Below are 72089 nucleotides of genomic sequence, written 5' to 3'. Positions count from 1 at the left end.
TGGATAGGCATCTGTACTCCCATATTCACTGCAGCATTATTCATAATAGCCAAGACAGGGAAAGAACCTAAGTGTCCGCTGATGGATAAATGGATAGAGAAAATGTGGTATATGTATATAATTCAGCTCTAAAAAAGGAGAAGATCCTGTCTTTGTGATAACACAGATGGGCCCCAAAGGCATTATGATAAGTGAAATAAGTCAGAGAAAAAAACGAATATTGTATGATTTCATTTACATGTGGAATCTAAAAATGTCAAACTCACTGAAACAGAGAGTAGACTGATAATTACCAGGGCTAGAGGTTGGGGGAAATGGGAAGATGGTCAAAGGGCACAGACTATGAATTATAAGATGAATAAGTTCTAGGAATCTAACATACAGCATGTACATAATATGTACTGTACACTTGAAAGTTGCTAGGAGAATAAATCTTAAATGTTTTCTTCATAACAAAAACAAAATGGTAATTATATGAGATGAAGGATGCATTAATTAATCTTATTATGGTAAGCACTTTGTAATATCTACATGCATCAAATCATTACATTGTGCACCTTAAACTTATACAATGTTATATGTCACTTATATTACAATAAAGCTGGGGAAAAAAGAAAAATAATAATGCTTTTTAACACGCCTAGTTGAAGAAACCTATAAGCTTCAGCATCTTACAGTGCTTTGTCAATAAATAAATTTAAACTTCTTTTATATGCTTCCTTTCCCACCTAAAAAACTGTAAGAAACCAAAGAAAAGATTCTTTCCATTCACATTTTATTAGCATTTGAAAAACTTCAACTACTTGTATGTTCAGACCTCTAGAATCAAAGCTTAGTCGATGGCTGTGTCTTCTAAAATTATACTTTAAAAACATCATTGAACACACCAAGATTAATTTTTACTGTTTGTGTGTATGCCATTATATATAATATCTCTCAAATATTTCCATAATTATTTTAGTTGACATAACATATTAAAATCAGCCCTAATGTCGTTAAATCAGGTTTTAAAAAGCATAATTCCTGAACTTGATTTGTTATCCATCTCAAGAGAGCTTATTAAGTAAACTGCTTCTCTGAAACTATTAACAAAAATATTCTGTCTTACATACATCAATACTAAGGCACATGTAGAGGCACCTGGGTGGCTCAGTTGGTTAAGTGTCCAACTCTTGATTTCAGCTCAGGTCTTGACCTCAGGATCCTAAGTATGAGCTCCAGATTGGACTCCACACTGGGCTTGGAGTCTACTTAAAAAAATAAAAATAAAAAGTCACACGTGAAAACAAAGTATATGAAAAAATCCATAATTATATTATTTAGTTTGATTTTGATTAAGATATGCCTTATTTCTGGGCTTAAAATAACATTAAATCAGCCCAACTGTTTTATATTTTAAAAATTATAAAATTTACTCTAGGTGGCGTACTTCTATAAGTTTGTTGGAGGAAAAAAAATATATATATATATACATATATATATATGTATATATATATATAATTGAAAATAGTTTTTTCATTTTTGATCAATGACTGTTAAAAATATGAATTCCAGGGGCGCCTGGGTGGCTCAGTGGATTAAAGTCTCTGCTTTAGGCTCAGGTCATAACCCCAGGGTCCTAGGATTGAGCCCTGCATTGGGCTCTCTGCTCAGCAGGGAACCTGCTTCCCTTCCCTCCCTCTGCCTGCCTCTCTGCCTACTTGTGATCTCTGTCTGTCAAATAAATAAATAAAATCTTTAAAAAAATATGAATTCCAATATTAGTTCACAGACATTTGAGATCTGTTAATAGAAAATTAAGTGCAAAAAAAATTAAGTGCAAATTTAAAGTTACTAAGCTAAATTAGTATATAATTATTAACACAAAATAGTCCATTTTGATTCTATTTAGACTAGTAAACACCTCCTTGTGGAAAAATCTTTAGAGGAATCTTATGCAGAAAAATGAAATACTGAGAAGTACCCTCCAGAATGAAAAATATATGTATATTGTATTCAATTACTCTTACATCTTTAACTTATTTTTTAAAACTCCCTCTCATTCTTTATAAAGACTGCATTTATGCAAGCACCAGAGCTCTGATTCTTGGGTACCACTTATGAGACAATAATATCTTTGGTAGCATGTCTATTTTCTGACTGCTGTTAGTTCCTTTATATCATCATATGTACCATGTTATTTGAATTTCTTGGTAGCAAGACAATGTTTATAGTTTTTCTTCACTTTTTTCTGGAACCTCCCAACTTTGATCCCCCTTGCAAGAATTATGGTCATTTATCCCAGTCCTTTTTTTGGTCAGACCAGGGGTGTGGTTACATTGAGGAATTATCAACCAACAGACTGTGTTTTCTCTGGTCCTGACACATAAAACATATAGTGAAATTGGATCTAAAATTAGTTGTCACTGAGTTCAATTCTTTAACCTAACAGCTATAGGTAACACTCTGGAGAACTTGAAACTCATTATAAGTTGATATATTAAGGTAAATGTTGTTACCTAGAGTTTTAAAGAATATACTTTTTGATAAATTTAATTTTTGGTCAATCACCTGATACAATTACATATTCTGATAATCCTTATCCGTGTTCTCATGTAATATTTAAGTTCCTTATGAAAGATTTGAATTAACAAAGGATCTCTTAGTAGTATCTCTCAAGTTACCTAGGTATAAACTCACATTTCTTAAAGTTAGTGTCCATTCTCTCTAATTGGAAATGTTCAGTTTTACTTGGACATCTGCAAGCAGATATTTCTCTATCAGTGATTTATTTGCCAAACTACTGTCTCCAAGTTGTTTTGGTGGCAACAGTTTTTTAAGGTAGAGGTAATCTTCCAGGACCTAAAGACCTGAAAATGAATTATATGTTGTATGTTCCTATAATGCCTGTTTTCTTATATTAAACAGTAGACATGCAATTGACCCCCCTGGAATTCATTCATTTGCAGCTGAAATGATTTGCTGTGATGTGGTTCTAATTTAACTTAAAAAAAAAGTTTATTTATTCATGAGAGAGAGAGAGGGAGAGAGAGAGAGAACATGAGCAGGGAGAGGGGCAAAAGGAGAGGGAGCAGGGAGCCTGACACAGGGCTTGATTCCAGGACCCTAGGATCATGACCTAAGCCAAAGGCAGATGCTTAGCCAACTGAGTCACCCAGGTGCCCCAAAATTTAACATTTTAAGCATCAAAATGCTTCTATTAATCTGATTTTTATATTAAGAAACAATGAATGTAGAACAGAGGACTTAATATTATTCTTGTTTTCTACTGTGCCTATTATAATACAAAGCTTACACCCCCATTGTGGTTATTAAAATTGTGTGCAAAATGAAATATAAATATACATATATACATAGAAAGATAGAGAGGAATATATATGAACATCTCCCTGTGTGTAGATATACAAAATTTCTCTTTTTAAAGACCACTGACTCACTTCCACCTCTTTTTTCTTATAAAAAAAATTTTTAAAAAAAAGTTATTGAAGGAAACTACTATAAATCAAATGCATTCAGTTTGATTTCTAAGAAAGGTAGTATATATGCATATTTAGTATATTTCTACATATATACTATTTTAAAATTACAAAGGGAAAAACATTCCATTCAATATATGAAATATACATCTATACCTCAGTTCTTTATTGGCATCAAGGGAAAATAGAGTGGCAAAAAACCAAAACAAAATGGGGGGAAAGGTGGGGAGAAGAGAGGATAACACAAAGAACACTATACACAAATATAATGCAGGAAAGAAAATAATACAGATCTCCACAGAAACGTTTGCTTCTTCCAATCAGTCTTCCAATAACCGAGTCAACTGTAGAAAAATGGTTTTCAAATTTTAGTGGACTTCAGGAATGTCTGATGGGTTTGTTAAAACACAAATTGCTGGACTGCATCCTGAGTCTCTCATTTAGTAGACTGTGGTGAGGTTCAATAATTTGTATTTCTAACAAGTTAAAAAATACTTTGTTAATTAAAATTTTCAATAGTCCATTAATCACTTTTGGTCATTTTCAATATCCTTACTGTTGGGGAATTTCTACAACTTGAGAATGGCTCCAGTTTATATTGTTAATCATTGTATTTTTCTATTATTGATGTTATATATAATCTCTTTGGCAGTCTTATAATATTGTTCATATGATATATACATTAGATTTGTGGGTAACTTTCTGTTTATAATTTATTTGACCACAAAACAAAGTGAAGCTAAACTACTTCTGGAAGAAAGATTTGTTAAATAAATTATATCAAGATGTTCATAGTATTTTTTTGTGTTGAAAGAAAAATGTACCAAGTGCAGGTATCATGCTAGAAACTAGGAAGAAAAACATGTCCAAATATAGACATAATTTCTGACCTGAAATTAGAGAATCTACTGAGGGACACAATTATTTGAAAATATAATTAAGGTGATACATGCTCCCAATGAAAGTTACATGATAACATAAAAGTATACAATAAACTTTTTCTTAAAGATTTTTATTTATTGACAGACAGAGATCACAAGCAGGGAGAGGGCAGGCAGAGTTGGGGGGGAGGGGTAGTAGGCTCTCCACGGAGCAGAGAGCCCGATATGGGGCTCGATCCCAAGACCCTGGGATCATGACCTGAGCCGAAGACAGAGGCTTCAACCCACTGAGCCACCCAGGCGCCCCTACAATAAACTTTTTGAGTAGCTAAAAATTTCACATTTCCAAATTGTTCCACATAATCATCAGCACATAAAATTATGGGTATGTTTCTGCCAGTCTAATGAGTGTGAGAGGTATGTCATTATAGCTTCGAGTTGCACTTCCTTATTAAGAGCAAATACCAAACTATGGAAAGAACCAAGATGCCCTTCAACGGACGAATGGATAAGGAAGATGTGGTCCATATACACTATGGAGTATTATGCCTCCATCAGAAAGGATGGATACCCAACTTTTGTAGCAACATGGACGGGACTGGAAGAGATTATGCTGAGTGAAATAAGTTAAGCAGAGAGAGTCAATTATCAAATGGTTTCACTTATTTGTGGAGCATAACAAATATCATGGAGGATAAGGGGTGTTAGAGAGGAGAAGGGAGTTGGGGTAAATTGGAAGGGGAGGTGAATCACGAGAGACTATGGACTCTGAAAAACAATCTGAGGGGTTTGAAGTGGCAGGGGGTGGGAGGTTGGGGTACCAGGTGGTGGGTATTATAGAGGGCACAGATTGCATGGAGCACTGGGTGTGGTGAAGAAATAATGAATACTGTTTTTCTGAAAATAAATTGAAAAAAAAAAGAGCAAATGATTTTGAACATTTTTCATGTGCATATTTGCTATCCCTACAGCCTCTTTAAGTGTCTGTGCAAGTCTTTTGCCCATTTTTTTTTCTATTGAATTTGGAAGTGCTTTATAGAACAGATGGTTGCAAGTGTTTTCTATGTTTTTTTTTTTTTCATCTCTTTTAACTGGTCATTCTCAGAACAAGTTTATATTTTTGACAAAGTTGAATTTATTCAACTTTTTTAAAAGATTGCACTTTTGCTGTCACTTGAAAAATTCTGGCCTAACCCTAGGTCAAAGAAATTTCTTCCCATTTTTTTCCTAAAAACTTTGTAGTTTTATGTTACATCTAGATCCATTACCTATTTTGAGTTAACTTTTTCATAAGGTGGGAAGACTAGGTTGAGGGCTTTACTATCAATGTCTGATTTTTCAGCGTCATTTGTTGAATATGGAATTGCCCCAGACCAATTCCACCACTGAATTGCTTCTGCATCTCTCTCAAACGTTTGTTTGCCATACTGGTGTGGGTGTGTTCTGGACTCTATTTTGTTCCTCTGTTCTGTGTGTCTATTATTCTGATGAAACCACACAGTCAGTAACAATACCACACTGTTTTGATTACTAGAACTACATATGTCAGTATCTGCTAATCTGATTCTTCCAACTTTATTTTCTCTTGCAGAGTTGATTAGGCTATTATAGTTCCTTTGTTTTTCACATAAATTTTATAAAGTTCTATCTACAAAGAAGCTGCGATTTTGACATATATATTTTTAAAGATTTTATTTGACAGAGAAAGACACAGCGAGAGAGGGAACACAAGCAGGGGGAGTAGAAGGAAATGCAGGTTTCCTCCTGAGCAGATAGCCTGATGCGGGGCTCGATCCTAGGACCCTGGGATCATGACCTGAGCCAAAGGCAAACACTTAACAATTGAACTACCCAGGCACCCCTGTAATATTGATATTAATTGTGCTACACCGATAACCCATTTGGAGATAATTAACATCTTTACTATATTGTCTTACACTCCATGAATATGGTATGTCTCTCCATTTATTTGTCTTCTTTCTTATCTTAATATTTTATTCTTTGAGCAATTGTAATTGATGTTGGTTATTCCTAACATATAGAATTATGGTTTCTGTTGACCTTATATTCTATGATCTTGTAAAACTCAGTTACTAGTTCAGGGTGTTTAGGGAGATTTCCTGGGATTTTCTACATAGACCATCAGGTTATCTCTAAATATAGAAAGCTTTACTTCTTCCTTTCCAATCTGTATGCCTTTTATTCCCTTTTTATCTTACACAAGCAAAGATATAGTACTATGCTGACTAGAAGTGATAAGAGTATACATCCTTGTCTCATTCCCAATCTTTGGAAGAAATTATGTATTCTTTCATCAAGATGATGCTAGATGTTTTATTTTCTTAATATTTTATTTATTTGTCAGAAAGAGAGAGCACAAGCAAGGGGAACAGCAGGAAGAGGAAGAAGCAAGTCCCTGCTGAGCAAGGAGCCAATGCAGAACTTAATCCCAGGACCTTGTGACCATGACCTGAGCAGATGGCAGATGCATAAACGAGTCACCCAGGTGTCCTTAGATGTAAGTATTACAGGCTTTTTTTTTTTTTTAATCAGATAAAGGAAGCTTCCTTCTATTGCTACATTAGTTTCTGTCATAAACAGGTATTAAATTTTGTCAAATACTTTCTGTACATCAGTTGATATGATCATGTGGTTTTTCTTATTTTCTTCTTAATGCAATGGATTACATTTACTAAATTGCAAATACTAAAGCAATCTTGCCTATCTGGAATAAATGTCACTTGGTTGTGGAAACAATTCAAGTCTTTCCATGCATGGTGAGCTGATTACTGGACTCAGGTACATCCACACAGTGTAATATTATTTAGCAATAAAAAGGAACAAACTATCGACAGCAACAACACTTATGGATCTAAAGGGCAATATACAGAGTGAAAAGTCAGACTCAGATGGTTATAAGTTGTATGATTCTATTGAATGTAACTATTCTATTCTATTGAATGTAACTCTTAAAGTTACATTATAGTGATAGAGAAAAGATCAGTGGATGCCAGTCATTAGGGTTAGATGAAGGTATAACTATTAAATAGCAAGAATGAGTTTCTTTATGATATTAAGTTCTAGATTCTGTTTATGGTAATAATAACATGAATCCACATATATAACATTTAATAAACAGAAAAAAAAAGAGCACATAAATATTGGGAAACCCAAATAAGGCCAGTAACTGCTGCAATGTAAATTTCCTGGTTTGCCAATATACTATGGTTAAGATAACAGGAAGGGGTCCCTGGGTGGCTCAGTCAGTTAAACATCTATATTTGGCTCAGGTCATGATCCCAGTGTTCTGGGATCCAGCCCCACATCAGGCTCCCTGCTCAGGGAGGACTCTGCTTCTCCCCTTCCCCCTCCCCCCACCTGTGCTCTTTCTCTCTCAAATGAAATCTTAAAAAAAAAAAAAAAAAAGGTAATAGGAAGAAGTTGGTACACGGGAAATTCCATACTGTTTTTGCAACTTTTTGTGAGTCAAAGTATTATAAAACATTATTTAAAAAATACAAGTGGGAGGACAGGACTTGAGGCAAGACGGCGGAGGAGTAGCTGACTGAAATGACATCAGATCCCAGGAGTTCAGCTAGGTAGGTATCAAACCATTTTGAACACCTACAAACCCAACGGGAGATAGAAGAAGAGCAGCAATTCTAGGAAGAGAAAATCGACCACTTTCTGAAAGGCAGGACATTCAGAGAAGTGAATCTGAAGTGATGGGAAGATAGACCATTGGGGTTACCTTAAACCGTGATTCAAGGCACAGCCAGGCCACTGTTATTCAAGCAGGGAACCCACAAGTGGCATATCCGGGAAGACTCACCTTTCTCCTCCGGGAGAAGCAGCGCTGCAGGAATCTGCTGGGTTTGGAGACTCCAAACGGGGCGGAGTGCCAGAGTTAGCAACACTTGGTCACAGCCCGGGAGAGCTCAGAGTGTGGCTGGAGACCAGGTAGACAGGAGGGATGGACTGCTTATCTCTAAGGGCACACTGAAGAGTGGGGCCCTGAGCTCTCAGCTCCTCCAGGCCAGAGATTGGGAGGCTGCCATTTTCATTCCTGTCCTCCAAAGCGGTATGGAAAGAGTTCAGGGAACAAAAGTTCTGACAGTGAATCCACGCAGATTACTTAGCCTGTCCCTGGCAAGGGTGGTACAATTCTGCCTCAGGCAAAGACATTTGAGAATCACGACAACAGACCCCGCACAAAACCCCACCCTGCTCCCGCACTGGCCCAAGATCAGCAAAAAAATCCAGCCAAGACCAAGCTCACTGATCAAGGAGAACAGTGGAACTCCAGAGGTAGGGGAAAGCAATGCATAGAATTCATGGCTTTCCCCTCATGATCCTTTAATCTTGCAAAGTTAATTTTTTTGTTTTATTATTTTTGTTTCTTTTTTTTCTCTTTCCTCTTTTAATGCTTTTTAACTAGTTTATCTTAAAAATACCTTTCTTAAAAAAAATTCTTAAACCTTCATTCTTACAGTCATATTTTATCCCTTCATTTTATTTAACCTTATGTTTTGTATATATATAGGAAAATTGTATTTGTATACATATAAAAAATCTGGGGACACAATTTCTTCTAATGGATCAAAATATTCACTAAATCTAGTACATGGCTTCAGTCTAGTCTCCAGCCTGAGCACATTTCCTCCTCTATTTTTCTTTTTCCACCTAACTTATCAATTCGTTTTTTAGAATTTTTAAAAATTTTCAACTTTACAGTCATATTCCATCCCTTCATCAGGTTTACTCTTATTTTCATATATATATGTTTTTCTTTCTTTCTTCAAAAACTTGGTAGTTTCTTCTAAGAGACCAAAATACACCCAAAATAAAGTGGGTGGCTCTGCTCTATTATACACACACACACACACACACACACACACACACACACACACACACACAATGTTTTTTTCTTTTTTCTCCCTTTCTTCTCCCCCTGGGTTTTCAATCTCTTCTGATTTGGTTAGCATGCACTTTTGGGGGTCTTTACCACCCTTTTAGTATTTTATTCTCTCATTCATATATTCTTATCTGGATAAAATGACAAGGTGGAAAAACTAACCACACACACACAAAAAAAAGAACAAAAGGCAGTATCGATGGCTAGGGACCTAATCAATATGGATATTGGTAATATGTCAGAACTAGAGTTCAGAAGAACAATCCTCAAGGTGCTAGTTGGGCTCGAAAAAGGCATTTACAATAGTAGAGAAACCCTGTCTGGAGAAATAAAAGCACTTTCTGGAGAAATAAAAGAACTAAAATCTAACCAAATTGAAATTTAAAAAGCTATTAATGAGGGAAAATAAAAATGGAGGCTCTTACTGTTAGGATAAATGAGGCTGAGGAGAGAATTAGTGATACAGAAAACCAAATTATAAAGAACAAAGAAGCTGAGCAAAAGAGAGACAAACAACTACTGGACCACGAGGGGAGAATTCGAGAAATAAGTGATACCATTAAGACGAAACAATATTAAAATAATGTTGTTAATATAATATAAAATATATACATGTATATATAATATACAAAATATAGTAATATAAAATAATATAACTTCTGCCCCTCTCTCTGTTTCGTCTTGCCAGACGAAACAGAGAGAGGGGCAGAAGGTATCTTGGAGCAAATTATAGTAGAGAATTTCCCTAACATGGCAAAGGGAACAAGTATCAAAATCCAGGAGGTACAGAGAATCCCCCCTCAAAATCAATAAAATTAGGTCCATACTCCATCATCTAACAGTAAAAAACTTACAAGTCTTAGTGACAAAGAGAAAATCCTGACAGCAGCTCAGGACAAGAAGTCTGTAACATACAATGGTAGAAATGTTAGATTGACAGCAGACATATCCACAGAGACCTGGCAGCCCAGAAAGGACTGGCTTGATGTAGTCAGAACACTAAATGAAAAAAATATGCAGCCAAGAATACTATATCCAGCTAGGCTGCCATTGAAAATAGAAGAAGAGATAAAAAACTTCCAGGACAAACAAAAATTAAAAGAATTTGCAAACATCAAACCAGCCCTACATGAAATACTGAAAGGGGTCCCTAAGCAAAAAGAGAGCCTAAAAGTAACAGACCAGAAAGGAAGAGAGACAATATACAGTAACAGTCACCTTACAGGCAATACAATGGCACTAAAGTCCTACCTTTCAATAGTTATCCTGAATGTAAATGGGCTAAATACCCCAATCAAAAAACACACAGTATCAAAATGGATTAAAAAAAACCATCAATATGCTGTCTACAAGAAACTCATTTTAAACCCAAAGACACCTCAAGATTTAATGTGAGGGAATGGGAAACAATTTACCATGCTAATGGATATCAAAAGAAAGCTGGGGTGGCAATCCTTATTTCAGATAAATTAGATTTAAGCCAAAGACTATATAAAAAGAGATAAGGAAGGACACTATATCATACTTAGAGGCTCTGTCCAATGAGATCTAACAATTTTAAATAGCTATGCACCCAACATGGGAGCAGCCAATTATATAAAACAATTAATAACAAAAATCAAAGAAACACATTGACAATAATACAGTAATAGTAGAGGACTTTCACACTCCCCTCACTGAAAGGGACAGATCATCTAAGCAAAAGAACAACAAAGAAATAAGGCCTTAAATGACACACTGGACCAGATGTACACCATAGATATATTCAGAACATTCTGTCCCAAAGCAACAGAATACACATTCTTCTCTAGGGCACATGGAACATTCTCCAGAACAGATCACATCCTGGGTCACAAATCAAGTCTCAGCCGGTACCAAAAGACTGGGATCATTCCCTGCATATGTCCAGACCACAATGCTCTGAAGCTAGAACTCAATCACAAGACGAAAGTTGGAAAGAACTCATATACATGGAGGCTAAAGAGCACACTAATAAAGAATGAATGGGTCAACCAGGAAATTAAAGAAAAATTGAAAGAATTCATAGAAACAAATGAAAATGAAAACACAACCATTCAAAATCTGCGGGACACAGCAAAGGTGGTCCTGAGAAGAAAGTATATAGCGATACAAGCCTTTCTCAAGAAACAAGAAAGGTCTCAAGTACACAACCTAATGCTACACCAAAGGGAGCTGGAGAAAGACCAGCAAAGAAAGCTTAAACCCAGCAGAAGAAGAGAAATAATAAAGATCAGAGCAGAAAGCAATGAAATAGAAACCAAAAGAACAGTAGAACAAATCAACAAAACTAGAAGTGGCTTCTTTGAAAGAATTTATAAAATCAGTAAATCCCTGGCTAGAATACCAAAAAGAGAAAAAAGACCCAAATTAATAAAATCATGAATTAAAGGGGAGAGATCACAACCAACACCAAAGAAATCCAAACAATTATAAAAACATATTATGAGCAACTATACACCAGCAAATGTGATTATCTGGAAGAAATGGATTCATTCCTAGAGACACATAAACTACCAAAACTGAACCAGGAAGAAATAGAAAACCTGAACAGACCCATAACCAGTAAGTAGAGTGAAGCAGCCATCAAAAACTCCCCCCAAAACAAGAGGCCGGGCCAGATGGCTTCCCAGGGGAATTCTACCAAACATTTAAAGAACTTATACCTATTCTCTTGACACTGTTCCCCCCCCCCCAAAAAAAAAAGAAAGAAAGAAATGGAAGGAAAACTTCCAGACTCATTTCATGAGGCCAGAATTACCTTGATCCCAAAACCAGACAAAGACCCCATCAAAAAGGAGAATTATAGACCAATATCCTTGATGAACACAGATGGAAAAATTCTCACCAAAATACTAGCCAATAGGATTCAACAGTACATTAAAAGGATTATTCACCACGACCAAGTGGGATTTATTCCTGGGCTGCAAGGTTGGTTCAACATCTGCAACTCAATCAATGTGATACAACACATTAATAAAAGAAAGAACAAGAACCATATGACACTCTCAATAGATGCTGAAAAAGCATTTGACCAAGTATAGCATCCTTTCTTGATCAAAACTCTTCACAGTAGAGGGATAGAGGGTTCATTCCTCAGTATCATGAAAGGCATCTATGGAAAACCCACAGAGAATATCAAAACTGAGAGCTTTTCTGCTAAGATCAGGAACATGGCAGGGATGTCTACTGTCACCACTGCTATTCAATCGAGTACTAGAAGTTCTAGCCTCAGCAATCAGACAACAAATAGAAATAAAAGGCATCCAAATTGGCAAAGAACAAGTCAAACTCTCACTCTTTGCAGATGATATGAGACTTTATGTGGAAAACCCAAAAGCCTCCACTCCAAAACTGCTACAACTTGTACAGAAATTCAGTGAAGTGTCAGGATATAAAATCAATGCACAGAAATTAGTTGCATTTCAATACACCAACAAGAAGACATAAGAAAGAGGAATTAAGGAGTTGATCCCATTTACAATTGCACCCAAAACAATAAGATACCTAGGAATAAACCTAACCAAAGAGGCAAAGAATCTATACTCAGAAAACTATGAAGTACTCATGAAAGAAATTGAAGAAGACACAAAGAAATAGAAAAACATTCCATGCTCATGGATTGGAAGAATATTGTGAATATGTCTATCCTACGTAAAACAATCTGCAATCCCTATAAAAATACCATCAATTTTTTTCAACGAAATGGAAAAAATAATCCTAAAATTTACGTGGAACCAGATAAGACCCCAAATAGCCAGAAGAATGTTGAAAAGAAAATCAAAATTGGTGGCATCACAATTCCAGACTTCGAGCTCTATTACAAAGCTGTCATCACCAAGACAGTACGGTATTGGCACAAAAACAGACACGTAGATCAATGGGACAGAATAGAGAGCCCAGAAATAGACCCTCAACTCTATGGTCAACTAATCTTCAACGAAGCGGGAAAGAATGTCCAATGGAAAAAAGACAGTCTCTTTAACAAATGGTGTTGGGAAAATTGGACAGCCACACGCAGAAAAATGAAACTGGACCATTTCTCTATACTACACACACAAAAAAGACTCAAAATGGATGAAAGCCCTCAATGGGATATAGGAATGAATCCATCAAAACCCTTGAGGAGAATTCAGGCAGCAACTTCCTCAACCTCAGCTGCAGCAACTTCTTCCTAGAAACATCGCCAAGGCAAGAGAACCAAGGGCAAAAATGAACTTCTGGGACTTCAGCAATTCCCAATAAAAGGATTTCAGCAAGTCCTTTTGCACAGCAAAGGAAACAGTCGACAAAACCAAAGGACAACTGACAGAATGGGAGAAGATATTCACAAATGACATATCACAAAAAGGGCTAGCATCCAAAAACTAGAAAGAACCTACCAATCTCAACACCCAAAGAATAAATAATCCAACCAAGAAATGGGCAGAGGACATGAGCAGACATTTTTGCAAAGAAGACATCCAGATCCAGATCCAACAGACGTATAAAAATGCATTCCACAACACTTGGCATCAGGGAAATACAAATCAAAACCACAATGAGATACCATCTCACACCAGTCAAAATGGCTAAAATTAACATGTTAGGAAATGACAGATGCTGGCGAGGATGCGGAGAAAGAGGAAGCCTCCTACACTGTTGGTGGGAATGCAAGCTGGTACACCCACTCTAGAAAATAGTATGGAGGTGTCTCAAAAAGTTGAAAATAGAGCTATCCTACGGCCCAGCAATTGCACTACTGGGTATTCACCCTAAAGATACAAACGTAGTGATCTGAAGGGGTGCATGCACCCAAATGTTTATAGAAGCTATGTCCCCAATAGCCAAACTATGGAAAGAACTTAGATGTCCATCAACAGATGAATGGATAAATATGTGGTATATATACACAATGCATCCATCAAAAGAAATGAAATCTTGCCATTTGCAACAATGTGGATGGAACTAGAGGGTATTATGCTGAGTGAAATAAGTCAATCAGAGAAAGACAATTATCAATATGATCTCCCTGATATGAGGCATTTGAGAGGCAACATGGGGGACCTGGGGGTTAGGGAAGGAAAAAATGAAACAAGATGGGATTGGGAGGGAGACAAACCATAAGAGACTTAATCTCATGAAAAAACAGGGTTGACTGGGGGAGCGGGGAGGGAGAGGGTGGTTCGGTTATGGGCATTGGGGAGGGTTTGTGATATGGTGAGTGCTGTGAAGTGTGTAAGCTTGACAATTCACAAACCTGTACCCCTGGGGTAAATACATTATATGTTAATAAAAATAGTAAAAAAAATATGTAAAATTTAAAAAATACAGGTGAGAAAAAAAGGGGGGCCTCACCTCTGAAAGATGATGAGTCAAAGGCGGCTTTGTTGTATATGGAGGGAATAAGTGCCAAGTTTGTAGTAAAAGAAGGTATTAACAACTCCATGGAAATAAATGTGGCTAAATTTGGAAATAGAGGGGAGAGTAGAGGAAGATAGTTTACAACAGGGAATCTGAATTGTCCTTTCTGGTTCTGATACTACATAGAACCTTAAAGGCCATTATAGAGCAACAAAGGGAAACAACTGAAGAGTTTTAACGGGAGAGGGTGGTATAAAGATTATTGATGATGTTTAGTCACATTCTAACTACAATGAGAATAGACTAAGAAGTGCAGATGCAGGAGATATAGCTTTCTGGCTATTGTTGTAATTCACGAGTCAGGAGATGATAGCTTGCTTTAGGGTCGTGATGGCAATAAAAATGGAGAATTGGCAGATCCGAAATGTGTAATGCAGCGTAAAATAAACAGAACACCGTTTCTTCAAACAGAAAACATCCATCAGACTGATGACACAGAACTAAACTATTTCAAAGGAATATGGTGGAGGTTGGAGGGGGGTTCCACAGTGGAGGAATTTAAAGAATGGGAGAAGAAAAATAGATACAAGTTTAGAAAACTAAAGGAATTAGGATTTAAAGAAAAACAAAAACCAAAAAACAAAAAGAACGAAGACAACCCACCTCCAACCCCCCCAAAACAGAAATGGGGCAGTAGTTAGAGGTGGATTCTGAAAATGAAAAGGAGGTATTTTTAAAAAGGTAATGAAATGAGCACTTTTGAGTGTTAATAAGAAGATTTTAGTTGAAATCAAAGAGATAAGAAAAGAAATAATTTAAGGACAAATGTGAAGAAAAGAGATGACATTTTGCAGAAGGAAGGATGTTTTACAGTAGAAATCAGTATGGCAAATTCATGAAACTAAAGTAAGGCTTAAATATAAAAATGAAGGGGACGATGGTGGGAAATCGTTCAGAAAAGGGCAGGGCTACTTCTACGGTAAGAGAAAAACAGATGAAATCAGGTACAAAAATGTCTAATACTGGGTATGTTTTTCTCTGTGAAATAGTAAGAGAGCTCTATTAGCTTGCTTTGCCTGAACAAAGTACACAGTGAACTGGGTGTCTTAAAAAACAAATTTATTTCATCACAGCTCTAAAGGCCAGAAGTCCAAGATCAAGGTGTCAGGAGGGTTGGTTTCTTCTGTGTAATCACTCCTTGGCTTGTAGATGGGCATCTTCTCTTTGTCTTCCCATGGTTTTCCTCTGTTGTCTGTGTCCTAATCTTTTCTTAAAAGGATACTAATCATACTGGATTACGGCCCACTCATATGACCTAATATTACCTTCATTATCACTTTAAAGGCCTCTAACTCCAAACAAAATCACATTCAGAGGTAGTGGCGTTAGGACTTCAATATATGAATACTGGGGGGGACACAATTCAGTCTATAATAAGAAGTTACTTGTCAAGAATGAGAAGGGAGATAGGATACATCAGAGGTTTAAAGTGAAAAAGGTTCAAAGTAGTTCTAAATAGTCTGAAATAGTTCTCACAATAACTACATGAAGTAATAGCTTAAAAGGGAAAGTTAGTTTAAGTTCAGTTTAATTCAAAATGAAATTATGACTTTAAAAAGAAATGAATTTATTATTCCACTAATTGTTTCACAAATGAATTCTAACCCTTGCTCTGTTAACAAGCAATGCCTCTTGTATATATCTGTGTCTTCTTTTTCTCATGTTAAAATAGGAAGAACATATCACAGAACAAACATATGCTTCAGAGTATACTAGAAAGAACACTGACTTGGGAACCCCTGACATCCTGGTCCTGCTCTGTCACAGAAGAGCTTAATTTCTCAAAACCTTGATTCCTCATCCTAAAATGGAATATAACTAATTCATCTTTGAAGTCTCTTCTAAAGTCCTACAGTTCTATAAAATAAAGTAAAATAAAGTTACTTTGAGAATAAATGGATTATGGCATCAGAAAAAAAGGATTATATGAAATATTAACCAATAAAAATTAAATATTCCCAGCATACTGAAGCACAGGCCTTCCATTTCTATCTCTTCTATATCCTCCTCTGTTCCCAAGTCAATATTATCCTATGGTTAAGGTGGACTTAAATAGTGTATGCTAAGTTGCAAAAAGATACTACTTTTTTTGTTGTATGTACTCATCTACTTAACTTTAAATCATTATATTCTGAAACAGCATTTCCAGCATGTCCAAAGTACGTTTTGCATACTAAAAAAAAAAAAAAAAAAAGCTGATGGATATATTAGTCAGAAACATACATGGCAAAAGTAACAGAAAATCCAAACAATGTCTTAATCAAGAGTTTATTTTTCTCATGTAGTAAGTGTAGAAGTTGGCAAGTGCTCATGTTGGTTCAGGTGTTCAAGATGCCATCAGGCGCACAGGCTCTCTCTAATCTTTCTATAAAGCCATCTCTGAAAAGTAGCTTTCATTCTCCTATTTATTGTGTTCATAGTTGTAAGATGGCTATTGTATCTCTAGGCATGTTGCTGACACTCATGGGCTGAAGGAGGAGAAAGAGGCAAAAAGCCTCACTTCACAAAGCTTTGACTTTTTAATTTGGAAGGAAGACCTTTCCCAATAGGCTTCTGCTCATTTTATTAGCCTTAAATAGGCCACAGCCCACACTTAAGATATTTGCACTACCCACTATGGTGGCCATGAGTCACATGCAGCTTTTAAAATTAAATTAAATTAGGGGTGCCTGGGTGGCTCAGTGGGTTAAGCCTCTGCCTTTGGCTCAGGTCATGATCCCGGGGTCCTGGGATCGAGCCCCGCATCAGGCTCTCTGCTCAGCAAGGAGCCTGCTTCCCTTCCTCTCTCTCTGCCTGCCTCTCTGCCTACTTGTGATCTCTGTCAAATAAATAAATTAAAAAAAAAATCTTAAAAAAAGAAAATTAAATTAAATTAGAAATTCAATTTCTCAGTTCTGCTGGCCATATTTCAAGTGCTCAAAAGCTAGTTAGTGGCTACCATATCAGACAGCACAAATACAGAATAGTTCCTTCACTGAAAACAGTTCTGCCTTGGCATCTCAAAGACCATAAGAAATGAAACCACCTCTGTTTTAGATCAATTGTGATATATAACCTAGGGATGAGGTAAGGTAAGGTCCTTATCTCCATGAACAGCAGGGATTTCTGCTCCTACCTGAACAATGTAAGGTAACGTTAACAAGGGGAAAGTGGCGGTAAAAGCAGTTAACAAATGTCTGCCACAATAGGATGGTCAGTACATTTACACTGAGGTTTATAAATTACACATTAACAATGTACTTCAGGGCGCCTGGGGGGCGCCTGGGTGGCTCAGTGGGTTAGGCCGCTGCCTTCAGCTCAGGTCATGATCTCGGGGTCCTGGGATCGAGTCCCGCATCGGGCTCTCTGCTCAGCAGGGAGCCTGCTTCCTCCTCTCTCTCTCTGCCTGCCTCTCTGCCTACTTGTGAGCTCTGACTGTCAAATAAATAAATAAAATCTTTAAAAAACAAAAAACAAAAAACAAAAAAACAATGTACTTCATAAAAAATTCCTGGCAAGCAGGTAAAAATTAGAAAAAAAAGTGAAACTTAGGTAACTATTATACAAGGCACTACCTTACACAAATATAATTCCTAAAGTAAACACTACCCTAGTGACTGATAGAAGATTGAGGTAAGAAAGTAGTGGAATAATATATGAGCACTTTATAACAAACAAATCTGAGACAGCTGATTATGTTGAAAATGCAGTTACTAAATTCACTGGCAAAAAAGAGTGCATCTTGTGATAACAAAGATTTGTTAATAAGAATTACCTTTATATGGGGAAAGTTATTTTACATCTGCTCAATTCTCATGGCAGAAAAATGAAAAAGACTGCAAAATAAAACGATGAGGCCAGATGTGGAGAATAAAGTAACAGAGTTATTCAAAAGATTAAATAACCGATATTGACAACAGTTTTCTTCCTAGAGACTTCCAGGCTATCAAGTTCTCCATGAATGCTATTTGTCTAAATCCAGCAATGGTAAATATGCAGGAGTTCCTGTCTACTATTGTAAACTAACTAAACATTTATATTTATATAAGTAATTATACATGTATGTGACACATAGAACATGTACTAACTACTACTAACAATACACGCCCTGAATGACTAAATGCCTATTTTAAAAACTAATTTGTGTCTGAATAAAATTCTCAAAGTGTCTCAAAGTTCTTTCTGTTCTACTGAAACATGAAAAATACTCTTGAAGGTAGTATAGTGGTTGTTTATCATGAAAAGAGAAAAAGGAAAAAGAAGTTCTTATTACTACTAAGGAGTAATGAATATGAGAATTGTAAAAATTTTGGTCCTAAGGATAGTTTAGGTTTTCTTATTTTCCCTAAGTAAAAATAACTCAGCCACTGAAACCTCTAAAGTCCCTATTGTCTATTTTCTCTTAATATTCTTTTATGTGAAATACTTAAATGTTCAATAAATAACTTTCATAAAGGTTATAGCATTATAACATAACCTTAAAGCTTTTTATAAGTAAAAATCTCAATTATGTCCTATAGCAAAACAAAAATTCTACAGAGTTATTACTGAACATTATTAAGAAAGATTTATCAGAGTAACATTACAGGACATAAAACAACAGCCTACTGGAATGCACAGCAAAAATCTTGACACTATAAAGAGATAATCTGCCAACATTTTCCTTGTCAGCAACGCATGCTATATATTTCTTATCACAAACAAAAAAAAGCTGACTAGAAACTGAATTCTAAAAAATATATCACTATTTGAGTGTAACAAAAAGAATCTAGAATCTTCAGATGCAAGTTTAATAAATCACATGATTTATTTATGGGATTTCTACATCAGGTTGTGGTTTAAAAGAAGTTATATATGTGTGATATGAAGAGAATGATGTACAATCAATATGAATCTTATTAAATCTCTCTTCCGTGGACTTTCTCCATCTTCCTGCTTAGAATAAAAGGCATTTTTAGGTTTATATAAACATTCTTTACAATTGCCCTCTTAACAAAAAATTAGTATATAAATAGCACTAGGCATTTAGTAAATAAGTCATAGGCCAGTAAGTTCAATTGTGCAGTTGTGAAATGTAAGAGTTTGAAACCTTAAGACTGGGTGATCTGCAGTGTTTCCAACATGTCTTCGACTGCCTTAAGAGAGTATTTGGTTTCCTTCTTACTTCGACCTGCAAACTGTTTAAAAAAAAAAATGCAATTAGGTTCAATTTCATGGCAGGTTCAAAATCACAATCTTACCTTCACTTTGCTAACGAGAGTTAACTTTATCTATTTTATCACTAGCATGGAATCAAATATCTTTTCTTCAATAAAACAGGACTTGGGTTTTATTCTTTGCTTTTATTTCCCTTATCTCCAGAGACCTAGCTAGAAAAATATTGCTACAGCCAATGTCAGAGAAATTTTTGCCTTTGCTCTCTTCTAGGATTTTTATGGTTTCAGGTCTCACGTTCAGGTCTTTAATGCTTTTTGAGTTTACTTTTCTGTATGGTGTAAGAAAATGGGCCCATCCCATTCTTTTGCATGTGGCTGACCAGTTTTCCCAACACCATTTTGTTGAAAGGTTTGTCTTTTCCCATTGCATATTCTTGCCTCTTCTGGTAAAGATTAATTAACCATATAAACATGGATTTGTTTCTGGGCTCTCTATCCTGTTCCACTGATCTACGTATCTATTTTTGTACCAGTATCATACTGTTTTGATTACTAAAGCTTTGTAATATAACTTGAAATCTGGAATTGTGATACCTCCGGCTTTTTTTGTTGTTTGTTTTTCAAGATTGCTTTGGCTATTCGGGGTCTTTCATGGTTCCATACAAATTTAGGATTATTTGTTCTAGTTCTGTGAACAATACTGTTGGTATTTTGATAGGGACTGAATAAATCTGCAGACTGCTTTGGGGCATTATGCACCTTTTAACAATTACTATTCTCCCAACCCATGAGTATGGAATATTCTTCTATTTTGCTTGTATTGTCTTGAATTTCTTTCACCAATGCTCTATATTTGGGGTTTACATTTTCATTAAGTAGTGTGGTAACTTATAAAAACATAAATTTGATTTTAAAACTATCTTCTTTTAACTAGAAAATTTTTATGAAATAAAAAGCATAATTTATAAGTGAAATTTAATATTTAATTTTCTACTTCTTCTAAACAAATGTTTACAATTTCAACTAAAGTAAAATGTAAATGTAATTTCTATTAAATATTTTAAAGTTGCACATCTCTAAAATTATTTAAAGTCAGTCACAATCTTTAAAATTTTTCTGTAATTATGAGTTGACAAGATAGGTTTCTACAGTAAAGAACTGTCAAATAAAACTCTACGCTACATATTAAAATGAGGTAAATATGTTTTGAAATATGATTTCTAATTTATGAAGTTGTAATTTATTTTATAAAACCAAGCTCGGATTGGATTTTATATTGAAAACAAAATACAATGGATTAAAAATGGTATCTTTGCATATTTAAAAGCCAAATTCATGGCATACTAAATATAGTGCACATAATCAGTAAGAAAAACACTGCTGAACATCCTATGATGATTTTAAAATGGGTTTTCTAATGATGACTATTCTCATCATTTATCAGTTTGACTGAATATTATAGATTTACTAAATAACTGTTCCTTATGCAGTTAAGAGAAGGTTTATTATGAAAATATCTATATTCCCTAAGGCCCTGGTTAAAGTATTAACTTCTGCTATTAGCAAAATATAGTATTTTCAAAATAACATCTAAGCACTCAATACATTTTCTAGTGACTGATCTTCCCTGCAAATACCAATGCTGTCTTAAGCACTTAGCAACTGATTTATGATGTGTTCCTTCTCTTTTGTAATTAACTTAATTTGGCAAACTTCTCATGACCTGTTGAGAAAGATTAAGTGATCAAGCACAGGTAAAATCACAGAAGCAACAGACTTCAGGAATTGGTAACCTGCCTCTGACCTTTCTGGCTACAGGTTAACATTATGATTCTCCTACTTCCTACACCATTAGCTTCTATGGCTGACTCTTGATTTGATAGAGTAAATAAAGGAGATTTCTAGAAGAAATGCCAGGGGAAGAGAAAAGCTTTTCATAAGAATCAAGATCACTTTACCCTTCACAAAACATTACTAATTCAAGGAATTCAGATGCTAAATATATAATTCATAATAATAAAATACGGTCAATAACAACACAACATTTAAAACTCTGCCTTTTCATAATTTTCCAAGATGACCAAAGGATGTGGGGTGTGTTATTACTACTATCCAGCTGGTAAATTCACTTTCACAAGGACTTACCAAGAACAGAAAGCCCTTTCTTTTACTACTGCCTATCCAAAGTAAACAGGAATGGTCCTAATCAGATACTTAAAGGTCTAATTCTAAGAAAAAGCTTTGATGGTTCTGAGCAAAATAGGATACCACATAGTGACATTTACTCCAATATTTTAATTAGCAAAACAGAATAATGAAAATTTTCTGTAGAGCTGAAGTCATAACCAGAATTTTAAAATACAGTACTTTCCTTGATTTGTTCTTAAACATAATAGTAGTAAATATAATCTGTAATTTTTTTAATTAGCAAATTTTTAAAAATCACCTAGATTGTCAACACTACTGACAACCAGTGCAGTTTAGAATAAACCAAACTTATTTGTGTCAGAACAAATAAAAGGAAAGTTGGAAATATAAATCTATCACTTCAAATTTTGTCTGACATGCAATTATTTTGTCTATTCCAGAATTATACGGCAATTTAACTGATTAAGCCGGAATCCTATTTTTCCCTCAAATCATGATTTAATTTTCCATTTCCCAAAAGGATAGTAACAGAATCACCTCTACAATCATAAATAACATATGGATTGCTAGCACAGAGAAATTTAACAGTGTACTAAAGAAGCATTTATCTGGAAAATTATTGTGAGTAGGTTCACATTAAAGTTTTTCATGAGCATTAATCAAACTTGCCTGCCTATACTGAACATGCTAAACCAATTACCTAATTGAAGAGCAAGTAGTAGCCATATTCTGTTTCATTATTAAGTAGAAAGAAAGAAGGAAAACCAGTTCTTAAAATCTCATTTTCTCTAATTTACAAATGCTTAGAAAAACATTACAATAAGAAGTATTTATAATATACTTTATACTTGTTTATATGCCTAGACATGAGTCATAAAACTATCAATTAGATCCCAGAGATTTACCTAATTACTAAAATGTCAATCTCTGAAAGTTGTACTTTCCACATTAATCACAAATCCTGCATTTTTGTTTTCATACAGTTAGATTTTACTTAAATAAATTCTTCTTTCATAACTCCCTATGGATCCTAAAGAAAACTCACCAGAAAGCACACTCAAATAATAAAAACTTATTTATCACATTCAAAGATCAATAATTTATCCACTGTGATAAGTGGGAGAAGTTGGGCTACAATTTACCTTTGCATAATTTGTGGAAAATAATATGGGTAGACGAAGTACTAGGATAAATAAATTGGAACAGGGAATGGATGAATTTCAGAAACATTATACTGAGTGAAAGAAGCCAGGCACAAAAGAGTACATAACCTATGATCTCATTTATATAAAATTCTAGTACAGGCAAAACTAATTTATAGTGATAAAAATCATATCAGTCCTGGTCTGCAATGTCAGGACGGACTGACTACAGAGTGGCAGAAGGGACTTCCTGCAGTGACCAAAATGCTGCATATCTTGAATGGGGTGATGGTGAGAAAGAAGTATGTATTTGTCAGAACTCAACTGTGCATTTAAAACCTGTGCACGTTATTGTCTATAAATCATCCCTCAATAAAGCAGATAAAGAGAAAAAGGCAAAAATAAATGAAAACAGGAGGTGGAACTATAGAGCTTTACAATAGTGTAATAAATTGCCAAATGACCACATATTTCTCTTCCCATTAAAAGGTGAAGTATTACATCCTCTGAATCTGGGATGACCATGTGACTTGCTTTTGCTCAATGGAAAATTAGCTCTATGTGACACAGAAACTCAAAAAGGAGCTTGCCTGTTTGCTACTCTTGGAACTCTGAGACCACCACATGAGTTAAGTCCAAGCTAGGCTGCCAAATGAGAAACACAAAAGCCCAGCACTCCAAGCTGACAGTCAAAGTCAGATATTTAAGTAAGGCCATCAACCACCAGCATAACCATTGCAGAAACATAAATAAGCCCAGTTGAGACGAACAGAATTACTCAACTTAGCCCAAGCCAAACAGCATACCTATAGAATCAAACATAAATAAGTTGTTATTTTAACTCACTAAGTTAGCAAAAGGTAACGAATAGAAGTATTTATGGAATCTGATTCACAGAAAGAACCCAGATCCTCTACAGAAAAAGCACAGAATATACAAGTTTTAAAAGCACAAAGAAACTTTATTTAAAACCTGTTACTGGTGCCTAAGGGCAAGTAAATTTGGCATGATGGGTTTAGCTGAGGAGTATTGGTGTTGCTATAGAGAAACCTAACAAGACCAACTGAAAGATGTGCTGTCTTCCTGCAGTGGTATCTAAAATGACAGAAACTGGCAAAAGTTCTTTCTTCGATCCTATAGAGTCAAGAGAAGACAAATCATATCTTCAGTAAAGATGTGCAAAACATTGCTGTGGACTAAGGAGTTTCTGATACAAAACTCAAATACTGAAGAGTACCAGTGACACTCCTAGAGCTCCTTCCAAAGAACACTGAGACTTTATAAAATAAGTGTAAAAGAATGGATCTAGTTAAGGCAAGATTTAGAAAAAAAAAAAAAAAGGAACAGCAGGGAGGTAAATGGCAGGGAGGGTACTAAAGAACAAGGCTTAGACCTATGAACAATGGTTTAAAATACTAAAATGATAGGTTCATGTCCGGTGATAAGGTGCATCTCAAAAGGCAGGGAAGGGTGTACTTGTCTGTCCTTGTATTACTGAAGAGACCGGGAGAAAGGAAAACAAAACTAAACTCTGAATTTAGATACTGAATAGAGCTTTAAATCTGAAATGAAAAGAGAAAACAAGTGAGGGTAGACGATCAATCGTTCACCTGAGAAAAAGAGAAGAGAGTGAAAAACTGCATTTATAGCTGCAGACATTTATATCTGACATTTCTTTCATGAAAATTATCCCTCAGAAACTTCTATTGTGTCCATCTTGCAGATGAAAAGCTAGACCCAGAGACAGTATATAATTTATCCAAAATCACATAAATAATAAATGTCAGAATATGATCTCCCTGATATGAGGAATTTGAGAGGCAGGGCGGGTGGTCATGGGGGGTAGGGATGGAAAAATGAAACAAAGATGGGACCGCAGAGGGAGACAAACCCTAAGAGCCTCTTAACCTAAGGAAACAAAGTGAGGGTTGCTGGGGGTTGGAGGGGGGAGGGATAGGATGGCTGGGTTATGGACACTGGGGAGGGTATGTGCTATGGTGAGTGCTGTGAATTATGTAAGCCTGATGATTCACAGACAGGTAGCCTGGGGCAAATAATACATTATATGTTAATAAAAATATATAAATTTTTTAAAAAAGAAACTAAATAATAATAGTAGTAGTAGTAGTAGTAGTAGTAGTAATAAATGTCAGAGTCAAACTCTGAACATAGACAATATGGATCCAACATTTGTATTTTTCTCTTAACTCCTACACGGTAATACTAACTTCCACACATGGGACCCATGACAGAATACAGAAATGGACAGAAATTCTCTAAATTGCTACTTGGGGGAAAATTGACCCTTATTTCTCTTCCTACATAGAAATCCATTCCAAATGGGCTGTAGATCTAAATACAAAAAGTAGAAGGAAAAAACCTCTAAAGACACACAAAATTATCTGTATGACTATGAGTAGCAACTGACCTCTTAAACAATACAAAACATTATTAAAGAATATAAATGATATTTCATTCATATTCCATTAAAGAATATAAATGATATTTCACTTTAGAACTTTCATACATCAATATCATTTGAGAGAAATAGCAAATAAGAAGGTGAAGAAATTTACTGCACATATAACAAAAAGCTCATAATCAGAAAACTGAAAAAATAAAAAGTCATAAACCCATTAAAAAGACACTTCATGAAAGATATATCCAAATAGCTAATAAACATATGAAAAAGTGTTCAATCTCACTGGTCATCAGGGAGATGCAAAATGAAACTACAAGATACTATACATACTCCAGAATGGCTGTAATTATAAAAATTGATAGGACCAAATATTGATAAAGATGTGGAACTACAAGAACTACCAAACATGGCTGGTGAGACTATAAACAACTAATATGGAAAACAAATTATGACCCAGTATTTCCACTCAAAGGTATACACCCATTAGAAGTACATCTATACCAAAAGACTACGCAGCAACATTCAATGTAGTATTGTTCAAAATAGTCCCAAACAAAAGTAACCCAAATGCCTATCAACAACTGACTAAAGTGTAGTATGTTCATACAATAGACTATAGTACAATGAAAATGAATGAACTACGGACACAAAGAGGGATAAATAAACATAACAATGAAATAGAGTAGACAAAAATGAATATACTATGATACCATAATCAAAAATAAGCCAAGACTCTGGGATTATCAATCAACACTCTTGAGGTTAACAGAAACAGAAATTAAGAGGATGAACTATGAGGGCTCTGGAGTACTGTAATGTTTCTATTTCTTGACCTGGATATATTTACCTCATGTAATTCATTAAAATGTATATTTATGACTTGGATTCTTTTTTCTATGCATGTTGTAATAAAAACTGATTTTAAAAATATATCCATGCCATGTCAAAAAAAGCACTCTCTGACCTGCTAATTGTTTCTCAAAAATAGCTTAAAAAACAAGGATGTAGCCTGTAAACCATTACATTAGATTTTATTATTTATTATAACATTTATTTATTATCTAAGTCTTATCTTTAAAACACACACACACATAAAGACACGCTCTAGACCTATTACGTGTAGAACCCTACTATAATCTATGCTATCTCAAAGTAAATGCATTTGAAGAAGCACAGCCTATCTGTTTATAAATATTCTGACTCACAATATGCCAACAGAACTAATATCCTCAATTATATATAATGAAAATACATTAAAGTGACTTTAAATAATGTGATCATGTGGACATTAAATTTTTTTAATCTCCCCAACCTTCTCCAATCAGGAGCACAAAAACAAAAGAAACAGTACCAAAAACAAAATAACAGAAAACAAGCCTAAAGAGAACATCTTCAAAAAAACTACACTAGAGGTAATCCTCCCAAACCCTGTAATGTGGTTTTTATCACCAACAGTGACAATATCTACAAAAGATTGACGGCTGTATGATAGGAGTATGTATGGTAGGATGTACAACCTAGTCCTCTACAAGCCACAGAAATGAAAAAAGTATGAACTGATGACTCTGCAAATGGCCTGCAAAGCCAGGACAGTCTCAAAGCTCTAAATCAAATACGAGGTTAAACAAGTCTACAACCTCAAAATCTCTAATATGTCCAGCAAACAACCTCTTCCAGGAGGGAAAAAACCTCACAGTAAAGAATAATCACCAGAAACTGAAACCAAACTGAACAGGGCAGAAACACTAGGGGTAAAAAAGCAAGATGGTTCAGATAAGAGAAAGGAGTAGATAAGAGGAAGGTAGGGGTGTCCACAGGCTGCAAATCCCAGAACAAAATAAATAAAACTAACAACAAAATGCAACATTTCAAGCTGAGAGCAACACCTCAAAATTCAAGATCTACAGAGATCCAAGAGTAGAACAGAAGGCAGAAGACAAAATCTTTCTGAGAAAGACCATGCATACAGAAAGGTCATATTTAGCTTCTCTAAAATAAAATGGAAGCCATAAAAAGACAAGCTGGGAAAGTTATCCTATCTCTGACGCCCTCACTCCAAACCCGCCCCCTAATAAAAACTATCTGATTTAAACAAGGAGAACAGCAACAACAAAAAGAGAATACAGATTAACTCCATAAAAAAATTAATACAGAAGGAAAAAAAAAGAAAATAACAAAAAAGATTTGAAAGAAAATGAATGACAGTGTAAAGAGGTGAGAAAGGAAATCCAATAAACTTATAATTAGAGACGTGGGAAAAAAACTTAGGCTAACAAAAAATATTTAACACAAAAGCAACTCTTTGCAGATTAAAAGAGGATTAAATTTACATATTAAATGGGTTTATTGTATATTTGGGAAAACTGACCCAATAACAATCAATAAAACATACTGTAGTAAAGCTACTGAATTTTAATGATAAAGAAAAAATTCCTTTGGACATCGAGACAAAAAGTTTAAGTCACTCAGGGAAAGAAAATCAGGGCAGAATAAGACTTCTTAACAGCAGTATCTTATCCTAAAACACAATGAAACAGTACGTTTAAGATACTTAAGTAAATATGAGCCAAAGGTTGTATAAAAAGCCAACATTATCCCTCAAATATAAAGACTACAGAGAGACAATTCTATCAACATGCAGTCTGTAAGAAGATATTGTTTTGCTATGAGTTCTCTCTGAAGAATCTCCCAGCGACAAGCTTCAAAAAACTGAGAAATGAGTGGAGAAGTTTCAGATAAGATCTGACACGTAAGCAGAGTACAAAAACTTTTTTATATAGTCTGGCTAGTTTACTTTTAGGCTTTTCTTCCTCCCTTTTAATTACCTGAGATACTCTAATTAATATATAACACACCTAAAATACACTGCACAATTTGTTTCTAAAATACACCGCACAATTTGTTTACCTTTTCTGGATTTTTAGAATCACTTTTTATTTGTCAAATGCTGACTACTGAAATTTCCAGATAGTAAGGCTATTTAAGGGATCTAATAGTAATGGACTGCTTTTGAAAAAAGAAAAAAATAAGTGATCCTACATGTTAGTTCTACACAGTTAAAATACATTAGATTAAGACCCAAAGGAATACCAGTTCAATGACAGACATTTGGCTTTGTTAATTTGCTAAAACAAAAACAATTAAGAAATATATTAACTAACCTATATAATATAAAACTATCAGTACTGACCTGATAAGCTCTGTTTATTTGACTAGCTGCCCAACTAGCATATTTCATGTTGTCCTTTTTTGTTTTTGCACTTGCTTTTGGATTAGAAGCAATATGACTCGCCGACTGAAAACAAAAAAGAAACATCAAAAACAAAATTCCTTTTTTCTAGCCAAGATAATAAAAAATAAAAAAATAAAAAATAAAAAACATGTAAGGCTCATATCTGCAAGGGATAGCAAAGAATACCAAAACAACTTTAAAAACAAAGTGGAATGAAATTAGTGTTTAAAAATGAAAACATAGTTTAAAATACAAAGTGACAAAAAGAGAAAGAGCATCTTAAATATCTAAATTAATTTTATTAGTTATCCACCACAACTCTTAAAGGTAAAATTAAATACTGTAGAATATCACTTAAATACTATAGGATATTGAAGGTCATTATTATTTTTTATTATGATTTCTAGTTCTTTACTACTGTATTGCTTCAGCTTTCCAATGTCAGAATTATAAAATTACTCAATATTAATGTAAGAAGGAATCTCAAAAATAATTTAGTGCATTTTCCGACACTAACAGGTGAAAAAAAATTTAAGTCCATTAGTAGTGATTTGACTTGACCAAATCAAGTTATTTAGAGCTTTAAAAATAGAGATCCTCACTTCCAATCTAGTTCTCTTTTCACTTTACCAAGAGTTTCCATACTATGTTCCACAGCACCAGTTAGAATCACAGCAATTTGACAGATCCATTCTCTCCTTTTAAAAAATGTACTTAAACAAGGGATTGTTAATCTAGGATCCATGAAAGAATCTGTAAACCACCAAAATTATATACTAATTTTTAAGCATATATTATATTTCTGGGGAGAGGAAGATCTTTTATCTTGTGTTTAAATATATCTTATTCTTAAGAGGATTCATCTGTGTCATTATAAAAAAAAAAATCAAGTCTTTCTTTTATACCTACCCTGTGTTACAGGTTCTTTCCCACTCCTTCATCCTCTGGCAATGAGGATTTAGGAACTTACTGGCCCAAATCTTATTTTTAAAAGTCTATGTCTTTAATGTCACTTTTTTGGTATGAATTTTAGCAAATGAAGTAATTAAGAGAATGAGTCTGCAATCAACCGACTGAGCTGATATCCCAGCTCAATCACTTAGTAAGTCTGTGTTCATCTTTTGACAAATTAACTAGACCACTGTGTCTTAGGTTCACTTTCTATGAAATGGTAGTAGTAACAGTATCTTTTCAAATAACTGATATAAGGAATTAATGATTTAAAATAAAAATAGAGTTCAAAACAATGCCCAGCACATAGTGTTATGTATAAAATATCATTACTAATCTACTGTTATTCATTTTTAAATTAGTCTTTCATTTATTTGATAAAAAGAGACAACATCACTACTATACCACACCTCCAACCTACTACAATTGGCACTGGTAGATCCAGGAAAATTTTTGAAATTCCCTGAACTATTTTCTAATCACATTTTGCCATTCCTTTCCTAAAAATTACTTCATTTATATTTCTTCCTGCCTCTATTTCTACAATCAATTCTTTTTCACTGAGCCTCAACAAGACATTAATCGCAAAGTCCTTGAAAAGACCAGAATAAATTAAAATTTCAAAAAACGGGCCTATTAAAAAAAAGTTTTCTGGCTCTAGGAAGGGGCTCATTCTATGTATATTTTAAAGCTCTATTTCCCATAGCTCTTTTTCTAAGTTCATCACTTGGCACACATAAACCACAGAAATATTTACACGCTTCCCACAATTTCCAAGCTCTTTTTTGTACCATAGAAAAATTTTAATTTGAAAGTAGAGATTTTTTTTGCTAATGTCTTTTATTGCATACTTTAAAACTATGTCATACAATTATAATTTAAGGTAAGAAATACATATTGGGCATAAATCTAAGAATATCAAAACAATTAAGATACATAATATAGTTTTGTATCTGTTAGTATTTCATAAAAAACAGACTTAAATTCTGATAGCATAGAAAATATTTTAAATAATAAATAAAATAATTAATAATAAAATAATAAAATGTCAAATAGGATGTATTAACATTTAAAGATAAAACTGCCTTAAAACCTCTTGCTCATTTTTAACTAGAGGAAAAAAATATGCTTACCAATAAAATACAAACAGAGGGAAGTGATTGGATGGATATTTAATGGACTTTAAATGACAGAATTCATAAAATAACATTAAACATGCACCTCTACTCACCATGTAAAGCCCAAACAAAGCTCTCATATTTCTGTTGTTCAGTTTCAGTGCCTGTGCAAAATACTTTCTTGAAAGTTCGAGGTTTTCAAGTCCACCTTGGGTATATTTAACCTGTTAAAAATTGCAGAGTGCTGTAACCTGTTTATTTTACTACTTTGAAATACAGCACGTTTCATCATACCACGGGCATTAGTAACTGAAACAGATACTCTGTAAACAAATGCAAGATGTTAAAAGAATTCATCTTAAAGTTGATAAAGCTAAATTTTAAAGCATAACCTCCCTGAAAAACCTATTCTATGAACATTAAGATCACAGAGTATTTTTTAAAACAAAATACTATCAATAAAAAAACCAATATAATTTCTTTTCAACTGCCTTGGTAATGCCTCACAACTTAATATTTTCTATTAGTAGCATTCTAAATCTATACTTCCATACACTGAGTTGCCCTTTACTAGTCACCTTGACATTTATTATTAATGAAATGCTTCTAACCTTAGAGCATTCAGTTGTATTATAATTCTTAATAGTAAGATAAATACTTCCTACTTCCAAAAATACTGATCTTAGTATGAATGTCCTAGAATATAGATTTAAAAATCGCAATCACTGTAACATCTCAAAAGTCATTAAATGGTAACAACTGTGGTTAGTTCTTAACTGGGAAAGAAAATACATAATTAAAAATACAAAGAATTTCACTGTTTTATGTAAGTGCTTTTATTTTTAAAGCCATATTCCCATTATAATATTAAAAATGTAAACTTTTACACCTACAGTTTTCATCAGATGCCTTACATATTTAAATATGTGCCTCATTTAAAGACGTATCCTTAGTTCCAAAATAATACCTAACACCAACAAAAATAAAATCATGTACACCTGTTGTTTTTGAAAGCACTTACTTCAGCATACTGCTGACAGTATAAGTGGTTGTGTGGATTAGTCATCATTAGCTCCTCTAAACAAAAGGCTGCTTTAGCATAGCTGAAAAATATGAAGAGGAGAAATCAATTTTAAAAGTCAAATATATCATCTTAGCTAAAACAAAAATGATTTAAAATAATTTAAAACAATGCTCGAAAATAATTTTAAAACAATTTTAGTGTTGTTACACATTTTATTCCCAAAATTTAAACAGCTTCATTAGTAAAATACTTGTTATGCTGAATTCTTTTTTTTTTTTTTTTTAAAGATTTTATTTGACAGAGAGATCACAAGTAGGCAGAGAGGCAGGCGGAGAGAGAGAGGGAGAAGCAGGCTCCCCCCGCCGAGCAGAGAGCCTGACGTGGGGCTCGATCCCAGGACCCTGAGATCATGACCTGAGCCGAAAGCAGAGGCTTAACTAACCCACTGAGCCACCCAGGCGCCCCGCTATGCTGAATTCTTAAATACAAATAACAAAGTCTTAAATTCTAAAGCAGCCTGTGAACAATCAGTAAATACTGCATTCTTAAAACTGGGTCTATTATGACTCCAAACATTATTCACAACACAGGCTTCACAAGCTTGGATCAGGTTACATATAAAATAACTTCAAGTCCACTGACTGCTGAATAAAATATTCAAATAACTAAAGCATAAAGAGGAAATAAACATTTTAAGTACCATCTATTCACAAAAATCCTTTATTGACACCTATTTACCAATATATTCTATTAAAAAGACCTTTCATTACTTGTCAATATGAAATTCTAATGAAGTTATAAATTTTTAAACCCATGAAAAATAGATCAAGTTAGTGGTTTTGATATGCACTCTACTAATATTTCATCATGTTAAAGAAACAAACATCCTGCTAAAAATCCGAGGAGAGGACTGCTACAAAGGGCTCTGGAAAAATGGTTTTATACCACATGACTGTAACTTCCCTCAATGTATAAGTTTAAAGCAATGTGAATATCGTCACTGTTTTTAGGATATCCTAAAGAACACAGGTGTTGCAAAATTTATTCCCAGTGAAAGGTGATGACAGTACCCAATAGAAAAAGGCTACCAGGGCGCCTGGGTGGCTCAGTGGGTTAAGCCGCTGCCTTCGGCTCAGGTCATGATCTCAGGGTCCTGGGATCGAGTCCCGCATCGGGCTCTCTGCTCAGCAGGGAGCCTGCTTCCTTCTCTCTCTCTCTGCCTGCCTCTCAGTGTACTTGTAATTTCTCTCTGTCAAATAAATAAATAAAATCTTTAAAAAAAAAAAAAAAAGAAAAGAAAAAGGCTACCTACAGTTATTTTTGGATTTGTCACCAACATACAAAGCTACCTATCTTTGATATACTTTTCAAAATATACATGCTGCAGTTTCACATACGTATACAAAATAACAGCTAACTTGTATTATATGCTCATTTTGTATCATAAACTTTCTCTAGGTGTATTATATGTATTAATTCAATTCTACCAAAACCCTGAGAAGTAGGAAATTATCACCATTTTAGGTTGGTAAGGCAAAGAGATGCAAACTGAAACCTAGGTTATGCCACTCCAAACAGCCTACTCTTAACCACTATGCATACTGCCTCCATTCACTATACACAGTGAAAACTGTGGTGATGATGTAGTGATGAAGAGGTCAGTGGTAACATAAGACCAGGTACAACAATCAAACCCCAAGGGCCAGAGAAACCAAAAACACCCTCTAGATTACCAAAAGTCATAGCATTTTATATATATATATATATATGTATACATATACATATATATATGTATATGTATACATATATATATATATACTGTTATCAAGGACCATACAGCTATTTAGCCTTTTTCATTTTTATACCCCAAACCTAGCAGTGGTTCCTGACATGTGATAGGTAATATAATAAATGACTAAACAAATGACTGAATAAATGTCTAGAACAAAAGTATTATAACTACATATTTAATATCTATTTATCATTCTATAAGAAAGCGATCTCTACCTTAAACACTCAATTTTAAAAAGACAGTTCCTTCTAAATAATTTTGTTTTACTAAGATGACACAAAAATTCATATTAATGCAAAGAATAAATGTTGTCACAGATTTAAAAGGGCTGAGCACGACTGTGACTGGTTTTTATACAACATAAAGTAGGATAAAATAGGCAGGTATGAGTTTCTACTAGTTAATACTAGTCAAAAGTATTTTTCTCAGAAATTATTTAGTATCACATACAGAAGAGGATCCCTTCCCCCAATCTTACAAAGTCTAAAATCAAACTAATTTTGTGGATAAAGTATAGAATCAAATACACTTAGAGCTAAAAGGAGCAGAAGATGATCCAATACAATTTTCTCAAGAGAGGTTCATGCAAGAGCATTTAAATCATATGGAAAGTGACCTGAGTGACCATTTTCTCAATTCTCCCCAAAATGATACATAGCTCATTGCATTCCAAATGCATAAAAAAGTTAATTCATCACATACAGTGACTCAGTGATTAGAGAATTAAAATGATTTGAATCTACTTAAAATAACTACTAGTATTAGTATGTTAGAGTCAATAACTAAAGAAAGTTTCAAAGTTCTGTTCCTCACAAAACATTTGTATAGGTTACATATCTACTCCTACATTGCTTTTATCAACAGTATGATTTTTCCTTATAGGATTTTGATAATTCTATTTAGTATTAAATTTCATAATGAGGCTGGACCTACAAAAAGGAACCAGAGTCACAGTCATTATTAATTTATATTAATACAGTCCTTCCTGATATAACATCTAGTTTTAACTGTTAGTAAAGTAAAAAAAAAATTAAGTGTTTTTGTTCAAAATACCTATCTTTGTTTATAATACATATCGGTAGTACTAATATATACATTTTTACTAATTTTTTATATTTAGAACAAGTAAAATGTCTTAATATGGTCAACTACTATGATACATATCACTGCAGTCACAAAATAGAAACTAGAATTTATAAATCAGAAGCAAACTGAAATAAAGGAAACTTAAAGATATTTAAAAGAAAGCACATGGCAGAATTCTATATCTTCTTTAATCTCTGTAAGAACAATGAGCAGGTTTATATGAACATTCTACTTTGGAAATTTATTTGGAGTAGAAATTCTAGACCTATAGTAGCAATGCTGCCTGTGATCTATTATATTTAAAAGAGCTTACTTCTATTGGTTCCTATGCAAAAAGAATGCCAAAATGATAAATATATCTTGCAACTCCGAAATTGCTACAATTTGCCACTGTGCCCACAAAACTGACATCCCACAGTAACTTACCTCCTCCACCAAAAACAAACAGTAAAACGAAAAAAACCCTACCAACTACAATGACTTGCCCAAATAGATTAAATGAATTAAATGAACAGATTCTGATTTTCATACAGTTTCAAAAAATCTGGAGATCTTTATTTCCACTCACCCTAAACCTGGATATTTCCTCTGTGTTCGAAAAAATAAATGGTGATTTTATAAATAACTAGCTTCAAAACCAAAAAAGAGTTCTTCAATACAAGATAAAAGGGGAGGATGAACACAATTACCATTTTCCCTAGAAGGAAATTACTTTTCAGGTGCTTTTCTGTCTTTGTATTTCTTGGTTTCTTGGGATTTTTCAGTTCATTCCTCCTAAGTATACATTCAACTCTATCTCAGTGAACTGTTTAGCGACTCAAAATAAAGCAAAACTGAATGCGGCCATTACAAGGTGAAGCAAATAATAAATTTAAGTACAGCCTAAAAATAAAGTACAGCCTATTTTAGAATTAAATACAGAACTATTAGAAACATATGCCAAAAAATAAAACTGAGAAAGAAAAAAGAAAACAGAGGTGATATATTTATGTAGTTCTTACAGGACGTAAAGCAATAAAAACTGATATATCTGACTATATAAAAATATGAAGTTTCTATAAGTTAAAAACTCAATATTAAAAAGATATATAACAAGGATATATTCTTGACAACGTTTCCTATCACTTATATAAAAAGCTATTAAAAATTTTTACAGAGTTGTAACCAATTTTCACCTCTCAAAACTTACAAAGACTAAAAAAAAAGAACGACAGCATCCAGTGTTAAGGGTATGCTAATAATTGCAGATGTGAGAGGAAACTGATACTACCTTTCCACTGAAGAACTAGAAATGATTTATCAAAATCACTAAAAATGTGCATATCGTTTAATCAAATAATTCTACTTCTACGAATCTAGTCCAAGGAAATAAAATAATTAATACAGAATTATAGTAAAAATGAAAAAAGAAAAAAACAAACTTTCTATTCTCCTAGGAAACTGATTAAGAATTACTAGAGTATATTAATAAGATGGAATAATATAAAGCCATTAAAATCACACCATGAAATATTTATTGTGATGGGAATGTGTGTCAAAACATAACTTAGTGAAAACCATAAGCTATAAAAACAATAATTCTATCTTAGGTTTCTGTTTCAAGAAGTACTAAAGAAAAAATATATAAATTGTAGATAAGTTAAGATGATGCAACTATACTAATTTGGTCTTTACTCTTTACTGTGTTTTCCAAATTATCATTAGGTATTTCTTTAATTAAAAAAATTCCTTGATTAATCTGAAATGCTTTTAAAGCTTTTAATCACAACATCTTCAAAAGGTTCAAAAACACTTCAAGTAACTGTCATCTGTTTTAGGGACAAAATAAAACTAATGTTAATTGTTTTATGCACCCCCAAAATTCAATTTCATGTTATTTAAATTATATACTATATACTTTAGAAATGTTGACTTTAAAGCTATGAAAAATAGAATACCTGAAATTAACATAGCACTGTATGGTAACTACACCAGAATAAAAATGAAAATAAATTTTGCAAAAAAGTTATGAAAAATGGAAACATTACCATTTAAGCCAAATGCACTACCCCCTCACATACATAAGAGAATCCTGAGTACGTTTACATATGTGATCATATAACCATACATACATCTATATGAACATGATTCAGGAAATAATTTCGTAATGGGAAAAAAAAAAGAAAGATTTTGACAGCCAGAGCACAGAAGAGAACTGAAGAATGGTTCCCAGAATACCGTATACATTCATTAAATCACCGTTATTACTTTAGGTTTTACTAGAAATATGCAGATAACTACCTTAATTCTCCATTTCACATTACACATAATGCCCTCGGCAAAGGTAAGACATAGTATCTTTATTCTATCTTATTTCCTGTGTCAGCTATTTGTAGTATGAGAAAGACAACTATTCATACACAGTAAGAATATGCACATAAGAATCTGATTCTATTCCCTCAGAAAGAAGAAACGAAACAATGTGATATACTTCAGATTCAGAAGAACTAAGGGAAAAAAGAAAAAAATCCTGCCTGTAGATGGAGGTTAGCATTAATGCTGCACTATTAGAAAACTTGCACTAAGACAAGGCTAATCCTCTCACACTGGGATTTCCTCCTGTCACTGCATCAATAAAAAAGCTAACAAAAACATTAAATATCCAATAAGCAAGTTCCTACAGCATTCAACATTCTTGATTATTCTTGGTCTTTTGCCCAGGCAACAGAATGCTTCTACTTTGGAAGAGTTGATTCTCTTAATACTAAGGCTAATAAATGCATACAATTGACAGAATTTTTAAAACAGCAGGGAGTATAATACTCCTTGTATATTAGAACAATTTAGACTCTAAAAATTCACAATTTTGAATCACTAAAAATAGCCATATCTATTTTTCTAATGCAGGCCTTTCTACTCCCAAAGAATCCATCTGTATTTGGAAAGAAAAATTTCTCAAAAATAATTTCGCAAAACACAAATGACCTAATTAAAGCAATTCACATGTTATAATCAACCAATAAACTGATGATTTATTTTCATTCATTTTGTTCATTTAAAATGACACGATTCATAGCCTCTCTCCAATCTTTCAGGAACTATGTCTTCTGAACTTATAAAATAGTGATAAAAACTGCACTCCTAATAAAATTTACGACTTACTCATGTTCATTGATATAAAGTTCTGCAAGTTCATGCCAGGCTTCTTGGTCCCCAACAAATCTGGTGAGAGGAAAGGGGGAAAAAAAAGTGTGTAGATATTCTGTAAATGAACAGCATGGAGGCAAAAAGGAAAATCAAATGCAAATTCCATTTTAATTAAAAAAGATTTATCAGAATAACAAAACACAATCCTCTTGTAAGACACTCACTGTTCCAGATACTCATTCAGTTCCCGAATGGCCTCCACATTTTTCCCCTGGGCTTTTCGAATGGCAATCTTACGCTTTCTTGCAGCCTATAGGTTGACATTAATAAAGGATTAGGCCCTCACGATTCCCTGGGTTTTTGTAAAGAAGGTAATTTGACTGTGCAAATTATTATCTCAATGCCAGTGAAATTCCATTGTAGAACTACTGCTTAGTGGGAGTTTATAAACATACCCCATGACATCCCACTGGGGAATTCAAACATTCCTTTAACAATCACATATGCTTTACTTTTGATGTACACAATGTATGCATCATTTCATTCAAATAAATAACCATCCAGATTCTGATAATTACAAGCCAGCAGGGAATCCTAATCTTTACTCAGCCTAAAGTCCTTTACTCTGTCTCATTCATAAGATTTGTATGTTAAGAGATAGAGGGATAGTGGAGATTAAGGGGGGAAAAAAAAAATCTCACCATGGCCACTTGAATGTCATTATAAAATCTAGCTCCTGATAACTTTTTTCAGTTTTAAGAGAAAAATATACCTGTAAACTTTTCAAGAATAACCCTGGACCTGAAAAAAAATATTTTATAAATAGACAAAACACTTAAACTTATATTTTAAAGTTTTTAAAATGATAAATACAAATACCAGTGTCATTTAGTTATGCATTCATCAATTATGTACTGAATATCTGTTTGACAGGTACTGTGCTAAACAATGAAAATATGAGGATAAAAAAAGAATAATTTCTCGTGAGAGTCTCAAGAGAAGAAGACACATCAAATAAAAAGACAATGATAGAGATATCTAGGGTGTCAAAGCAACACGGAGGAGAGCCTAATACAGGCTGTGGCAGAATGGAGGAGGTATAAGGGTTAGAAGCAAAGAGGGCCCCAGATGTGATACCTGTACTGAAACAGAAAGAACAAGCAGACATTAAAAAAACAAAAGAGGGAATTGTGTGAAGAAAAGGGCATAAAATGAAGGAACACAGAACAAAGGCAAAGAAGACAGCAACAGTGTGCAATCAAGACTATCCACTTTAGGATGCAGTTAACGGACTGGAGGGGCACCATATCAATATTAAATTTCTATCTCTTTCATCTCTGTTTAATTCAGTGCAGATAGCTAAGCAATAAAACAAATAAAAGCTATAGCCAAGTTAAGTTTATTAATTATGAACATGGTTGTTATTGTTTTATATAATACACACTTCACGAAATGCAGACAAGGGAAGTAAAATGAATGGGGCCTCTTTAGACAAATGGAACTACCTGTCATGGGTGAAAAGGGTGGGGATTTTGCGCTGAAGAAGTGAAAAGTAAAAAAATTAGAATCAAGAGACTCCCAATAAACAAGACCAAGAGTGGTGTTTATAACAAGGATAACAACATTTTGGCAATAAAAAATGAAATGTGTCAAAAATGTATATCCTTGATTATTCAGCTCATGCCAAAGGCCTATCACAATGCCTGCCAAATGGTAGGTACTCAAACATTTTTGGATTAATTTCACTATGTATAACAATGAAAGTGCCATAATAAATGTACTACTAAAAAGCCTCAAGAATTCAGAAAGTAGAAGAAAAGCTCTAAAAGTAACTCAATCCTAAAGACTTTAAAAAGAATATTGGATTTCAAATGAGAGCCTTCTCCCAAGTCTTTCTGAAAATAGGTGGATAAATTAACATATAATTTCAATTAAATATAATAAATATAAATTAAATATATGATATAAATTAAGAAACTAATTTCTTTTGGATATATCATATCTAATTTCACCAATCCAATATCATCTGAAATGTATTTGACTCTTTATTCCTTTCATTTATGATACTACTACTACTTCTTCTATAGACAACATGGTAGAACAGAGTCCACATTTTAAAATAAAAAAGACAAGATACAAATCCCAACTCTTGGCACTTACCAGCTTTCTAACCAAAGGCGAAAATACTACTGCATCTGACATAAGAACCAATTTTTATTTATCATGATAATTTTAAATGAGCATTAAGCAGGGATTTCATTTCTGGCCAAGATGGGATCAAATTTACCCCGTTGCCTAAACCAAAGAAAGAATTAGATTAAATATCTGAAATAATATTTAAGGCACAGGACACCAGGCAACACAGAACAGTGATCCCTGAGAGGTTGGAAGCAAATGAGATGAGCCCTATTTTTATTGCCCTGGCTCACTGCTTTGAGATAGCTTCAGGGTCCTGTGCAAGAAGAGAAAATCAGGTTGAGTAAAGTGAGCTCTGTGAGTTGAGGAAAAGGAGCTGAGAGCCAGGAAGATCAAAGGCTAAAGTTTGTAGACAACAGCATGAGAGAAGAAAGAATACAGAAAAAAAACCTCTATACTTCCCCTGAATCTCAAGGGCTTCCCTTGATTACTCAGCTTTGTATTGATCAGTGCATGTGTGTGAAAAAACTACCCAAAGCCAAGGAAAGAACCATCAGAAGGTTTAAGCGAAGTGTGTGGAGCTCACACAGGGCTCAGAATCTTGCATCTTCCTACCAACCAGACTGGAAAATGCCATGATTCCTGTAGCACTGGCAAGAGTATCCAGAAGGATGTAATGAGGAATAACTAGCTAGCCCTATAAGCATTTTCTGGACCTCTTTAACAGAGACCTAAAAGGATCAAATTGTTTTGCAGGTTTTTTTTTTTTTTTTTTTTTTAAGATTTTACTTATTTGACAGATACCACAAGTAGGCAGAGAGGCAGGCAGAGAGAGAGGAAGGGAAGCAGGCTCCCTGCTGAGCAGAGAGCCAGATGCAGGCTCAATCCCAGGACCCTGGGATCATGACCTGAGCCGAAGACAGAGGCCTTAACCCACTGAGCCACCCAGGTGCCCCTCAAGTAACTTAATTAACACCTCACAAGAAAGCTCAAGAACATCTTTTGGGAATATAAAAATGGAAAAAAGCAAAGTAAATTTTTGAAGATGATAGTTTTGTTCACTATTTTGACTCTGATGATGGTGTCACAGGTGCATCCAAACATAAAACTTAGCAAACTGCACACCCTACTTAAATATATATTCTTTAACAATTATTTATCATAATAGTTTTAAAATAGTATTAATTGGACTAAATGTTAAAGAGAGTCTTGAATACTTATCAATTTCTATTTATTTCTTTCTTATAGTTTTTTTCCTGTAAAATATGCCAATGTTCTGAATTTTTCTAAATGTCTTGTTTGGATCAAACTTTGCAAATGTCAGTTTAAGTCTTAAAAATGAAAACTGTTTCACATTTTATAAGTGATTTTAGTAACAGAGTTAGAATTCCTATTATAAAATATAAAATATTAATGCCACAAATCATCAAACTTGCTACATGCCTTCTGTAACCTTATGTACAACGGAGCTAGCCACCAATTCTTTCTGAAACTCTGGTCATATCTTAAAGAATAAACTACATGGTTGGTGGGGGGAAGGGATACTACTTAGGAAAGGATTAAAGGATTAAGGTCTACCAGCAAAATACAGACTATGTCTCTCCCTACTGCAGATGCTGGGACCCAGAAAGAAACAGACCCTTGGCCAACAGAAGGAAAACAGTGTTCTGAGTTCTTTCAGGCATTCTAAAAGCATCTTCTCCCTTGCCACAGAGGCAATTACATCTAATTCTAAAACAAAATTTCAAATATTTGATAAATCACAATAGGCAGCTAACAATTCAAGGTAAAATCTGACCTTTCTGAAATATGAAATTCACCTAAAAAGACAGTAATTACCATACCTGCTTCTGAAAAGTAATCATTCAACAAGTATTCACTGAAGACCTACTATATGCTAGACATTAGTTCATGCAACAGACATACTTTCCCTCAAGGAACTTTCAAAGGAAGAAGAGCCTACTTATATTTTAAAAGCAAGCAAACAAAAACTGACTGGTGCTTAGGCAAGCTAAGGGATGAAAGCTCAGTGAGCCTAATTAAATATTTGATTTTCACAGGTTAATGACTAAAATTTTCACATTTGAGAGTTAACCTTCTAAAACCACTCATGGCTAAATAATTATAATTGCTTGTGTACTTTCACTGCAAAATATTCTTTCATCCATTCCCTATCCCTTCCAATTCCACTTGTCCTAGGTTTAGACTCCCATAATCTCTGGCCTAGGACAGGACAGCCTCCAAATTACAAATTATTTCAACTCTGCACCTTCTTCACTATCTCCCATATTATTAACAAAGTTATTTCTAAAAATATCTGGTGGTATTTCCCCAATCAAAATTTGACTATTGTCCATTTTTTTTTCTTTTTAGAGAGCACAAGCAAATATGTGAGAAAGGGGGGTGGGGCAGAGAGAGAGAGAATCTTAAGCAGGCTCCATGCTCAGAGCCTGATACAGGGCTTGACCACACAACCCTCAGATCATGACATGAGCCAAAATCAAGAGTTGGATGCCCAATGGACTGAGAGCCACCCAGGCGCCCCATTCATTGTCCATTTTCCAAGAATAAAAATTAAATTCTGAAGTGTCAACATACCAGGTTGTGCACAAACATAGGTCATCTTGTTGCATCTCCAGTCACTTTGTACAATGAACCAATTCAGAGGTATAAAATATTGTTCCTCAGAACCCCAATTTTTCTCAGAAGTCAATGAGTAGAGAAGGGAGAGGTTAACTATGTAGAATACCAGAACCATGCCCTTTCTTCAATACAGAAATAAAATTTCATTTGAAAAACATATTAAAGGAGGCAGTTCAGAAAGAAATACAAATGGCCTTTTAAGCATATTAAAAGATATTCAACATCACTCATAATGCAAATTGTAACAAGATGATGTTTTTTACCAATTACACTGGCAAAGGTTAAAAACAAAAAAGTTGATAATCTACCTTGCGGGAGGATGCAGAAGCAGCACTCTCGTACATCACAGAAATGAATACGGATGGCTAGAAAGCCTTTGTGGAAGGAAATTTGGTGACATCTATCAAAATTTAAAATGCATGGACCTCCAGAATTAGATTCCAGAGTAGGAATCCAACGTACAAATGACATTCACTGCAACACTGTTCCTGGGAGGAAGATACCAAAATCAACCTAAGATTTCATCAAGGGGGACTTACTTCAAGAAACTGTTTTTCAACAAACTAGTTTTCATACATCACACAACACAACACTATACAGCTATTCAGAGGATGATCTAAGGATGTGCTAACATATACCATGATCTTTACAACGACTGCAAGGTAGAATATGCCACCATTTGCATTTCCAACAATGTTCTCTGTCAAAAGGGACACACATGCATACTTGTGTGCTCACAAGGGAAAAATCTCTGGAATACGTAAGAAATTGCTAACGATGTTTGCCTAAGTGAAGCAGGATCTGAGATCAGGAGTGAGAAGAAAGACTTATTTTTTCACCATACACTCTTTTGTATTGTTTGTAATTTTTTACACGGGTATGTATTATGTTTCCAAAAAATGTTTCACAATCTTTCAAAAACAGATGTTTTCCCCATATATATTATTTTATATATAAATTTTCATATAAAGTCCATTTCAGCACCCTCCTTAAAGAAAATTCAAAAACTTCCTTTCTAATCACTTCATTCTTTCTTCGCTAGGTAGACTTTTTACTTAACTAGCGCCAAGCGTTCATTCATGAGATACGAAGACTTTCCCCGGTCCATCATCTTTGCTTCCTTTCAACCACATTCATCTTTCAAAGTTTGCAAGGCTCAAAAATTACACAGTAAGTGACTAAGAATTTAACAGTCTATTTTCAAAGTCCATAACCTGTTCACTACATCACTCTGCATCCCTAACACAGTCAAGCTGGTGTCTGATTTGTTCTACTATTTCTAGCACCAAGCACACTGTAAGCACTCAACAAATGTTTTTTTGGAGGATTAATAAGTGCATGGGAGAGGGAATGAGAGCTTCCTAAAGCCTGAATGAACAACCTCACTTCTATACAGATATCTAGAAACACAGAGGCACAAGACCAACAACAGAGTCATATGATCTCTTTTATACAACACGAAGAAGAACTACAGTGTAAAAGTTTGAATTATAACTATCAATGAGAGTGAAACTAGACTTTCCCACCTTTGAGGTAATACTTTACAGTTGCTTTGAAAAAAGAAACTGTGATGTCTACCTTTATTCTTAGCAACACCAATATTCCGGTGGCTCATGACAGATACTCAATAAACATTTACAGAAGGACAGAAGACACTAAGAGGACATCAGATAAGATAATATTTAATGAAAGAATAATATATTTCGTAAACCTGAATTTAGTCACCTTGTTTTAAAACGTTTACCTAGCAACTAAGGAACTTAGTTACTACCACTTCATACATGGTTGATAAATGAAACCATTTGGTTTTTCTTTTAGTCAATCTTAGAGCCACAAAATATGGAAAATATTATAAATAGAAAAATAATTACATATTATCTTAGATCCTGAAAAAGTGAAATAACTTATTAAAAATATCTTCAACTTAAACTGAAACTGAAGTAAAATGTTTGACTCCTAATTCCAAGAGAATAAATCAAATAAATCAGGTTGATTCTTAACCTGGTACCTAAAAAAAAAAAAAAAGAAAGAAAGAAAAAAGAAACAGAAACCTTTTTCAGAAACTTGATTTTATATTTTCAATATTTGGCTACATGAAAAATGAATACCTTTGAAATTGTGGTGAAGTCTTAACAAGTAAGTACATGAAAAGATTCAGGAAAAAAAAAATGATTAGGAAAGTTAAGATTAAAAAATTACTAAAAACTTTACGATTTTAATTCTTTTATTGGAAATACGTAACTAAACTAACAGAAGCTCTATTTTTGATTATTTATTTATTTATTTTTTTTTGAAATGAGTAGGCCTGCAGCTCTGTCAAAACTTTTCCCTTGCTATTCAAGTATCTACCTCTACCTCACCCACCCTACACCCTCACCACCCCCCCTACCAAAGACCTAGGAAGTTCCCAGAGGACATTTCCCTGGGATGGGATAACATTAAAAGCAAAAATCTAAACCATTTCACCATATAAATATATATATATATATCACCACACTATGTAATTTACACAATATTATCAATTGTATCTTAATAAAGTTGAAAACAGACTACCATTTAAGCAACAGATGTTAAGTATTCCAGAGTATCAGAAGGGATAAGTAGAGATCAGCATCTTATAATCCACAATTATACATTAAATGACTTTTTACAAATGTGTATTTTTAATGAAATACCTGCCAAGTAAGAAAAAAACTTTCATGTGTTTGTGTTATATTAATATAACAATATCTCTTTCTATAAAAGAACAAACTCAAACTGGTTTTTGTTTAAAAATTTTAAAAATACGATTTTCTTTTAGTAGGCATATGTGTGCATGGACATAATAAAAAAAAAAAAAACATTAAAATGCCTGATATGTTATCTAAAATCTAACTTTTCACTGAGTAAAAGGTAAGTCTGAAGAAGGCCATTATGCAAAAATAGTAAACTAAAATGTTCTCAAAACTAAAAAAAATCTTCAGGGTATTTTTAAGACAAATATTGCTACATAAGTATATTTGGAACAAATAATCTGCCCAAATACTGATGTATTTGTTTAAATCAGGATAAAGTAAAGATGTATCTTATGGGAAACACAATATACATATTTCTTCTTTACACATTTATACATATATGTATATACATATACATGTATACTACAGATACATTTACATGTTCCTATCCAAGTAGAAGGTAGAAAAAAGCAAAATCAAATCAAAACACCTTTAATTCCATATACTAACTACTATCATGATTTCTTTCATTTTTCATTGAGAACTAAAATATAACTACCCAAAAAAGTTATTTTATCATAAACCTCAAAATATTACAAAACTACTGAGCTCTGCTGGTGTTTATTACAAACACATAGAATTATTTCTTTCTAAATTCCCACTAGTTTCTAATAAGATATCCTATGAGTCAAATTTCACTGAAGAGTGTTAGATCTATTTTAAAAATGTGGTTCAACATAAAGAATTTAAAAAGATAAAACTGGTATCATATGTATTTTTCCATTATTTTAAAAACTGAATTAATTTCACTTTTTAAACCAAAATTTAAATAATCTTCAGGACAATTCAGTTTACTTACAGTGTTAGTTGGATCTTCTTGTAAAATTCTATCATATAGTTGTATAGCATCATCATATCTATTTAAAAAGAAAAAAAAATTCAAGAATCATTACTTCAAATTTTAGTGACAAATAGTAAATACAGAAAAAGATCAAACTGGCAGGACTTTAAATGCATTTACAATTACAATCCAAGTCGCTTCTGATGTTCACGTAACAGTAGATATTTGCTACCGTATCATTTTTTACAAAAAAATTCATGTATAAGGAAGGTATTTATAGAAAAACTTACTTCAAAAATATACGATTCAAGAATAACAACAAAAAAAAGAGATAAACAAAAATGCACTGATTCTATTTCGCCTAAATACAAAGGTTAAAATTAGCAACACAGATTCCTTTGTGGTCCTAAGTATGCCTAGAATTACAGTCAATAAAGCGTAAGAACAAGTTTAATTTTAACAAACAAATTCACAAGTAAATGACCTGTGATTTAATTTTCCTTTATTGAATACTTATGATAGCTTTTCTTAGTTGAGCTGGTTCAGTTCAATTCATTAAGCACCTGTTAAATATACACCTGCAATACACTCTGCTGGGTTATGATCTTATAAAGGAAATAGTTAACAATTTATCAATGAGAAAAAAAAAAAAAAGTATTTCAGCATATGTCTAACAAGGCAAAATAAACATTATGCGATAGGGAATGAAAGGAAAGGATATATCAGAAATCACATAAAGAACATCATATACTCTTGTATATTTGGGAATCTTGTTTAGGGTATAAGGAAATAACTGATTCTGAAATTCCTTCCTTATAGATCCATAACCCCAACTCTATTCCAATCAATTTCTCCATTTCTAGACACAGATCTTTAAAGAAAACAAAAACAATGTTCAAAAATTTTCACAGCAATGTTTCTAAAGCTAGAAGCAACAGCTATATTCTTGAGATCTAGTCATAAGTTTCCTAAGAGAATTTTTAATTTTATATTTTTCTCTTAATGATATTCAATATATGAATATTCTACATCATAATGACCTTTTAACGGAATACTGCCCCACAATTATAGTGCCCAAGCCTCTTTGTGATTATGATCATGCTAGTAGGTAAGAATATTTTAACTATAGCAGACAACTGAGAAAAATAAAAGCAGACTTAATTTGTAAATGTGTTCATACCATATGAAGGCCAAACAGCATCACTACACACTAAGTCAATCAGAGTTGGGTAGTTCAAAAAATTAGTTTGGACCTCAAATACATGGTAATATAGAAAGTATGTTAGCCTCGAAGAAACCTGCAACTAAATGGGGAAACCTAAAATAAAATCATTTAATATTAATAAAGCAAAACAATGAAGTATATAAATAAGGTCAAAATAAATGTTATATAGCAAGGGTTCTCACATGACACAGTACGTGAGAATCCCCTGGGAATCTTTTCCAAGTACATAACCTCTGGCAAACACACTGGGAATAACAGAAGATGGTAGGAAACCAATCATTTCATTAATATAATAATAACCTGAGTTTTAATAGTTTTCTAGGTTTTGGGACATTTTATTAGAAAACCTACATTCTTTTTATAGTCATTCAGAGAATATACATATAGGGGTACCTGGGTGGCTCAGTCACTTAAGCATCTGCCTTCACCTCAGGTCATGATCTCTGGGTCCTGGGATCAAGCCTTGTGTCAGAATCCCTGCTCAGCAGAATTTGCTTCTCCTTCTCCCTCTGCCCTCTCTCCAGCTTATGCGCTCTCTCTCCCTCAAATAAATAGATAAAATCTTTAAAAAAAACTATACACGTAAAGCATTAATATCTTATATTTAAATATATTTGTTTTACTGTAACTAAAAAATAGTAAGTTCTATAAAAACTGACTATATGGTTAGTTTTTCTGTGTGTGATCAATCAACTTGACTAGCCATATGGTGTCAAGATTAAATATTATTCCTGGGTATATCTAAGGATGTTTCCAGGTGAGATTAGCATTTGAATCTGTGGACACAGTGAAACAGCCTTCCCCAACGTGGGTGGACATTACCCAACTCCCTGAGAGTTTGAATAAAACAACTGCAGCGCAGAGAGTTATTCACCCCTTTCTACTGCCTCACTACTTGAGCTGGGAAATCTCATCTCATCTTCTCCTGCCCTCCGTCTGGAATTGATACCATTGACTCCCTTGGTTCTCAGGCCTTTGGACTTGGATGCAGACTGAACTATAGCACTAATTCTAGGACTGCTCAGCCCCCATAACTGCTTCATAATAAATCTTTCCCTATATATCCTCCCTCCCTCCTCTCACCCCTATATATGTACAGCAATATCCTCTTAGTTCTGTTTCTTCAGAGAATCCTAATACACTGAAGGTCCTCATGAATTTACCTCTAGTCAGCAATGTTCTCAAACCTACTTGTCTGTTCTCCTGCAGGGTTTCTTTTAAAAGAAGGATCTGGATTATACCCCCGACAAAGTGATCTCAGTGAAGTGGCAAGTAGGCAACTAGCAATTTTTTTTACAATGCCACAGATCACTCTAATTCACACAACTATGCATGAAAATCAATCATTAATGGTCCTGTGTCATGAAGACACATAGTAGTCACTCTGTTGGAAAAAAAACCCAGCAAAACCTTACTGAGTAAAATGACTACATCAGTTTCAATGAAAGAGTAAGGCTTAAAGAATTAGAGTTCGGTAAGTGTCTTAGGACACTTGATTTAAGAATAAATTATTGTTACCATATCAATTTTTGTATGGTTGGAAGGTGGGTAGAGAGATAGTAACTATTAAAATGTGTGCTTTGAGAACCAGTACCTCTCAAACCTTTACAAGTTAATTTTAAAAATCATTCATCATAGCACTGGGTGCTACATGCAACTAATAAATCACTGAACACTACATCAAAAACTAATGATGTACCTTATGTTGGCTAACTGAATTTAAATAAGTAAAGAACAGAAAAAAAGGGAAAAAACCATTCATTTTGGACTCTGGAATGTGTTTAGCTATTCACACATTTTAAGAATAGTCTAGAAATTTTTTTTTTCCTTCTTTCCTTTCCTTTTCCTTTCCTTCTGTTCTTTGATTCAAATTACTTCCAGCTAACCTAAAATAATATTTTATTTCTTTTTCTTTATGCTTTTCAGATGATCCATTTAGATTAAACTGTACATATACACAAACACAATAAACCAAAAGATAAGGAATAAAGGGATTAAGAAAAATTATATCAGTACATTCTACTTACTAAAAGCTACTATTAACTGAGGTACAAATTAACTCTGTCTTACCTAAAACATCAAAGTAAAACACTGATGAAAGAAACTGAGAAAAATCAAAAGATATTCATGCTCATGGATTGGAAGAATACTGGTAACACTTTCATACTACCTAAAGTAATGTAAAGATTCTGTACAAACCCTATCAAAATTCCAATGGCATTTCCCACAGAAGTAGAACAATCCCAAAATTTGCATGGAACCACAAAAAAACCCTAAATATCCAAAGCCATCTGAGCAATAAGAACAAGGCTAGAAACATCACACTTCTTGTTTTCAAACTATTTATCACAATGGTATAGTAATCAAAACATTACGGTACTAACATTACGGTACTAGCGTAACAACATAAATTAATGTAACATATAAATTAATGTAACAACAGGAAATCCAGAAACAAACCCAAATATACATGGCCAATTAATTTACAAAACAGAAGCTAAAAGTATACAATGGGAGAAGGATAGTTTCTTTAGTAAATGGTGTTGGGAAAACTGGACATGCAAAAAAATAAAAACTGGGCCACCATCTTTATACCACACACAAAAATCAACTCAAAATGGATTAAAGACATCAACATTAAGACCTGAAATAGTAAAACTCCTAGAAGAAAACATAGGTGGTAAGATCTCTGATGCTAATCTCAGTGATGATTTTTTAGATTTGACACCAAGAGCAAAAGCTAACAAGAGCAAAAGTAAAGAACTGTGACTATATCAAACTAAAAAGCTTCTGTACAACAAAGAAAACATTCAACAAAATGAAAAGGCAACCTATGGAATTGGAAAAAATATTTGCAAATCATCTGATAACTGCAAATATTTGCTAAAGGGTAAATATCCAATACACATAAAAGATACCATACAATCAATGGCAATAAATAAATAAAAATCTAAGTAAAAAGAGGCAGAGGAACTGAACAGACACTTCCCCGGAAGACACACAGATGGCAAACAGGTACATGAAAAGGTGTGAACATCAGTAATCAACAGGGAAACGAAAATAAAAACCACAAAGAGCTATTACCTCACACATAATAGAATGGCTATTATCAAAAAGACAAGACATAATAAGTGCTGGCAAGGATGCAGAGAAAAGAAAACCCTTGTGCATTGCTGATGGGAGTGTAAATTGGCATAGACACTATGGAGGTCCCTTAAAAAATTCAAAATAGAACGACCATTGGATCCAACATTTCCACTTCTGGGTATTTAACCAAAGGAAACAAAATCACTATCCTGAAAAGGTATTTCCAAGCTCATGTTCATTGCAGCATTATTTGCAGTAACCAATACATGGAAACAACCTAAGTGCCCATTGACAGACAAGCGGATAAAGGAGTCTGATATAATGGAATATTATTCAGCCATAAAAGAGAAAAAAATTCTGTCATTTATGACAACAACCCTTGAGGGCATATGTTAAATATAATAGAGAAAGACAAATACTACAAGATCTCACTCATATGTGGAAAAGAACATAAACTCATAGATACAGAAAACAGATTAGTGGCTGCCAGAAGAGGTGGGCGACGGAGGTGGGCAAAACAGGTAACAGTGCTCAAAAGGTACAAATTTCCAGTTATAAAGTAAGTCATGGGTACAGCATAGTTACCATAGTTAACAATACTGTGTTGTGTACCTGAAAGTTGCTAAAAGAATAAATCTTAAAAGTTCTCATAAGAATAAAAATTTTAACAACGTATGGTGATGGATGTCAACTAAACTTACTGTGGTAATAATCATTTCACAATATACAGAGATATCAAATCATGTCATACACCTGAAACTAATACAATGTCAATTATATCTCATTTAAAAAAGTAACTTCTATACCTTGAATACCTGAAAGGGTAGCACACATATGTCATTACAAATTCCCAAAACAACCCTGATAAGTTGGTGATATTCTCATTTTGCAGAGGAATAAGGCTAAAAGGCTTAAATAAGTTAAATAATGTGCCAGATAAACAACTAATAAATCCTAGAAAGAGGATATAAAACCAACCCTTACTGCAAAACATGATCCCATTTCATTAGGCCAGAGATAGTAAATGAATTGTGCTCCAATGTCAAATCCTATTTATTGGGAGTAATTGGCAAGATTTATGCTGAAAAGCACTCTGGCACTATTCTGAAGCTCAGTAGCAAAAAGTCTTACACAATTAATGATGTTGTCATGGGGGTAGGAAGACCTATATCTAGACCCCATGTTTGCCATTTTAAATGGGATTATACTGTTCCTAAGATTCAGTTACCTTTCCATGGCTTCAAATCTCATGCCAGTTAGTCTCTTGACTCTGTGACTGCCAGGGAACTGTCTTCTCAACTCCTGAAGACAAAACTGTAAAAATAATTGGTAAAAAAGACTTAAGGAGTAATGATCACATTACATACACTAAGTGGGTTACAAGGAATGGTCTATATAGTCTTCAGTATATCTTCTTAAATCATTTCATTAGCGTACTCTAACATGAAGTGAAATTAACTGGTAATGAATAATGGGGTAAAAGAAGAACTCTGAAATTACAGTGGGAGCAACAATTAGTTCTCAAGACTGATCATGATATTAACTGGGAAAATAAGCAGATCATGGGATACACTAATAACTCTTCAGATACTGCCATATTACTCCTCCTTCACAATTGCTTCCATAATGTAATTAGGCCCAACTTAAACGTTTATAATTTCCTGACTTTTAGTTTCTATTATCTAAGCATTCTCTTGATAAAAATTAAGCTCTTTGACAGTACTCTCAAGTCCCGCAAATACTATAACACTGTATGCCGTTAAAATCATGTACTAATCAGTCATTTTGTCAGTACACATACCATGATTTGGGGTCATAAAACACAGACACCAAATTTATAGAGTGCCAATCTCCTTTGGGAGATATCCATAATTCACCCATCAACTTCAATAAATAAATATTTTGAGCACCAACCATGTTCTTAGCAACATATGAGGATTTTAAGAGTCTTGGAAGCACTAGAAATGTTAAGGATTATAAAAATGGTCCATTCTAGTGCCCAAAAGCATAAGTGACAAAAAAAAAAAATACCTTCACTAATGAAGATACTATTAATTAGTAATAAAGTTATAACACGATCTTGGAAGTACAGCTTCCAAGTATGTTGCTAAAAATCTGCCACAGTAAGAAAAATATTCAAGTTAGTCAAAACTGAAGATGATGTTTGCTTATTTCTTTGACATCACATGAAACTCATACTGTTTGGTCAATCAAGCCGTGTAGAAATTCTGAACATTTAAAAAAAAAAAAAAAATCTGTGTTACCAAAAAAGCTACCATTTAATTTGATCTCCTGCTTGGGTTATCAGTATTATATAATTTGATTCTCCTACTTTATCAAATGGCATTTGTTTACTTAAAAAATAACTCAATATTTCCATTAAGATGTGAGCTGCCACCTCTGTGAATATGGAAAAGACTATTTTAGGGCAAAGTTGGTTAAGCGCAACTCTTGATTTCAGCTCAAGTCATGATCTCGGGGTCATGGGATCGAGCCCCAGGTTGGGCTCTACACTGAATATAGAGCATGCTTGAGATTTTCTCTCTCCCTCTCCTTTTAACCTTCCCAGCTTATATAAATAAATAAATAGATAAACAAACAAACAATTTCATAGGTTCTGAAAGTAATCTAAAAGGTTTTACAGATTTTTTTTTTTTAATTACTAGCAACTCCACCAAAATTAATGTATAGCCAACATAACATAATTACCTTGGGAAAAAACAATGCTAATTCGGATATGCATATGTTCTCCTGCTATTTCTATTTTCTGTTTGCATGTACCTTCTTTTTGATTTAAATGAGGAAGTAGCATGAAGTAGTACTTAAGAATTCAGGATTATAAAACAATAGAACAAAAAAACCAACACCTCTAGTTCTTGGTTTATGAAATGAGTATGATAGCATCAAGCCTAAATCAAGGAGTAACTGTGAAGATTAAATAAAGTATGACATAAAGCATTTAGTACAGTGTCTTTCACATGTGTTCAAAAATATAGCTATTATCATTCTTTTATTTTAAAAGTAGTATTAGTATTTTAAGTCATGTTCTGCACGTTGGGATTTTCTAATAATTTAAGAGATATATTTACAACATTGCAAAAGAGTATTTAACATTATATATAGATCTTCCACTTATGACACGGTTACATCCCAATAAACCCATGGTAAGTTCAAAATATTGAAAGCCAAAAATGCACTTAATACACCTAATCTACCAAACAGCATAGCTTAGCCTAGCTTCCCTTACACATGATCAGAACACTTATTATAGCTAATAATCTACCAAACAGCATAGCTTAGCCTAGCTTCCCTTACACATGATGAGAACACTTATTATAGCCTATAGTTGGGCAAAATCATCTAACACAAAGCCTATTTTATAATAAATTTACTAAATATTGTACTGAAAGTGAAAAACAGAATGGCTGTATAGGTATAGAATGGTAGTAAGTTTATCAGTTGTTTACCCTTGTGATTTTCATGGCTGACTGGGAAGTATATCCCACTGCCACTGTCCAGCATCATGAGAAAGTATCCTACCACCTATATCATTAGCCTAGGAAAAGACCAAAATTCAAAGTATAGTTTCTACTTGAATGTGTATTACTTTCACGCCATCATAAAGTTGAAAAATAAGTCAAATCATCATGTCAGTGACTCTCTTTGTTATGTCAACAACCCAAAAGATAAACTTGTTTTAAACTATCTGGTTCTTATTTTAAACACTATAATAGCATAATTCACCTCTTAACTAGATAACCTTCACCAACTAATTCAAAATCTTCAATTCCCAAGATTATTAAAAAGATTTAAGAACATTCCCTCTCCCAAAGTACCTGGTTAGTCTCCCCTACTCTTAAGGGTAGCAATGAAAATGACCTATAAGAACATTCAAATATAAGCCATGTACTAAGTCTTAGCTACTTATAATTCATGTAGCAAATTTAAAATAAAATTAGTTTAAATACCTACCAATGCCAAGTCATCTCGACCATAATCTAGAGCTGCAATCATCACTTGCTCATATATGATCCAAACTAGACAAAGAGAAAAAAAACTGAATTTAATGTAAAACCTCCCAACAGAAATTAGATATTCTTCTTGTTTCTGATATCTTAGAGAACATTACTTGCAACTGAAATTGATTAATTGCATATCTAGGATTAAGAATGCATCTTTATATGCTTTTAGTAATATAAAATATGTTAATATCTTATAAGGTTAAAAAAATTACTATTATTTAATACCATTGCTCTTCTAAAAAATTCTTTATGAAATACATTTTGACCAGACCAGAACTATTGCTATGAACTTTAAAAGAAAAATGCTTATTTGATTGCTTCACTACAACCAGCAATTAGAAGTCCTTCTCAAAATAATGTACCATTAGATATCCTGAGAAGTTTTTTTAAAAGAAGGGACAAATCATAGATTGATATAAACAGCAGGAAAAACATAATAAAAAGGTATCTGAAAAAAAGAAAAAGACCTAAAGACCAAAACAGAACATGAACAGAGCAAGAATAAAAGAACTTACTATCATCTCCAAGCTTAGAAGCATATTCATTAATTAATTCCTCTCCAACTTCCACAATTTGCTCACTGTTTCGTGAGTTTTCTTCTCTCCATTTTCTCATTTTATCTCGCATTTCTGAAAAAATAAAGTCTGTTATTATATATATTTGATAACTCAAAAAACTGATAATGAAGTTGAAATCGACTTATTAGGTAGAGAAAACAAAGTCACACTAATATAGGTCTTTGGTATGTCAAAATTCATAGAGCAGAAAATCAATTTAATGGGGGCAACAGATCCTTTAGAAGATTAAAAAGACATTAAAATAAATGTTACAAACATAAAAGTGATGAAGGGCCTCCTACAAAGATTCTCTAACCCTTTCAGCAGCTATGGATCTTAACTTTTTTGAAGTTACAGACAACTCTCTGAACTTGATAAAAGCTAGGGATAATTTTCCCAGGGGAAACACATACACACACACACACACACACACACACACACACACAATTATACACAGAAATCTCAAAAATCCAAAGTACTCCTGAAATTCTTACTCACTCCAGAATGTAAAATTTCATCAGGGGATCATATTAGGCTATCGGCACTGAAAGGGAAGTCATTCCAAAACTTCCTTAATAACATTACCAAAGTAGATGTAATGTACGAAGATACACAACCATGCAAGAAAATAAACAGCAAAAGATTCAGAACAAAGGAAATCTTTCAATTCCCTATATAATAATAAATGAAAAGAAAAATGTAAAGGTAAAAAGCGCTAGAAAACAGAAGAGTCACAAGAACAATTCTGTATATTATAAAGCAAGAGGAAACTGAGGAGTTTTAATGCACAGCATATTGACAACAGCAGGAATAATAACGAGGAAAAAGAAAGAGTACCTAATCCAGTAAACAAAAGATCTTTTTCATATAGTTACAATAGAATGAACTGTCCAATTCACCAATCATATATATGCTTTCTTACTCCTACCTCTGAAAATCCAACATTATTTACTTGTCTGAAGCACCAACTTCTTCCTTCTAAAGACACAGATATAGAACAGATTTAAACAGTTAAATTGTTGCTGTACAGGAGTTAAGTAAACAATATGCTAAGCCTCTGGAGACTAAGTATAAAAGCACCACAAAGGATTTTCGTTACTTTCATAGACATTATCTGAGCCCCTATAACTCAAAGTCTAAAAAACAAACAAAAAAATAAAAACCCACCAAAAATAGATCCTAAATGGTCTTACAAAATCAAATTAACAGTTAATTCCTTCTACTGACAACTAGAAATCAGCTTGACTTTCACTCTGCACGGAAAATAACCTTGAACTGATTCTTACCAGGCTGAAGAGAAAGTGAACAGATAAAAATAAATAAATAGGCTGAGTGAAATAAGTCAAGCAGAGAGAGTCAAGTATCATATGGTTTCACTTATTTGTGGAGCATAACAAATAACATGGAGGACATGGGGAGTTAGAGAGGAGAAGGGAGTTGGGGGAAATTGGAAGGGGAGGTGAACCATGAGAGGCTATGGACTCTGAAAAACAATCTGAGGGTTTTGAAGGGGCAGGGGGTGGGAGGTTGGGGTACCAGGTGGTGGGTATTAGAGAAGGCCCGGATTGCATGGAGCACTGGATGTGGTGCAAAAATAATGAATACTGTTATGCTGAAAATAAAGTTTAAAAATAAATAAATAAATGAATGAATAAAAAAAAGTAGGTCATTCATACCCCACAGGTTAAGGGCTCAGTCCCACAAAACTGCCCCTACTTTAGATAGCAATCAAAAGTCAGGGCCACCAACATTTCTGACCTACTGGCTAAAAAATCTGGGGTTCAGGGAGCCTGGGTGGCTGAGTTGGTTAAGCATCTGCCTTTGGTTCAGGTCATGATCTCAGGGTCCTGATCAAGCCCTGCATCAGGCTCTCTGCTCGGCTTTAAGTCTGCTTCCCTCTCTCCCTCTGTGATCTCTCTCTCCCTCAAATAAATACATAAAATCTTAAAAAAAAAAAAAAAAAGTCTGGGGTTCTCACAACCCCTCCTCCTTAGGTTTCCAAGAATGCCTCAAGGAACTGAGATAAGTGCTTCACTTACTATCATAGGTTTATTATAAAAAATACAACTCAGGAATAGCCAAATGGAGAAGGTACATGGGGCAAAGTGAAGGGGGCAAGAGGGAAGGAAGCAGAGGAACTTTCATGCTCTTTAAGCAAGTCCTCCATCCCAGTACCTTGATGTGCTTACCAACCTGGAAACTCTCCAAACGCCATAGCTTAAGGGGCTTTATGTGGGTTTCATTCCACTGGCATGACTGATTTCCAGATGGTCTCCCCTCCCAGGAAGTCAAGGGATAAGACTAAAAAGTTTCAGTCTTGCCTTGGTCTTTTGGATGATGCCCCCAACCTGAAGCAAGCAGCTACCAATAGTCGCATTAGCAGACAAAAATATACCCTTGTTCTAGAAACTCCAAAGGTCTTAGAGGTTCTTGTGTTGGAAACCGAGAAAAAAGATTACATGTAAAAAAATCTGTTCCTGGGCCGCCTGGGTGGCTCAGTGGGTTAAAGCCTCTGCCTTTGGCTCGGGTCATGATCCCAGGGTCCTGGGATTGAGCCCCGCATCAGGCTCTCTGCTCAGTAGGGAGCCTGCTTCCTCCTCTCTCTGCCTGTTTCTCTGCCTACTTGTGATCTTTCTCTGTCAAATAAATCAATAAAAATCTTTAAAAAAAAAAAAAAAAAGAAGCTGTTCCTATCAACTCTATCATTCAGGAAATTTCAAGTGTTTTGGAGCTCTGTGACAGGAACTGGGGACAAAAAAACAAATACACACCTCTTATCATATCACAACATATGTTATCTTTAGATCCACAGCATGAGTTCTCAAAACTCAAACTCTAGCCCCTATACCATGGTTCACTTACAGTGTTAAATCCACATTCACTTTCAACCTGGCAGATAATTTTCTTTTAAATATTTATTTATTTATTTGACAGAGAGAGAGAGAGAATCTTAGAAGGGAGGGGAAAAGGGAGATAGAGACAGAAACCCAAACGGACTCTGCACTGAGCAGAGACGGTGACCCAAGGCTTGATCGCAGGGCCCTGAGATCATAACCAGGAGTGAGAAGCTTAATCAACTGGGCCACCCAGGTGCCCCAACCTCACAGATTATTTTAAAAGAGGAATTAGTGCCTTGGGAATATAAATTATTTAGTGTTTCACAGATCTTATCCATTACATTGCCTCCTTTGCCCATATGCTGAACCCAAATTAGGCTAGCAAGGTGCCAACTTATCTCTTATCTTAAAAAAATTACCTTCACAAAACATATACACAAAACATATAAAGTATGAATCTTTAGCTTAGAAATGAAATCTCAGGGTATGTTCCATGAGATTTGAGATCCTGCACTGCTTTGTTTAGCACTGTATCCTCAAGAACTGGAACAGTGCCTGCTGCAAAGTACTCCAGATATGCATTTAATTAACACGTTATTTAGTACATAGCCCAACACGTAAAGCTAAGTGTGAATGAGATCACCCACAGAAGGCATTTAACCTTTGAATTTTAGACTCTTTGAATTTGATGAAACCTTTGAACCTTCTTTTCCCAGAAATATGTGCATGTTTATGTATACTCAATTTTACATACATTTTCAGGGAATTCAAAGACCACACAAAACTTGTCCCTCATCAGTCAGAATTCTACTGATCTCAGGTTTAATAACCACCAATAACACATTAAGTAGAGTGCTAAGAAAATAACCTTTAGAGACACTAAAAATCAAGGAGCAAATGGATATAGAGAACTCACAAAGGAAAGGTCTGAAAAAGAAGAGAAGAGTCGTAATATTATATGAAACCAAGGAAAGAAGGTTTCATGGAGTGATCTGCAAAAACAAACATACTGTAGGTGTATTAAAAAAAAAAAAAAACCCACATCCATTATACCTGACATTAGGTATCCCTAGAAACTTTACTCGAATGAGAGGGCATGGAAAACAAATTATGTTTGAAGGACTGAATAAAGATAAAGTAGAGACGGTAAGTATTTTTGTAATTATTTTTCCAACAAATATTCATTTAGTACCTATTACAAGCCAGGCATTGTGCTAGACATCGTATTTATAACCTGGCCAAATATCCTATTTCTGAGAAACTTGGCTATATACCTTTCTTACAACTCGCCTTCCCACCTCCAACTCCTAAGTAGTAACTTCTTTAATAAACATCATTAATTTTCAACTGGTTGAATAAGTAAACCATATATTCTACTTTTTTGATAGAGCCCAAAAGATTAAAAGAGTGTTAGATTTTCCATATGGGTCTTTTATAAACGTGATAAACTTTCCTATCACAAGAATTATAGTACTTATCGAACAAGTCATTTCCACAACCTTAATTCATGAAGCTATTCAATGGAATTCTGAAGGACACAGGTACAGCTGACATGCCCTCCCAAAAAAGTCTAAACAAAAAACTATCTCTAAGAGTCCTCTACTACCCTCTAAAATCCTAAAAATTTGTTACTATAAGTCTCTGAAATCTAGAACACTTTTTAAAAGTCCCCTAAAATAGATCTCTGATCCTGAAAAGGTCTGAAACCTTCATTTTACAAATAATCAAACTATATCCGATGAATTAAGTGAGCTACCTAAATCTACCTAAGATGCTACAGAAATTTTTCCAATATGAGAAAAATGGCTTATAATCTTTTTGTGAGAATTTGTTAATGTTTATTATTAATGCCATTAACAATTCACTTAGTCAACAAAAAATGAATGAGCAACTCCAAAATGTCTAGAGCAAGAACAAGATACAACTGGTCCCTCCCTTCATTCTAGGAGAGAAAATTTTAAAACGTAACAAACTGGATAAGTACTTCAATAGTATGAGGACACAGAGTTAAAGGGCCAGGGGTACATTTTGTTGCTTTTTTTTTTTTTCTTTCTTTTTACAAAATTTTAGCTGAGGGATAGGGTAGGGTGTACAAGGAAGGCTCTCTCAAGTATGGGACCTTGGAAGGAAATTCTGATAAATATATAATGGGAGCAAGAGTAGGGTAAGAAAGGAAAAACACTCCTAGTGGAAGAAATAGCATCTGTCCAGCCCTAAAACAAAGAAGGGTAGAACACGTTTAGGGAATTCAACAAAAGCCAGCATAGCCACTTCAGAGTAAGTTAAGAATAATGGTTAAGATAATAGTTAAGAGTAATAGTTAAGATAAAACTGGGGCCTGGGCAGGAGCTGGATCATCTTTTTCATAAAGCACTTAATTGTTTAAAAGCCCTTTAACATGCTTTCTCTTTTGTTCAGTCATACCTGTGAAGTAGTTAGTATTTCTTATTCTAAATCCATTTTCTTTAGAATCATCACAGGGTAAGGTGCAAGTTACCTAGTTAAATCACCTTGTCTTCTGGTAGATATGATACACACATACTAGTTCCTATCATCCAAGAAACCTATATTGAACATACCTGCAAAGTAACACTTTTAAAAAATAAATATTTGAATCATTTTTTAAAAAGCGTTACAAGTAATAGCCACATGTCTACCATCTAGCTTAACCATATATCCTGACACAAGCCTTTTAAAAATATGTATTTTTACAGGTCTGTCCTCTCCATTAGACTGTGAACTCTTAAGAGGACTGTGTGTTACTTAATTTAATATACCCAACATCTAGCTCTAAGCAGTTAATACTTTTCATATAATGAATTTGCCATATACAGGTAGAAATATTGTTCACAGTGAGCTGGAGGCCACAAAACCAATAATAAATTACGGAATTCAGTTCAAGTATAAAGGAATTTTCCCTTTTTCCATTTGTTTGCAATTGTGTAATACTGGATAGATACATTCACCACTAAATGGTCAATATAACTTTCAGCCCACATGTTACTATGTCACTTTATCTGAAGAAGGCATTCACTAAACAAATAAGCTGTTAAAATCTAATGTTAAATGATGGGAATAGAAATTTCAATCATACAACTTTTATGCCTTAGAGAAACTCAAGGCTCTTCTCTTAACCATGCTTCCCATTGAAGTTTTTAAGAGAAAAGTCTCTTACAGAATTGGATCAAAGTTTGGCTGCTTCCAGATTTAAAGAACACACTCCACCTTAGATTAAAGTAGGATGGAAAAAGAAGTCCATCACACTTGAGCATATGCCCGAGATAACCAGTTGTTGTCCCTTTCGGAAAAGGCATTACTGTCAGAAAATGAGAAGAAAGTTGCGTTAGGAGTCCAAGTGGGTTTTGAAGGGGAGTGGGGCAGCGACTGAAGACGAGAATTCGGAGACCCAGTTTTGCAGAGAGAACGAAATATAAAGTGGCACGTAGAAAAATCTGATTTTTTTATGGATCTTTCACAGCCCTTTACTGCACAGAGTTGGTGTAACCTTTACGGAACACTTAATAAAAGGCCTTACAGGCCCTGTATTTCCAGGCTGCAGGGAAGCTTCAGAAGGCAACTATCCCGCCTCCTCTTCGCGGCCCGACAGCCACCGAAATGCGCGACAGCCCTCCCGCCTTACAATGGAAGCTGCCCCGGGCCACCGTACGGGCGCAGAGGTACATAAGTCAGTCTATCGATGAGCACCGGCGGTGGGGAACACCGCAGACTCCAGTCGGAGGCTGGGCCAAGGAAGGGGTCAGCCTCAACCTCCACCTTGGCCACCACCTCGGCGCGGCCCGTCCAGAGAGAGCTCCAGCGCCTACGACAGACGGGAGAATCCACGTCTCCACGGGCAGCAGATACTGCCGAACCGCTTCCCAGGGCTTTTGGTCTTTCCACGCCCGCCCGGCCCGCAGTTACCTTCCCAAGTGACATCGTAAAGCTCTGAGACCTTCGCCATCTTCTCAGAACCTGGAGGCAGGGAAATGAGAGGGCGGGGAGACACCGTCACGTGACCTACGACCGGGTGGCGGCGAATTACGACGCCACCTCTCATTGGTCGAGAAAGCGGAGGGGGTGGGAATCTCTGCGCACGTGCACAGGGCTCTGCGGCGGGGGCTGTTGGGGAAAGGGGCGGGGCGAGCTGGGTGGACAGCGGCGTTCTCGGACTCTAAGGGCGCGGTGGCTTAGCGCTGGGAGGTGGAGCCGGCGTGCTTTGAGGTGACTTTTACAGGGTTTTTTTTAAGCAAATGTTTCCTTTTTCCTCGGTTTTTCTTCTTTTTCTATACAGGCGTATTCGTTCTCTTCCCACCTCTTTATTAACACTGTTTTCTTCGTGCACTGCCGCAACGTAACGTTCTGCTCCAACCCTTTATTTGCCCCCAGCTTTCCTCCTTCCTTAACGGGGTTTGCTCTCCATTTTCTTTTGATGTTCGTCTAAACTGAAACACTCCAAAAACTTTTATAAAAGCTCTTTGAGGAACTAAGCGGGATTCTGCCTTTGCACATGATGTTTGTGTGGCCGAGGTCGTCTTAATGTTCCCAGGGCTCTCTTCTTGCCACCTGGATCACTAGACCTAGAGTCTGCCGCTGTGGATTTGAAAACTCCTAAGACCAGCCAGTATGTAACTCCTTATAAATAAATGAATGAATGAAATACGGAATAAATGTACAACTGGGACCGTCCCAGCCCCTGCACTTCTCTCCTCCTCTGGAACGTCACGGGGGAGCCTCCTTTCCCACCAAGCTAATTGCTTTCAGGAACCATTAGACTTAATCTACTAGACCTAGGGAGAAATGTCTGGAGTAGAAGAAAAGAAATTTAACTTCATACTTATATATTTGGTATTTAAAACCAAGGAAACATAAAATTGTAAAGGGAGAATATGTAAAGTGAGGAAAGTTGGCTAAAAATCCTTACATTACACTCTGTATAGTTAAAGGACACTGAAGAAGAGGCCGTCAGAATAGAAGGGAAAAAAGAGAGATGTATCCCACAAACCAAGGGAGTAGAACTAAAAGAAAAAAAAAAAAAAAGGAAATATCAATAACATCTGCCAGAAGTTACATAAGGATAGGAAAGACTATTGAACTTACAAAGTTGAAGTAGATTCTGAATGAGCTCCATTTCTCTCCAAACTTAACAGACCTTGTAGAGTCTCTTCATTCAAAAAATTAAAAACTCTTCACTCAGAAATTCACATATCCCAATGCTTCAGTAAAACAGTAGAATAAGCAAGAACTCTATCAGATGGATTTGAATCCAGGCACCAGTATTTAGTAGCTGGTTGACTTTTCAGAATGTCTGTCTCTGAGCGTCAGAGTTGGTCATACATAAAAAGAAACTAGTTATATTCTTATAAAAAGAAAAATTCCTCCGAGTTGTTATTGAGATTAAGAGAGACAGTGCATGATGCTGCCATGGAGGTACCAGTCCTTTGGCTGTAAATACCAATTATATGCCGATGACTCCCAAATTCTCCCCTGAGGCCCAGTTCTGGTTTCTTGACGTATTCACTTAGATAGTTAATATGCATCTCTAAGTTAACATATCCCAAACAGAACTCTGGATTCTCCCCCCAAATTTGACCTTCCCCACTGCAGTTGATGAAACTATCCACCTAGTTGCACAAACTAAAATTCTAGGAAGTATTGTTGATTGCGCACCTCCTGTATGTGGTCTGTCAGCATATTCTGTACTGCACTTCCTAAATTTTCCCCCAAATCTATTTGTATCTCCACTGCTACTACTTCAGTCTAAGCCACAACCATCTCTCACCTGACTGTAATAGCCTCTTAACCCTGTTAGTTTCATTCTTGCTGTGTAAAATCTATTTTCTATACAGCAGCCCCACTGTCTTAAAAAAAAAAAAAAAAATCAGACTACAGAATTCCTTTGCCTGTGGCTTTCACATGACTCCCCTAGGCAATAAATATATATTCGAAACACTTTACCACAGTTAACAGGACTCTACTCAGTGTGACTCTCTCCGACATCTCTTACCTCATCGACCATTCTTTCCTCACTAGATCCCAGCCATTCTGGCCTACTTCCTATTCCTCAAACATTCCAAACTCCTATCTGCCTTGGGTGGCACTTGCCCATTACTCCCTTTCCTGAAACGTTCCTTTCCATTATCTTTAAGTGGCTGTCTTCTTTTTGTCTTTTATATCTCAATTTTATTTAAAACTACTATCTACTTATAGGGAGGCCTTTCCAATAACAAGTGGATCCTAGTTAATGCCTTTTACATCATTATTACACTTATCAGTTTGATTTTTTTTTTGTTTACTTATTTTCTGTATTTTTCATTGTTATATAAACTCCTTGAGAGTGTGGACTTTGTCATTTTAACCTTGGAACAGCCAACCTAGAAAAACACCTGGCATACAGTAGATGTTGAATGTGTGAATTAAAATTAGATATTCAAAAAATTAGTGAATTAGAATTAGATATTCAAAAAACAACAACTTGTGTTAGTGATTATTAGGATAATATTTCATAGTAGTGTACATTTGAACTCTACGCCTTGGTTGTGGGTAGGATATTCTCTTTTTATAGCTAATATTTTCCTAAAAATTGTAAACATAGTGATTTGGGGACCATACAAATTCATTTTACCTTTCCCAGCCCTTTAACACAGTATTGGCATATGATCTGTGACATACATGTAGAAATTAATAATTGTACTAAATTGTTTATGCCTAACATTTTGTTGAATTTTTTGAGGGTGTGAAGCCCAACAAGGTGGCTTTTCAATACTTAAAATGGATATTGTCAGTTATAACTAATTAAGGGAGTAAATATTCTCTAGTCATTTCAACTAAATATCCTTGTAACTAGCTGCTAGTGTCTTTCAGGCAGTAAACCATATGACAGTATGTTAAAGGAAGTCATTTACAGAATTTCTGAGATGGAAACTAGAATGATTTCATTTTTGACTTAGAAGGTATTTATGAATCATTAAAACTATATTTTTCAAACTTTTTATTTTGCCTGCAACCCATATGAAGGAATATATTTTACATCACACAGTATGCACACGTATGTAAAAAACTGAAAAAAAATACCTAGGCTTACCATGTGTTTATCCTCTATATTCTCTATTCAAATTGATTCAATTTCATTTTTTTATAAAAACACTAACTGCATTAACGGGGTAATGCCCATACTGTGAAAATCTAATGGACTTTGTATATGTTTCCCAGTCTGAGGACCTTAAGTAAATGGTTTGTTCAAGTTCTTGCCACTAGTAGGTAACAAAGATGGAAAATACATACACAGGACATAAGCTGTTTAAGTCATAGATAAAAGATGAGATGTTTACAGAAAAATATATTTATGGGAAAGTTTTTTTTGCCAATAGTAATCTCTGAAGTGGGGAAAGTGACTGTGTGTTTACATATTGTAACACTACAGTTGTCTAATAAAACTTGCCCTCCTCAGGCCAGGAAAAAACTGGTATGTCACTGACTAAACTTCTTTATTCTTCTTTAACATTTTATAATGTAATTATAAATGTAAATAAAGAAAGAAATGTCTTCTATAGATAAAACCATAACCTGAGAACATAAACATCAATCATACTTTCTATAAATCTTCTTTTATAGAATATTTTCAAAATCTTATCTCTCACCCTCTTACTGCTTTGAAAAAGAAGTTTTCATTAAAGTGTGTTAAAAATATTTAATCCACATTGGGGAGGGTAATGGACGGGGAGTGCTGTGAGATGTGTAAGCCTGATGATTCACAGACCTGTACCCCTGGGGCAAATAATACATTATATGTTAATAAAAAACATTAATCCAGTTTCTCTTATTGGATGCTGCCCAGTATTGGTGACAAATATCAAGAAATTATCTGAGTAGCCAAATATTAGATTATGCCATGTTAGATGTCATGGGAAATAACTATCTCATTTAATGAACTCAGTAAAACAATGAAAAAAGCATATGAATGTGGTCTATGACATACTTTTTTTTTAATGTGACACTGTCTTGTGATTTTCATTTTTTTTTTGCTTGTGTTTGAATAGTTTGAATGATAATACATCAGAATGAACAGGAATCAGAAAGGAATAACTTTGAATGAGCCTACATTATCTTTGAGGTGGGATGAGCTTTATTTATCAAGCCATATTGGTCTTTGAAGCCCTGTGGAGTGCTTCTCTTTTATGGTCAAAGTTTACTTACTTCAGTTAGTATCTTCAGACATTATGAAAGACTAAAGCAACTTTTTAGATGTAATAAACCTTATGACATTTATAAAATAGACATCATTTAGCAAGACAGCATAATACCATTTGAATTGATTTTGCAATATCCAGCATCGTCATCATTATTTAGAACCTGCTGTTTGCTTTGTTCTCTCTTAATCATACTGAATTAAAATATTCAGTAGCACAGTTTATAACCTTTGTTTACTGTGACAATTATCCATGAGAGTAAATTGGTCTCACTACAAGTCTCATATAAAATTTACTATAGCTTTTAAGTCATGTTATTGTTTCTAATTAATGAATCATAGCCTTTGTATTTAAGGGAAAATATTACTTATTTCATCTTCATTCCATGTCAACAGATTTTCACTGTGACACATTCACATTTGGAAGGAAGTTTTCCTTAGAGTTTTATTTACCAAAAGCCAGATTAACACGGAGTTGTTTTAGGAACCTTCCTGAACACTTTTTATTACATTTCTAAAAGATTATGTAATTTAATATGTCCCACCCTCCAAACACAAGAGTCTGTACCCCCTTTGCTGGCACAACTGTAGCATTTAGGCACTTCTAGTATTTCCAACTTTACCATCATTTTCAATATATGTTGTAAAATGTGCCAGCAGTTCATTTCACATCCAATTATATTATTTTAGAAAGCAAAGGAGAGTCTCTGGGAAACATATCCAGTGAGATCACTTTGGTCCTTTCACAGTAGAATTCACAAACTGATAATTACCCCTCTGTGCCATAGTTTTAACAGTGAAAGGGAAAGTACATCCAGAATGAGTACACCCAGAATTTCTCCCACATGAGCAATAAATTAGAGCTGTTTCTTTTTAAGATTTATAACCATACTTAAAAGTCCACTTTTTCAAATTATATTTAATTTCCCCAAAGTGCATATTCTGTTCTCATACACATACACATCTTTGCATATGTAGCAGTCCTTGTGCACAAAATGTATTTTTGTAAATAATCCTTTTTGTGTACCAAACACCCAGGAGTCTCTGTGAGCTATTATAGTGACCTGATGGTTTCTGGAGCCTATCTAGATAGACTCCATTTTCTGCAACGGAACTATAACTGAATTCTTTACTTGAAAAATGTTCAAAAAAGTATTCACAATAAATAAATTTCATTATGGGTAAGCTCACACAAAAATATACTGAATATTGGGGCACTTGGGTGGCTCAGTCACTTAAGCATCTGCCTTCACCTCACACTGATCTCTGGGGCCTGGGATAGAGCCCTACAACCAGCCCTGAGTAGGACTCCCTGCTCCATAAAATTTCCTGGCAGGGAGTCTGTTTCTCCCTCTCCCTCTGTCCAACCCCAACCCCGTTCATGTGCTCTCCCTCTCACTCATTCAAAAAATGAATAGAATCTTTAAAAATATATATACTGAATATTAACTTACACATTATTTTCTAAGTACATGCTATTCTGTTACAAATATAATTTTCATTTTTCTACAAACTCTCTTCTATGGTTTGGTAGCATCACTCTAGCCATAGGTGGCTTCAGACCTGCAGTTCTGATGTATATTACCCTGCCCATCAGGCCACAAGTTCATTTCCTTTACTCGCCTTCTTTTTCTTTCTACGGTCATGCTGACCACTCTTGGCTAGAACTCACTGACATGCCAATAGCAACACTGGACACAAAGTCTTTTCAGGTCATATCTTTCAGGTCATAAATCATGCTTTTTTGAACATAGGAAGGCTTACTAAGTCAACCCTATGGATTTGTTTGGGAAAAATTGGTTTCCCAGCAGAATTCCACTAAGAAAACTGCCTACCCAGTTTACCAACCTCATTCATCTCTATCTCACACCTGCAGAAAGACCACAATCTCAATTTTTTTTTAGCGTATGTAACAATTTTTTAAAATTGTAGTTAAAATTCTTTTACTTTAAGATGTAATTTATTTGAGAGAGAGGGCATAAGCAGGATAAGGGGCAGAGGGAGAAGCAGACTCCCCACTGAGGAGGGATCCCAATGCAGGGCTCAGTCCCTAGACCCTGAGATCATGACCTGAGCCAAAGGCAGATGCTTAACCAGCTGAGTCACCCAGGCAGCTCTAACATTATTTTTTTAAATAAAGTATAATTAATATATTGTATTAGTTTCAGGTGTACAATACAATGATTCACCAATTCTGTACACTATGCAGTGCTCCTCATAAGCAGTGTATTCTTAATCCCCTTTCTCTATTTCACCCATCCCCCTACCCACCTCCTCTTTGGTAGTCACCCATTTGTTTATTCTCCATATTTAAGCGTCTATCTTTTTGTTTGTTTCCTTTTTCCTTTGTTTCTTAGATTCCACATATAAGTGAGTCACATGGCATCTATGTTGTTGTGAATGGCAAGATCTCGTTTTTTATGGCTTAGTAATATTCCATTGTACATATACACCACATCTTCTTTATCCATTTGTCTATGGGTGGACACTTGGGTTTCTTCCATACTTTGGCTATTGTAAAATAATGCTGCAGCAAACATAGGGCTGCATCTATATTTTTGAATTAGTGTCTTCTCTGTCTTGGGGATAAATACCCAGTAGTGGAATTACTGCATTATATGGTAATTATATAATATTTTTGAGGAATCTCCATACTGTTTTCTACAGTGCCTACACCAATTACGTTCCCACCAGCAATATACAAGAGTTCCTTTTTCTTCACATCCTTGCCAACTTTTGTTATTTCTTGTCTTTTTGGGTTTAACCATTCTAACAGGTGCAAGGTCTCATCATGGTTCTTTATCTTAAAACTGAGAGTTAAGGAACAATGGAAGTGTGCTACCAAAGCTGCCACTCAGTTCAGATTACTGCCACCTCACTAGAAGTTTTCTGAGCGATATAGTATTTTAACTTCCTTCTGCCATTGCAGATTCTTTTGCATCTTTTAATAATGAGCTTGAGCATTTCTGTGGGTGGGGTGGGAACCAAAACAGTCGGCGGGGGGGAAATGATTTCAATTGATGCAGTTTTTCTAGCAATAGCAAAATTATGGAATATTAAAAATAACCTCAATCTAATCTTGAGAAAAGTCAGACAAACCCAGACTGAGAGCCATTCTATGAGAATAACTGACAGGTACTTATCAGAGAGTGACAGTGACGTTGTATATTGCTCTTCTAAGCTTTTAGAAAAATGCTTACTCTTAGATGCCCCTGGACAGATTGTAGTGTCATATATGTAGTGGAATTAAGTGTACAGACTTAACAATTATGAAATAGTCCCTAAAGTCATTTGTATTAATTATAAACTGTACATACCATGTATGTAGGTATGGAGTTTCATTACATTCCAAGGTAACAGCAATGGAGTATTTGCCAACATACATGTACATTGCTCTCTTCTGAGGAACTTGCTGTGTTTTAACCCGAGGTTGATCAATCTAGCTGTGTAATTAACCAATTTAAGCAAGTTATTTTAACTTCATTAAATCCTTGTTTCCTTATATGTCAAATGAGCATATTAATACTTGCTGATTATAACAAGGATTACAAGTAATAAACACAGAATTTCTCACATAGAGTCTGGCATGTGGTATAATAATACTCAGTATTAAGTACAGTTATTGAGTACTTACTGTGTACTTGGCACTTTACAAATTGCACTTTGTAGATTACTTCAAACAACCACCCCACTTTGCAGATGAAGGAACAGTTCAGAAAGGTTGAATAACTTCCCCAAACACACTATGATATACTCCTTTAGGGTAGGATCTTAGTAAAAAAAAAAAAAAAAAAAAAAAAAAAAAAAAAAAAAAAAAGCTTTGTCATTTTGGTATCCTGGGAAGGGAAAGCTTGAATGGGGAAAGCTTTCAGACCATGATGCATATTTGATGCTTTGAAAGAAAAGAGAGTATGAAGCTGGATTGGACAGAAAGCACCTCATGCTATGATTTAGATCTGGGAAAGTATTAGCCAATTCAATGAGAAAAGCTCCTGAGCAAAGATTACCTTTTAGAGGAGTCCTACACTGGGTAGAAGTGGCACGCGCTAGGATCCCCACATGTTCAGTCATAGTGCGGGGGCTTCCAGGAAGAGCGTGGCCCCAGCTCAGAAGCTGAGATGAATTTTGAAGCCTTTAAGAGCTGGAAGCTGTCAGCCACCTTTTACTCCTTGCAGTTGAATAGCAAGTTCGTTCTTGAAGGGAGATTCTAAAGATGCACCTCCCTATCTGCCACAGTAGCGTTGTTATTATTATTCCATTCTGGGTGTAATCTTCCATTTTTGTTGAGAAGTAGATCTGAAATACTAGTTAGACTGCGAAGCTATTTAACACAGCTATTAGGCATATGGAAATTTTATTTCAGCTTCCCAGAATGTCTTCTTCTAGTATATGATTAATAGCTCAGCAGTGGTTGCTTTATACTGAAGAAAAGACATGGTAGATTATAGATAACCCACAGAGACTTGAAAATTTGCTTATTTTTTATGAGACACTAATCAGGAATTATTCTTTTCTTGGGAAGGGAATTAATGCTACTACCGTTGATAAATTACCTAGGATTTCATATTTTTTCTTTTTGCAGTCAGATTCCAAGTATATAGAAGTAATTTAGAATTTTTAAACATCTTTCCAAGAATAACAGTTAACTCTGAAAAATGGCAGCATTTCTAAAATTCTGTAACTCAAGATTTCCACGAAGTACTAGAAAATTCCAAAGATACTGTGCTCACAATGTCCCATGACAATTCACTGGATAGCTGCCATACTATCATTGATGAATGCCTGTTAATAAACTTATTCAAGGCCAAATTTTGTTAACACTTTCCTCAAAAAAAAAAAAAAAAACAACAGAAGAATGATTACAAGTCTGAAGTATGAGTGGTGCATAAATCCAAAGGCCTTCATTGTCAACCTGTACTTCTCCCTACTGAATGCCAAGGCAGTCCTAATTAACATTTGCCGTGGTACATAAATGCCCTTCTAGAAAGGATATTACAGGTGCTCCATATCCTGGGCTGCCAGAATGAGTGATGTAATGAAAGCAGTAGCTAATGGGAGATGACAGAGTGCTTCCCAGACTCCTTGAATAGCAAAGTTCTTGAAGGATTGTACCTTTTAAAGAAAGAATTAAAGCAACAGAAGAGTATTGGTGAACAAAACTTTGGTAGTAATTTTCAGGGAACAACTAGTTACATAGGACACAGAAGCTATGAATCTCAATGCATAAATTCAGGGGTGCAAAAACAAAATTTGCATTTTTAGAAAACTCCATTTCTAATTGAGTTATCTTGGAGGAAGACATCTTAATCTCAGGTTGGAATTTGCCCTTGCTTTGCTGCCTTCTTCTTTTTCAAGGCTACTCTGACTTGTGTGAAAGTGATATTTAGAACCGTCTAGATAGCACGCCCTCTATCATCTCTCCCACATTGAATAGGGGTGACCTGTGTTATCAACAAGATATTTCAGAAATGATGAAGTGCAACTTTTGAGGCTGTCATGAGAGATAATGTGTCTTCTGCCTTGCTCTCTTAGATCACTCATTCTGAGGAAGAAAGCTCCCATATCAGGAAGACAATCATGCATTTTTGCAGAGATCCACGTAGTGAGGAACTGAGGTGTCCTGCAACTTGCAAGCCGTGTGAGTGGCACATCTTAGATTGGTCCTCCATCCCCAGTCAAGACTTGAGACCCAGCTGACATTGTGACTTCAGACCCATGATATATGTTTAGCCAGAACAGCTCAACTAAGCTGTTGCTAAATTCCTGCCCCACAGAAACCGTGTGAGATAACAAATGTTTATTATTGCTTTAAGCTGCCAGTTTTTGGAATGAAGTGTTATACAATACTAGATAACTAAGACACCAATCAGAAAGGATGCAGACACTGGTTTACTGCTTATGCAGCATCCAGGAGCCTTCTCTGCTATCCCAGGCATTGTTCTTTAGTTGGGGGGGGGGGGTAGGTGATTCTGG

General features: G+C 34.6%; 1 protein-coding gene across 1 annotated transcript; it reads right to left on the bottom strand.

Annotated features, from left to right (window-relative positions):
- Positions 1-19454: 19454 nt before the first annotated feature.
- EMC2 (ER membrane protein complex subunit 2) lies at positions 19455-61943 on the bottom strand. Its single transcript, XM_032316337.1, has 12 exons — positions 61853-61943; positions 55053-55166; positions 54488-54552; positions 51744-51829; positions 46222-46279; positions 38094-38179; positions 37885-37944; positions 31863-31944; positions 30955-31065; positions 28731-28835; positions 19762-19849; positions 19455-19607 (listed from the first exon to the last, which is right to left on the bottom strand). Exons 1-11 carry the CDS (start codon positions 61890-61892, stop codon positions 19763-19765), a joined length of 894 nt encoding a protein of 297 aa, XP_032172228.1. The 5' UTR covers positions 61893-61943; the 3' UTR covers positions 19455-19607; position 19762.
- Between the last annotated feature and the right edge of the window lie 10146 nt (positions 61944-72089).

The sequence above is a fragment of the Mustela erminea genome, chromosome 16 (assembly GCF_009829155.1).
Source record: "Mustela erminea isolate mMusErm1 chromosome 16, mMusErm1.Pri, whole genome shotgun sequence".
Taxonomy (NCBI): Eukaryota; Metazoa; Chordata; class Mammalia; order Carnivora; family Mustelidae; genus Mustela; species Mustela erminea.
Note: the sequence above shows the minus strand (reverse complement) of the source record. Positions and strands in the feature narration are given on the sequence as shown.

Bases quoted from the DNA above. Each gene is read 5' to 3' on its own strand.
- EMC2 (XM_032316337.1), bottom strand. From the start codon at position 61,892: ATGGCGAAGGTCTCAGAGCTTTACGATGTCACTTGGGAAG. The intron at 54,553-55,052 runs GTAAGTTCTTTT...CTCTTTGTCTAG, and splicing joins TTCTAAGCTTGGAGATGATA to TTTGGATCATATATGAGCAA. The intron at 46,280-51,743 runs GTAACTGAATCT...CTTTTTAAATAG, and splicing joins AGATTTGAAGCCATGGAAAG to ATATGATGATGCTATACAAC.